The following is a 66,773-nucleotide window of genomic DNA, read 5'->3' as shown; positions in this document are numbered from 1 at the left end:
CCCCAGGACAGCACTCAGCCCTGACCAGCTACTTTGTAGGGTGGGATGGGGACAGCTCATTCTCATTAGGTTAAAAATCTCGTGAAGCAATGAGTGCAATGGAAGCTAGCCAGGTGGCTCTAATGCAATCATCGCAGCAAATTATAAGACTCTAAACTTGGTTGAGACCACAGAGCAAGACTAGCTGCAGGAAGATTCCCACTGCGGGTGTGTAGACCTCGGAAGCCCAGGATCCCACAGGGTGAATGAGCAGCCTGACCTCTGACCTGCAGACCTGTGAGCAGGTAAGTCTAGGGCTAGAGTGAAAGCGGCTAAGCGTGAGGATGCGTCTTCTGCACGGATCTCAACTCACAGGCTCTCTGAATCCTGTCCACAAACCCACCGCCCTCGCTCCCTGACGCCAGAGCCGCCTGCAGCTGGTCAGGCTCAGCCCAAGGACAGGGGAGAGGCCGCGGCCCCGCACCACAGCGGACATCAAGCAGAACACCCGCAAAGCCATCACCTGGGAGGCCCCCAGGAAGCCCCTGGCCACCAAAGCTGCCGGCAAGAGGGCGCCGCCTACAGGAGGGATCAAGAAGCCCCACGGCTACAGGCCTGGCACCCTGGCGCTCTGCAAAATCAGAAAGTACCAGAAGTCCACTCAGCTTCTCCTGCGCAAGCTGCACGTCCAGCACCTGGTGCGCGAGATCACCCAGGCCATCAGCCCGGACCTGCGCTTCCAGAGCGCAGCCACTAGAGCCCTGCAGGAGCCCAGCGAGGCCTACCTGGTGCGCCTCTTTGAAGACACCAACCTGTGTGCCATCCATGCCAGGCACGTGACAATTATGCCCAGAGACATGCAGCTGGCCCGCCGCCTCCGCGGAGCGGGTACTTAAGAGCTTACTCTCCTGGGATACCTTGCACTCTAGAGGGCTTCGCTTCTGTTTTGTTTTTTGTTTTTGTTTTTGTTTTCTCTTCTTTCAGTTACTGGTAGTTCTGATGTTAGAAGTTTTATTCCGTTCTGGTTTCTTTTCCCCCATGGGGTCCAAAAGTAGCTAAGAATATGATTGGGAGTGGAAACATAAGCAGAAATCACAGGTAGTGACTGTGTTTCTATTTGCTTTTATTCGTAAACTTTTATTCTGCATTGAGGGTCTAATGCATTAGTGTTGAGTGGAAATGTCTCAGTGAGCAAGTTTCAGCACTTCAGCTCTACATCAATTGTCAATACATTTGCTCTTTTGTTTGGAGAATGCCTCATTTAGACTATTTACAAGCAAATACATTTCTTCTTGATGGAAACTCGATGATATTTGTCGCACTTGATCAAACAGTAGATGAGACCCACACTTTGAAGTTTTCTATATGCAGCCACATGGTTTCAATGTTCCCTGTCTGCTGGGCTGTTCCTGCTAGTTTGCTATGAAAATACATCCAACTCTACTTTCTAAAAAGTGAACAGACTCTCTATCCACAAGTCACTTCACATTACGGGAAGCAGAACAGCCAGTGTGGGTCTGTTTGTGGGTAGGAAAGAGAGAGACACTTATTAGAAGTTTCTAATGCAGTCCGTCACTGGTAGGTCAGTATTCTAGAACATGGTCATGGCCATGGCCATGAATGGAATAACCAGGGTCTTATTCAGGGAGGTGGTAGAAGCAGCCCTCCGTGTGTGTGAGATGGGGAATCAGACGCCCCGCTGCAGCCCAAGCATTGGAAGGAGGCTGTTCACAGATGAAAACCCAAGGGCCACGTCAACATCTAGTACAAAATAATTGTCTTCTTCTGGGCCCCAGTCTAGATAGAAAGGCCTGTTCTTAAAGGACAAAGGACTGAATCCACTGTTTCTATGACAGGACTGCCTGTGCCCTGCACCTTCTGTGTTTTAGTCTAGGCTGAATTGACCTACGATTTTAACGTCTTTCTCCACCTGTTTCATTGATCTCATCTAGATGAAGGCAGCGGCTTCTTTCATAATTGCTTTGACTAAATATTTGTGCTTCTGAGGGCATATAGACACATTTTTCTGTTTCTTACTACCTGAAAGAAAAAAAGTTGTGTGGGTCCAAAGCATCCTGGGGACAGAAAGCTACTTTCAGAGAGAAAACCTCTTCCAAGAGACATGTGTTTTCATACTGAAGCCTGGAGTCGCAATGTCTTAGCTTTTATGCTTGCTGCTTGATTTCAATAGGTGAAGCCTCCAGAAACTATTTCCTTATGGTAGTCTATCCAGAAGGCTGTGTCCTGAGCAGGAGACTGGAATTGATTTGAATGAATGAAAATTGAATTTTCATTTTGTCATCCACTGAACTATTTTCTGACTTTTGCAAGAATGAAATTAAAATTACACACCAAATTGTTGTCTAAAATGACTTTATTCACATTGCTACCAAGATTGTTTTATGTCAGGGAGGGCCCTTTGATAATATTAACATGGTAAAGTATTCTAGAAGCTGCATGGAAAACTTCAGAGAAAAAACAGACCCTAGAAACACTGTCTAGTCTCTGCACTCATTTCCATGCCTTCAGCTCTGAAGAATCGGTTTTACTGTAAACTATTTTTATAGCTAAGGTAATATACTGATCTCTCTCTTGTCCTTCTGAGAAAGAAAAATACATCTGACGTGTAATTTTATAGTACATAAGATTCTCACATATTTTAATTTTCTATTATGGTGTTAAAATGCAAAAAATAAAGAGAAAATTCCTATGATTATAAGATTTAAGCATTAAATATTTTCATTAAAATAAAACACTTTTTCTAATTATACTGACATATAATTCATCAAATTCATTCTTACTCTGAATGTAAGAAAAATGGGAACAAATGTATAGTAAAAAATCAAATGAACTTCCTGTGTTCATGGTGGCATAGATGGAGCTTAGTCATCATCACTCTGCCCTAACAACAAGTATAAAATTTTAAAAGTGCAAAATTGGCCAGGCATGGTGGTTCATGCCAGTAATCCCAGCAAGTGGGATCACCTGAGGTCAGGAGTTCAACACCAGCCTGGCCAACACGGAGAAACCCTGTCTCTACTAAAAAAATAAATAAATAAATAAATAAATAAATACAAAAATTAGCCGGGCATGGTGGCGCATGCCTATAATCCCAGCTACTTGGGAGGCTGAGGTAGGAGAATCGCTTAAACCTAGGAGGTGGAGGTTGCAGTGGGCCAAGATCGCACCATTGCACGCCAGCCTGGGCAACAAGAGTGAAACTCTGTCTCAAAAAAAAAGTGAAAAATCAACATCTCTTTTGACATTTCTCTGAGTAGTGAGGTCATAGGGCAAACTGCGGAGAAAATAAAAAGATCTGTGCTTTCCTCACTTCAAAGTATGCTATAAAATGATAGTAACCCAAGCAGAGTAACACTGGCTTAAAAACAGACACTTAGACCACTGGAACAGAGTAGAGGCCACATGTACAGCCAACTGAGTTTACACAAAGGTGACAACAACAACAATGAAGAAATGACTGTCTTTTCAATCAATGGTGACAGGAAAACTAGATATCCACATGCAAAATAATCAAATTACACCCTTTTCTCTTAGCATATACAAAAATACACTAAAATCTCTTTCAAACTTTACAGCAGGACCCTCAACTACGACCCTACTACAAGAAACGTAGGGAAAAACATCCCCAACGCTGGTTAGGCCAGTGATCTTTTAGATATAACCCAAAAACACAGACAACAAAAGCAAAAGTCGACAAAAGAAATTACATCTAACAAGTTTCTGCACAACAAAGGAAACAATCATCAGAGTGAAGAGACAACCAGCAGAATGGAACAAAATATTTGCACACCATATATCTGATAGGAATAAATTTCCAAAATACCTAAGAAACTCAAACAACTCAATAGAAAGAAAACAAAAATCCAAAATAAAAATAACTAAAAGACCTAAAGAGACATTTATGAAAAAAGACAGAAAGGTATGACCAGTGGGTGTATGGAAAAATGCTCCACATCACTAACCATCACAGAAATGCACATTACAACCAAAATAAAATATTGCGTCACACCCATTAGAATAACTGTAATGAAAACGTCAAGAGATAACAATTGTAGATGAAGTTGTGAAGAAAAGGGAAACTACTTGCCCTGTTGGTGAGAATGCAAATTAGTACAACCACTACAGAAACTAGTATGCCAGTTCCTCCAAAAACTAAAAATAGAGCTACAATATGTTCCACCAATGCCATACTGCTAAATATATATCCAGAGGAAATAAAATTAGTATACTGAAGAGCTATCTGTATGCTCATGTCTATTGCAGCACTATTTACAATAACTAAGATATAAAATCAACATAAGTGTCCAAAAAAAGATGATTGGATAAAGAAGATGTGATATGCATATACAACAAAATACATCTCCAGGTTCATCTATGTGTTCTTATATTTTAAGGCTACTTAAGGAATAGCCTAAAAAAAATAAGGACACAAAGATGAACCTGGAGATCATTATGCCATGTTATGCTATGTGAAATATGCAAGGCATAGAAAGACAAATACTACTTGACCTCAATCTTATGTAGAATCTAAAAAAGGTGATCTTATAGAAGTAGACAGTAGCATGGTAGTTACCATGAGTTGGGGTGGCAGGGGTGGGGTATTTGAGGAGACAGTCAAAATATACAAAATTTCAGTCACATGGGAGGAATAAATTCAAGAGATCTATTTTACAGCGTGGTGACTCCACCTAACAATATATCGTGCTCTTGAAAAATGCTAAGAATGATGTGAAGTGTTCTTACAAAACTACAATAACTATGTAAAAATTAGCTAGATTTTGACATTGTAAAATGTATATAATACATCATGTTGTACATAACAAGTATATACAATATGAAATGTCAGTAGACAAGATTTACCAATAAATAAATACAGAGATCCATGGTTGGAAGGGGTTGGTGTTGAAAGAAGGAATAGAGAAGCTAGAGACAAAAGATTTTTAGAGAAGTGTAACTATTTCATAGGACACTATGGTTGTGGATGCCTGTCATGATGCATCTGTCCAAACCCATAGAATGTACAACAAAAACGTAGTGAACCCTAATGTAAGCTACAGATGTTGAGTAATAATAATAGGTCAATGTAGGTTCAATGATTGTAACTCACATACAATCTGGGATAGGGAGTTGATACCAGAGGGAGGCTATGCATATGTGGGGGAAGGATATAGGGGAACTCTCTAATTTTTGCACAATTTTGCATAAAACTAAAACTCTTCTATAAAATGAGCACAAAATTCTTAGCTAGAGCCATCAGGCAAGAGGAAGAAATAAAAGGTATTAACACTGGAAAAAAGCAAGTCAGACTATCTCTGTTGCCTGGTGATCTGAAGGTATACATAGTAAACCTTAAACACTCCTACAAAAGACAGCCAGACCTTATAGGTAAATTCAGTAAAATCTCAGGTTACAAAAGTCATGCACACAAATTAATAGCTTGCTATACACCAACAACAACCAAGATGAGAATTAAATCAAAAACTCAATCCCTCTTACAGTAGCTACATATGTATATGGGAATATACTTAAAAAAGAAGGTAAAAGATCCCAACAAGGAGAACTACAAGGCACTGCTGAAAGAAGTAATAGACGGTACAAACGAACAGAAATAGTTTCCATGCCCGTGGATTAGAAAAACCAGTATTGTTAAAACAAAAAACCATGCAGCCCAAAGCAAACTACAGATTCGATGCAATTTCTTCCCAAATAACAACATCATTTTATGCAGAGTTAGAAAAAAATTCTAAAGTTCATATGGAACCAAAAACAGCTAGGATAGCCAAGCCATCCTAAGGAAAAGAAATAAATACAGAGGCATCACATTACCAGACTTCAAAGTATCCCAAAAGGCTATGCCAAACAATGTGGTATTGGCATAAAAGTAGATCCATAGACCAATGAAACAAAATAGAGAAAACAAAAATAAAGCCAACTGATTTTGACAAAGCATACAGAAACATCAACTGGGGAAATAACACCCTATTGAATAAATGGTGATGGGAACATTGAATAGCCACACACAGAAGAAGGAAACTGGATCCCTATCTTTCACCATACACAAAAATTTACTTAAGGTGAATTCAAGACTTAAATCTAGGTCCTGAAACAATAAAAACTCTAGAAGAAAACCCGAGAAAACTCTTCTAGACATTTGCCTAGGCAAACAACTTGTAACAAAGACCTCAAAAGCAAATTCAAAAAAAGCAAAAATAAATCAGTGGGAGCTAATGAAAAGAAAAAGCTTATCCAAAGCAAAATAAATCATCAGAGTAAACAAACAACCTACAGAATGGGAGAAACTATTTGCAAATTATGCCTCTGGCAAAGGACTGATAGATCCAGAATCTACAAGAAATTGAAACAAATCATCAAAGAAAACACAAATAATCCCATTAAAAAGTGAGCAAACAACATGCATAGACGTTTCTCAAAAGAAGACACACAAATAACTAATAAACAGGGAAAAATGCTCCACATCTCTAATTACCAGGGAAATGCAATTTAAAGCCACAATGAAAAACAGCTGAGTTTCTCACCCACCTTTCCCCAGCAGGAATGGTCATTATTCAATAGTCAAAGAACAGCAGGTGTTGGCGTAAATGTGGTGAAAAGGAAACGTTTAGGCATTGTTGGTGGAATGTAAATTAGTACAACCTCTGCAGAAAACAGTGTAGAGATTTCACAAGGAACTCAAAGTAGATCTACCATTCCATCCAGAAATCCCACTACTGGGTACACACCTAAAAAAAAGAGGTCATTATATCAAAGAAACTTGCACACATATTTTTATCACAGCACAATTCACAATTGCAAAGATATAAAATCAACCTAAGTGCCCATCAACTGATGAGTGGGCCCCAAGATGGCCAATCGGAAGCAGCTGTGGTCTGTGGCACTCACAGAGAGGAAGAGGGGCGAGTGAATGCAGCACCTTCAACTGAAATATCCACGTACTCACATTGAGACTGTAGAAAAACAACCTGACCCATGGAGAATGAAGAAAAGCAGGGTGGGCCAGGCGCGGTGACCCACGCCTGTAATCCCAGCACTTTGGGAGGCCGAGGCGGGCGGATCACGAGGTCAGGAGATCGAGACCATGGTGAAACCCCGTCTCTACTAAAAATACAAAAAATTAGCTGGGTGTGGTGGCGGGCGCCTGTAGTCCCGGCTACTCGGAGAGGCTGAGGCAGGAGAATGGCGTGAACCCGGGAGGCGGAGCTTGCAGTGAGCCGAGATTAAGCCACTGCACTCCAGCCCAGGCGACAGAGGGAGACTCCGTCTCAAATCGAAACCAGACACCAATCCCATCAATCAGGTCGATAAAAAAAATGTTTATATATATGTATCAGCCAAAAATAGGAAAGAAAAAAAAAGAAAAGCAGGGTGGAGAAACGGTCCACCCTGGAGCAACACAGAGCCAAAGGAACTCGCACCCCCCAGTGGAGGGAAGCAGTGAGTGATTGCATGCCCCCGGGAAACCACACTTCTCCCGTGGATCTTTGCAATCTGTGGATCAGGAGGTCCCCTTATAGGCCCGTGTCTCCAGGGCCTTGGGTCTGATGCACACAGCTGTGTGGAGTCTCCGCAGAGCAGCTGCTCGAACATGTACAGAGACCCAGGAGCTTTACATATTCTGGCCTCGGGATCCCTGGCAAAGGCATCTGCAGCTCAGGCAAGGCAGAAGGTCTGTGCATACCCCTAGGAAGGGGACTAAATCCTGGGGGCTGAGCAGCATCAATCTGCAGGCCCCACTTAGATGGCAACTCACAAGATAGGACCCACTGGCTTGGAATTCCAGCCAGCCACAAGAAACAAGGTGGAGCCTGCCTGAGACAGGACAGAGACCCCAGGAAAAGGCCAAGCTGCTATCTATGCCGTTTGGTCAACTCAGCTGTTTCGGTCTGCGGGCTCTGGAGAGTCCAAATGGTCGGGATAGGTAGGGTACCCCCAGCACAGCACAGCTGCTTTCCCAGAATGTGGCCAGACTGCTTCTTTAAGCAGGACCCCAATCCACTGCTCCTTGTGGGGTGGGTCCTCCCAGCCAGGGCCTCCAGCCACACCTGCCTCTGTTCTACAGCTGACAGAGTTCTAATTTCTCCCTGAGTCTAAGTGTCCATGAGGTAGGGCATGCTGCCACCATGACTGTTCAGGCATCTCAGCTGGTCCAGCCTGTGGGCCTTGGAGAGCCCTAATGGATCAGGGGCTGAAGGGATCCCCAATACAGCACAGCTGCTCCACCAAAAAGCAGTTAGATTGCTTAAGTATGTCCCTGATCCCATTCCTCCCGACTGCATGAGATTTTCCCAAGCAGTGTAACCAGCCACCTCCTACAGATACATTCAAGCCAGTAACAAGTTTAGTACCCTCCTGGGACAAAGTTTCCAGAGGAAGAAGCAAGATGCCGTCTGTGCTGTTTTGCAGTTTTCAAAGGTGATAATTCCAAGTATGGGAAAAACCCAGGTGACTACAATCTGGAGCAGACACCCAGCAAACTGCAGCAGCCCTACAGAAGAGTGGCTAGAGTGTTAAAAAAAAAAAAAAAACAAACAGCAAACAATAACCACAACAAAACCAAAACCCCCATCTAAAGGTCAGCAACCTCAAAGCTTGAAGCTAGATAAACCCACAAAGATAAGAAAGAATTTGACAATGCTTTTTATTTTCTCTTACATTTCTTTCAGATGAAATTAAGCTTCAGAGAATAACATCTCCTATCACATTCATATCACATTTTTGCATCTCTAACTTGATTTTTTCTCCTGAACTTTACTAAGTGATATTGATATTCATCAGTTTCAATTTTGAAAAAAAAAAAAAAAAAGAAATTCATGTTGCCTCTTTTAATTCTTAAAAAAAAAAAAAAAAGGATTAGCACAAAAAAACCCTGAAAACTCAAAAACCCAGAGTGCCCTTTTTCCTCCAAATGACCACAACACCTCTCCACCAAGGGCTCAGAAGTGGGCTGAGACTGAGATGACTAAAATGACAGGATGTGGATAAAAATAAACTTCGCTGACCTAAAAGACCGTGTTGTAACCCAATGGAAAGAAGCTAAGGATCATGATAAAACAATGCAGACTTAGACTCCCACACAATAATAATGAGAGACTTTAACACCCCACTGACAATATTAGATCATCAAGACAGAAAATTAACAGATATTCAGGACCTGAACTCAGCTCTGGATCAAATGGACCTAACAGGTATCTACAAAACTCTCCACCCAAAAACAATAGAATATACATTCTTCTCATCAACACACAGCAGTTACTCTAAAATTGATCACATAACTGGAAGTGAAACACTTTTCACCAAATGCAAAAGAACTGAAATTATAACAGTCTCTTGGACCACAGCACAATCAAATTAGAACTCAAAACCATACAACTACATGGAAACTGAACAACCTGCACTGGAATGACTTTGGGGTAAATAATGCAATTAAGGCAGAAATCAAGTTCTTTGAAACTAATGAGAATGAAGATAAAATGTACCAGAATGTCTGGGATGCAGCTAAAGCAGTGTTAAGAGGGAAATTTGTTGCACTAAACACCCACATCAAAAAGTTAGAAAAGACTTGTCAAAAACCTAACATCACAACTAAAGATCTAGAGGACAGGAGCAAACAAATGCCAAAGCTAATAGAAGATAGTAAATAACCAAGATCACAGCTGGACTGAAGGAGATAGAGACACAAAAAAACCCTTCAAAAACTCAATGAATTCAGTAGCGGGTATTTTAAAAAAATTAATAAAATAGATAAACTTCTAGCTAGGCTAATAAAGAAGAAAAAGAGAAGACTAAAATAAACACAATTGGGCTGGGTGCTGTGGCTCACGCCTGTAATCCCAGCACTTTGGGAGGCCGAGGCAGGTGGATCACAAGGTCAAGAGATCAAGACCATCCTGATCCAAAATGGTGAAACTGTGTCTCTACTAAAAATACAAAAATTAGCTGGGCATGGTGGCGTGCACCTGTAGTCCCAGCTACTCGGGAGGCTGAGGCAGGAGAATCGCTGAAACCCAGGAATTGGAGGTTGCAGTGAGCCGAGATAGCGCCACTGCACTCCAGCATGGTGATACAGACTCCATCTCAAAAAAAAAAAAAAAAAACACACACACACACACAATCAGAAATACAGGGGATATCACCACTAACCCCACAGCAATACACACAACCATCAGAGACTACAAACAACACCTCCATGCACATAAGTTACAAAATTAGAAGAAATAGATAAATTCCTGGACACGTTTACCCTACCAAGACTGATCCAGGAAGAAATCAAATCCTCAAATAGACCAATAATAAGTTCTAAAATTGAAGCAGTAATTAATAGCCTACCAATAACACTTTGTGATTTTGTTTTTATTTCCTCAGGTTGGAAACAGTTCAATGCTGACTCAAAAAAATCCATACAAGTATTTAAAATACATACAAGGACAACAGTTGCAGTGCTCCTGCTCAGACACAGCCTTCAGGGCAGAAGAACACAAGAGAAAAGTCTCTGCAGGCTTAATTTATTGATACCAGACATAATCATAAAAGCTAAGACACAGTAACTCCAGGCTTCAGTATAAAACCATACAAGTACCCCAGAAGAGGTTTCCCTCTCTGAAAGCATCTCCCTGCCCACAAAAAACTCAAGGCCCATGCACCCATCTTCTTCCAACTAGAAAGACACAGAAAAATGCCTCTATATGCTCTAGGAAGCCCAAATATTTAGTCAAAATGATTATGAAACAAGCCACTGTCTTCATCTAGGGAAGGCCAATGTCAGAGTTTGAGAAAGACATTAAAGTCATGCGTAAACCCAGGGTAGACTGAGATGCAGAAGCTCCAGAAAACACAGTCCTGACACTGGAAGATGGATGTGGTACTTCCTTCACAAACAGAACTTTCCCTCTGGCCTTGGGCCTAAAAGAACATTTTTTTTGTAGTTGCTGTTGGGGAAGAGGCCCTTGGGCTCTAACCTGCGAACAGCCTCCCTTAAATGCTTGGGCTGCAGCGGGGGCGTTTCTCCCCACATCTCACACACGTCCAGGGCCTCTTCGACCACCTCTCCAACCAAGACCTTGGCTATTCCAGCCATGGCAATGGCCACGTTCTCAGGCACCGATCTGCTAGTGATAGACTGCATCAGACCTGCAATGTGTGCTTTTGGGAAAGCTGACCGGCGACACACTTCGTAGCGGGCCAGCTGCTCCTCAGACATGGCAGACAGCAGGGTTGTCGTCCTCTGAGCCTCCTCTGCATCCACGGTGGGCTTCCTCTCCTTCTTTCCTTTGCTATCTGTTTTCAGTCTTTTGGCTGCAGGAGGAGCTGAGGCTGAGGCTTCATTGTCACCTTCTGTGAGGTCCATGACATCCTGACTCCTGAGCTCACCTTCCTGACCCCTGGGTTCTTCCAAGTTCCCATCTAGGTCCTCAGGGATTCCATCCTTGTTGCTGCCCTTCAGACCTCGGGGCATGGCGAACATCTCAGCAGACGCAACTGCTTGCCTGCCTGTCTCCATGGGTGAGATTCAGGTCTGCTCCATGACAGCAGCTGTAGAGGCAGAAGTTCCGGCTGGGGTGGTTTGATTATGGATCTGCAGTGAGAACCTTTCAAAGATTTTAGCTGCTGTGTTTCTGCTGAGCCATAGTTTAGCCACAACTGGACATAGCTCCCTGCCTCCCACTCCCACACACAAACACACACACTGGTTTTTCTCACTTCCACAATGTGAAGAAACTTGTGGATGGAGAGTATATTAGTTTTAGATCAATGCATAGTAAATTCTCACTCCTAGAGATGTGACTCAGGTGTGGGCTGTGGGGATCTCTGGATCCCCACAGCCACCGCTGGGGACTCTCCAGTGGGGAAAAATTTCTCTCTGGCTGGAGATCTCTGTGATCTTAGGGAGGTTTAGTTCCTTATAAAGAGCTCAGATGATTGGATCAGGCCCAGCACCTAATGTCCATTGGTTCAGGGTATCCCTAATCTAATCAGGGATTTGTGGGCTCATCAATTCACAATTCCACCCACCCTCAAGGGAGGGTCAGATGCAGAGTGTGTCTCTGAGGGGCAGGAAATGTGTGGGGCATTTAAGAATTCTGACACATGGATGCACCTGGAGAGCATCATGCTAAGTGAAATAAGCCAGGCAGAGGAATATAAATACTATATGATCTCAATGGTATGTGCAATCTCACAAAGTTAATCTACTAGAAGTCAAAAAGAAGAATGGTGGTTGTCAGGGGGTGGGGTGGCTGTGGTTGAATGATTTGAGAAGACGTTTGTCAAAATACACAACATTTCAGTTACACAGGGGAAAAAATCTCAAGAAGTATTGTACAACATGATGATTGTAGTTAACAATAGATCATATTCTTGAAAAATGCTGAAAGCATGGATGTGCAGTGTTCTCACCAGTATAGTACATATGTGAGGTCATATGGCTGTCAGTTACCTAGACTTAGACATTAGGCAATGTGTACATAATTTAAAACATCACTTTGTACATAAGAAATAGGTACAATGAGATGTCTCTATTTAAATATGGATAAATAAATCAATAGTTGAGTGGTTGCAAGGGATGGAAGGTGAAGGAGCAGTGAAAAGACACCGTGGATTTGGACGGAAGTGAAATTACTCCACAAGACTCTTCCTTAGGATACAATACTGGTGGATACATGTAATTATGCCTTTACTTGAACCAATAGAATGTACAACAGCCAAGTGAATCCTAAGGAGAGCAATGGTCTTGGAGTCAGAATAATGACTAGGGCAGAAAGTTGATAGTGTAGGTGGGTAGAGGATATAGGGGACCTCTGTTTCTTCTGCCCAATTTTGCCATAAACCTAAAGTTTTTCTACGATATTATCTCTATTTTTAAAACAGTAGTGTAAACTTATTTGGTGAGTATTGATTATCCTGAAATTTCCTGTTTGGTGCATGGTACATGCATTGCATGCATGGGCATTAATTCCCACTACAAGTATAAGAAAACCCTGTTAACAGTGTAATGAAATAGAGGCCTTTGGTTGGTTGGTTGGTTGGTTTTGCTTTGTTTTGCTTTTTCTTATGCAGTCGGAGTATGAAGGTAGCAGCCATGACGTCGGTTCAGCAGCTCAGTGAAGTCAGGACTGGCTTCACTGGGCCTCATGGTATTTCCAAAGTGGGCAATGGAAACAAGGCTCAGCCCTGGCATTAGGGTAAAAAGGAGCCGGCCGGGCGCGGTGGCTCACGCTTGTAATCCCAGCACTTTGGGAGGCCGAAGCGGGCGGATCACGAGGTCAGGAGATCCAGACCACGGTGAAACCCCGTCTCTACTAAAAAATACAAAAAATTAGCCGGGCATGGTGGTGGACGCCTGTGGTCCCAGCTACTCTGAGAGGCTGAGGCAGGAGAATGGCGTGAACCCGGGAGGCAGAGCTTGTAGTGAGCCAAGATTGCGCCAATGCACGCCAGCCTGGGCGACAGAGTGAGACTCCGTCTCAAAAAAAAGAGCCAGGGGGTATCAGTGACAGGCACATGTGACCATTTTATCAAAAAGACTTCAGCTTTCTCCCCAAGGCAGATTTTCATGAGTGTCACCTTTGGGGAGAAAAATGTCCCTGGGAGCATCCCTGATAGAGGAGTGACCATTTCGGTTTTCCATCTTTCCCTCCCTGTTTCACTTCATCCTCAGAGAATCTGAGAGACACCTCATGGTGGCACCCAGTGGAGTTCTGCAGCAGTCATGAAAGTCATCGAACGTGTGACTTTATTGAAATGTTTTCATTGTAACTATTCCCATGATGATCATGAGATGTAAACTTTCAGAATCACTTTCGCACCCAGATTCCAGCTAACTCACACCTACCATCCCTTTCACGAGGCACAGTCCAGAGGTTCCTCCCTTCGTTGGGTGTGTGCAGAACCCAAGGACTTGATTAGGTTTTCACCGCCCTGATGAGGTTGAAGGTCTAGTGAAGCAGTGAGAGCAATGGAAGGTAGCTGGGTGGGTCTAATGCAATCATCTGAGCTCCTTATAAGAGGCTGGACTTGGCTGAGACCACAGAGATCTCCAGCCAGAGCCAGACAGCCTGGAAGGGAGATTCCTGGCTGCTGCTGTGTAGACCTTGGAAGCCCGGAAACCCACGGGGGAGACTGAGCAGTGGGGCCTCTGACCGGCAGACCTGGGAGCTGGTAAGTCCAGGGCTGGGTTGGAAAGGGCTAAGTGTGTGGGTGCATATTCTACATGGATCTCAACTCACAGGCTCTCTGAATCCTGTCCACAGCCCCACTGCCCTCGCTGTCTGACGCTAGGGCAGCCTGCAGCTGGCCAGGCTCAGCCCAAGGAGAGGGGAGAGCCTGCGGCTGAATCCTGTCCACAGCCCCACCATCATTGCTGTCAGGTACCAGCGCTGCCTCCTGTTCACCAGGCTCAGCCCAAGGACACAGGAAAGGCCGTGACCCCGCACTATGGCGCGCACCAAGCCCACCTCCCGCAAAGCCACCGTCTGCCCCCCAAGGAAGACCCTGGCCACCAAAGCCGCCAGCAAGAGGACGCCGCTCACCGGAGCGATCAAGAAGCCTCAGCGCTACAGGCCTGGCACCCTGGCGCTGCTCAAAATCATAAAGTACCAGCAGAAGTCCACGCAGCTGCTCCTGCGCAAGCTGCCCTTCCAGTTCCTCGTGCGCAAGATCGTCCAGGACATCAGCCCGGACCTCCGCTTCCAGATCGCTGCCATTGGTGCTCTCAGGGCACCAGCGGGGCCTACCTGGTGCGCCTCTTTGAAGACGCCAACCCATGTGCCATCCATGCCAGGCGTGTCACAGTTACGCCCAGAGACACGCAGCTGGCCCGCCGCCTCCGCGGAGAGCCTACACTCCTGGCAAACACTGCACTTTAGACGGCTTCGTTTCCGTTTGATTGTGCTTTTACTCGCCTCTGCGTTCATCCTGGATCTGGTATTAGCATTTTTCTTCACTTTTGGTTTTATTTCCCTCACGGGGTCCAAAAGTAGCCCTGCGTATAATTGGGAGTAACAACAGAGGCAGATATAATGGGTATGACTGTTACTGTTTTCTTTTGTTTGTAAACTTTCCATCTACATTGAGGGTCTAATGCATTCATGTCAACTGGGAATTTCTCACTGAACACCTTTCAACAGTTCATATCAGGAACAATTGTGAAAAATTTGCTCATTAATATTATTGAAAACCAAATAAATTTATTAGTGGGAAATAGATAATGTCTCCTGCATTTGATCAAACAGCAGATGCGATTCACACTTTGACTTTTCTTATACGCGGCTCTGTGTTCTCAATGTTCCCTGTCTCCTGGGCTGTTCCTGCTACTTTGCTATAATATACATTCAACTCTACTTTCTGAAAGTTGAATAGACTCTCTATCCACAAGTCACTTCACATTATAGGAGGCAGGAAAACCAGCGTGTGTTTGTTTGTGGGTGGGAAAAGGAGGGAGGCACCCGTTACAAGTTCAGTTCAGTCCATCAGCTCCAGGTCAGTGTCCTAGAACCTGATCACGGTCGTGGCCTTGGCTGAAATGACCCAGGTTTTGGCTGGGGAGGTGGTAGGAGAGGCCCTGGACGTGTGTGAGATGTGGGGAGAAAAATCCCCATTGCAGCCCAAGCCTTGGAGGGCTGGGGACAGCCTGCAGCTGGCCAGGCTCAGCCCAAGGAGACAGGAGCACTGAGGCTTCTTGATCGCTCCTGTGAGCGGCGCCCTCTTCCCGGCGGCTTTGGTGGCCAGGGTCTTCCTTGGGGGGCAGACGGTGGCTTTGCGGGCAGTGGGTTTGGTGCACGCCATGGTGTGGGGTCATGGCTTTTCTTGCGTGACCTTTCACAGGGGACAGCCCATGGTTCACTTCCCCAACACGGCGTACAAAATAAAAATCATCTTCCTCTGGGCCCCAGCCCAGATAGAAAGGCCTGAACTCAGAGAAGAAAGTACTGGTTCCAGTCTTTCTAAGACAAGACCCTCTGCAGGCTGGAGCTTCAGTATCTCATCCCATCCTGGACTCAACCATGATTTAACGTCTTTCTTATAGCTTACATTGGTCTCACCCAGATGAAGGCAGCAGCCTGTTTCACAATCCCTTTTAATCATATTTATATCTCAGACCAGGCACAGTGGCTCATTCCTAATATCCCAGCATTTTAGGAGGCTGAGGCAGGCAGATCACTTGAGCTAAAGGGTTAATGATCAGCCTAGGAAATATGGCAAAACCTCCACTCTGTAATTTAAGAAAAAAAAATTAGCTGGACATGGTAACTGGAGCCTGAGGATTCACCTACTCAAGAAACTGAAGCAGGAGGATCACTTGAGCCCTGGAGTTGGAGGCTGCAGTGAGCTGAGGGCACCACTGTCATTTCACCTGGCCGACAGAGCAAAACCCTGTCTCAAAAATAATAACAATCATCATCATCATGTTTGGATCTCTGAGGTCAATGCATGGGTAGGCATTGTTCTGGGGCATCCTAGTTAGAGCAAGAAAGGTACATGGGCTTTGAGCATCCTGTGGACAGGAAGCTGTTTTCAGAGAGAGAAAAGAAACCCTCTGAAGAGGCTATGGTGCATTCACACTGAATCCTAGAGCTGCTATGACTTAGGAATTTTTCTCCTATGGGATTTAGAGATAAAACAAACAGAAAGTCTTCCCTTACAATACTCTGTCCTGAAGGCCCTGGGCTTTCTAAGAGCACTGGAATAGTTGTCCTTGTAGATATTAAATACTTTCCCATAACTTTTCCTGGGGAATCAACCAACTGCTCTCCAGATTGCAAAAATAAAAATGAAATTAAAACCAGTTTTCCTCTCTAAAATGACTCTTTTTACTTTCCTACCAAGACTGTTTCATGTCAGGGAGTGATGTTTGATGATGTTAGGATGGTAACACACTCTAGGAATTGCATGAAAAACTAGACAGAGAAACACAGACCCCAGAGACCCTGTCTAATCTCTGCATTCATTTCCATGACTTCACCTTCAAAGACTTGGTCTAAATGTAACCTACGTTAATGGCTGAAATAACATACTGATATTTGTTTTGTGCTTCTCTAATACAAAAATATGTATGAAAATAATATATATTATACTAGATAATATTCTATTTTTACTTTATTTTTCATAGTATTCTATAAAAATACAGAAATTAAAAATAAAATTTCCTCTCACTATAAGATTTTAGCATTAAACATTTTGTGTAATTGAGCCTTATTTATAGTTATAGTGATATGTAATTGATCCAATACCCTGAATATAAGATAAACGGTAACAAATGTATAGCAAAAATAAAATGAGTTACAGTTTTCAGGTTGGCACATAAGGGGATTCAATGTCATCACTCTGTCTTCAAAATGAGTTAAAAACTAAAATACTGAATAATCAATACCTCTTTTGACATCTCTCTGAGTGGAGATGCCCAGGGTAATTCACAGAGAAAAAAAAAAAAGATGATGGCTGTCCTAACTTCAAAGTATGCTATCAAGCTGTAGGAACCAACAGGGCCTAACGCTGGCATAAAAACAGGCACCTCAGCCACTGAAACAGAGAAGCGAGCCAACTAATTTTTTACAAAGGTGCCAACAACCCACCACGACAAAAGGACAGTCTCTTTCATCAATGGTGATAGGAAAACAGGGAATCTACATGCAGAAAAATGAAATTGGACCGTTATCTCTTACCATACACAAGAATAAACCAAGTTATATGAAAAACCTTAAACTGTGGACCCACTAGAGAAAAACAGGGGACGTACTCATGGGCAGTGGTTAAGCCAGTGATTTCTGAAATATGTCCCAAAAGCACAGACAGCAAAGGGTAAAGTAAACAATGAATTGCATCTAACTAAAAAAAAAAATCTGCAAAGCCAAAAAAACAATCAACACCATGAAGAGACAAAATCATGAGACAAAAGATTTGCAAACCCTACGTCATATAAAGGATTAATTACTGTCCAAAGTATACTAGGAACTCAAACGACTCAATAGCAAGAAACAAAAACAAAATTTAAAAACCAAGCAAAGGACCTAAATAATAGACATTTCTGAAAAGAAAACATACAAGTGGCCAACAGGTATATACATATACAGATATGTATACACATATATACAGACACATATATACACACATATATACACATGTATATATATGCTCAACATCACTAATAGAGAAATGTAAATTAGAACTGAAATAAGATATCACCTCACACTCATTAGAATGGCTATGACCAAAAGTCTAAGGTCAACACTTGTTGATGAGGATGTGGAGGAAAGGGAGCCCTTATACTATTCCTGGGAATGTAAATTCGGACAGCCATTATAGAAAACACTATGGGCCTCCCTCCACAAACTGAAAGAATAGAGCTATCATGTGAGCCAGATTTCACTCTGCTATGTATATATCAAAAAGAAATGAAATCAGTCTGCTGAAGAGATGTCTGCACTCCCACGATGTTGCAGCACTATTTACAATTGCTAAGATATGGAATCCACCTAAATGTCCACGAACGAATGACAGGATGAGGAAAATCTGACATTTAAACACAATGGAATACTATGCAACCTTAAAGAAGGACATCTTGGCATTTGTGACACAGGGATGCACCTGGAGAACATCATACTAAGTGAAATAAGCCAGGTGTAAAAATACAAATACCACATGATCTCGTAGGCGGACCAACAACGTTAATCTGATAGACGAAAAATAGAAGAAAGGTGGTGGTCTGGGGCTGTGGTGGCTGGAGGTGGGAAATTTGAGGAGACATTGGTCAAAATACACAACATTTCAGTTCAACAGACTGTATTCTTGAGAAATGCTATTAACGTGGGTGTACAGTGTTCTTACCACAGTAATACATATGTGAGGTAATGGATGTCCATTACCTAGATTTAGACATTAGACAATGTGTACATACTTTAAAACAGCATTTTGTATATAAGAAATACATACAGTGAGATGTGTCTATTTTAACTATAAATAAATCAATAGTTGAGTCGTTGCAAGGCACTGAAAATGAAGAAACAGTGTAGAGATAGGACACAGTGCATTGGTACTGAAGTGAAACTATTCCATATGATAGAATAACAGCAGATACATGTAACTATGCCATTGCTCCAGTCCATAGAATTTACAACACCCAAGTGAATACTAAGGAGAGCTATGTGGTCTCATCATCAGAGTGATGTGTCATTGTAGGCTGAATGATTGTAGCAAACGTACCACTCTAGGACAGAAAGTTGTTAGTGAATGGAACTATACATCTAAGGGGACAGAGGATATTGGGGACCTCTGTTTGTCCTGCCCAATTTTAGCACGAATCTAAAGGTTTTCTACGAATTGAGCTCGATTTTTAAAATGGGTATATGAACTTATTTTGTGAGTGTTGATTATACCTGAATTTCCTGTTGTCTGCATGGTATGTGCATTGCATGCATGGGCATTAAATTTCTTCTACAAGTGTCAGAGAAGCCTGTTAACAGTGTATTGAAATAGGTGCTTTTGTTTGTGTGCTGTTTCTTTGTTTGTTTTTGTGTTTTTCTTTGCTTTGCTTTTTCTCATGGAGATAGAGGTATGAAGGTAGCAGCTCTGACCTCGGTTCGGGACTTCAATGGGCCTCATGGCATTTCCAAAGTGCACAATGGAAAGAAGGCTCAGCCCTGGCATCAAGGTAAAAAAGGAGCCAGGGGGCCCCAGTGACAGGCACATACGACCATTTCATCAAAAAGCCTCAGCTTCCCCCAAAGGCTACCAGGAGATTTCCATGATTGTCACTTTGGGGGAGAAAAATGATGCCCCCAGGAGCATCCCTAATAGAGGAGTGACCATTAGGTTTTTCATCTTTCCCTTCCCGTCTCACGGCATCCTCAGAGAACCTCAGAGATGCCGCATGATCACACCCTTGGTGTTTTGGGGCAGTCATGGAAGTCGTCTGAAGTGTGACTCTATTCAAACATCTTTTTTATTGTAACTACTTCCATGATTATCATGAAATGTAAACTTTCAGAATCACTTTTGCACCCAGATTCTAGCTAATTCGCACCTACCATCCCTCCCATGAGGCACAGTCCAGAAGCACAGTCCACACCTCCCTTGGGTGTGTGCAGAACCCGAGGACTTGATTAGGTTTTCATAGCCCTGATTAGGTAGTCATAGCCCTGATTAGGTTGAGGGTCTAGTGAAGCAGTGAGTGCAATGGAAGGTAGCTTGGTGGGTCTAATGCAATCATCTGAGCCCCTTATAAGAGGCAGAGCTTTACTGAGACCACAGAGATCTCCTGTCAGAAAGAGACTGCCTGCGAGGGAGATTCCTGGCCGCTGCTGTGTAGACCAAAAAAACCCAGGACCCTCCGGGAAGACTAAGCAGCCCGGCCTCCGACCCACAGACCTGAGAGCTGCTAAGTCTAGGGCTGGGTTTGCAGGGACTGTGTGTGGGAGAATCATGCGCATGGATCTCAACTCACAGGCTCTCTGAATGCTGTCCACAGCCCCACCACTCTCTCTCTGACCCCAGCACTGCCTGCAGCCAGCCAGGCTCAGCTCAAGGAGAAGGAAGAGGCCACCGCACCGTACCATGGTGAGCACCAAGCAGTCCCCGCACAAAGCCACCACCTGGCAGGACTCCAGGAAGCCCCTGGCCACCAAAGCCTCCGGCAAGAGGGCGCCGCCTACAGGAGGGATCAAAAAGCCTCACCGCTACAGGCCTGGCACCCTGGCGCTGCGCAAAATCAGAAAGTACCAGAAGTCCACTCAGTTGCTCCTGCCCAAGCTGCCTTTCCAGGGCCTGGTGCGCGAGATCGCCCAGGCCATCAGCCCCGACCTGTGCTTCCAGAGTGTGGCCATTGGCGCCCTACAGGAGGCCAGCGAGGCCTACCTGGTGCAACTCTTTAGACGCCAACCTGTGTGCCATCCATGCCAGGCGCGTCACAATCACGCCCAGAGACATGCAGCTGGCCGGCGCCTCCGCAGAGAGGGTGCTTAAGAGCCCACACTCCTAGAAAATCTTGCATTGTAAATGATTTCCTTTGCGTTCTGTTCTGCTTTTCCTCCTCTCTGTTAATGATAGATATGATGTTAGAAGTTGTGTTCAGTATCGGTATCATTTCCCGCACAGGGTCTGAAAGTAACTAAGCATATGATTGAGAGCAAAAACCGAGGCCGAAATCACAGGTAGTGACTGTGTTTCTATTTTCTTTTAATTGTAAATTTTCAATCTACATAGAGGAGTTAATGCATTCATGTCAAGTGGAAATGTCTGTGTGAACACGTTTCAGTAGTTCAAATCAAGAACGATTGTGAAAGGCCGGGCGCGGTGGCTCACGCCTGTAATCCCAGCACTTTGGGAGGCCGAGGCGGGCGGATCACGAGGTCAGAAGATCGAGACCATCCTGGCTAACACGGTGAAACCCTGTCTCTACTAAATTAGCCGGCGAGGTGGGGGTGCCTGTAGTCCCAGTACCGGAGGCTGAGACAGGAGAATGGTGAACCGGGGGACCTGCATGACCAATTGTGAAAAAATTGGTTCCTTAATTTTATTGAAAACCAAATAAACTTGTCCAGGCATGGTGGCTCATGCCTGTAATCCCAGCACTTTGTGAGGCCGAGGTGGGCTGATCAGAAGGTCAGGAGATCAAGACCAGCCTGGCTAACATGGTGAAACCCCGTCTCTACCAAAAATACAAAAAATTAGCCGGGCGTGGTGGCGGGCACCTGTAGTCCCGCCTCGGGAGGCTGAGGCAGGAGAACGGTGTGAACCCGGGAGGCGGAACTTGCAGTGAGCCGAGATGGCCCCATTGCATTCCAGCCTGGGCAACACAGCGAGACTACGGGGAAAAAAAGAAATTATTGGTGTCAAACAAATAATGTCTCCTCTGATTGATCAAACAGCAGATGAGATCCACACTTTGGCTTTCTCCATATGCAGTTCCATGTTTGCAATGTTCCCTGTCGCCTGGGCTGTTCCTCCTAGTTTGCTATGAACATACATTGATCGCTACTTTCTACAATATGAATAGACCCTGTATCCACAAGTCACTTCACATTAGGGTTGGCAGAATAACCAGTGTGGGTGTGTCTGTGGTGGGAAAGGGAGAGAGGCACCCTGTAGAAGTCCAGTGCATTCCATCAGGTGCAGGTCAGTGTCCTAGAACCAGGTTACTGCATGGACATGGCTGTAATGACCCAGGTCTTTGTCGGGGAGTTGGTAGGAGAAGCCCTGGACATGTGTGAGATGTGGGAAGAAGCCCTTGTTACACCCCGGGCATTGGAAAAAGGCCTTTCACAGGGGACAGCCCAGGTGCCGCTTCCCCAACATCCAGTACAAAAATAAAATAAAATAATCATCTTCCTCTGGGAAGATATTGGTCTCACCCACATGAAAGCAGCAGCCAGTTTCAGAATCCCTTTCAATCATATTTATATCTCAGACCAGGCACAGTGGCTCATTCCTGTAATTCTAGCACTTTGGGCAGCCGATGGGGGCAGATCAATTGAGCTCAGGAGTTCCTGTCCAGGCCAGGAATCTTGGCAAAACTTCCTCTCCAAAAAAAAAAAAATTAGCTGTGTGTGGTTGCTGGTGCCTGTGGTTTCACCTACTCAGAGGCTGAGGTAGAAGGATCGATTGAGCTCTGGAGGTGGAAGTTGCAGGGAGCCAAATTGACATCACTGCCCTTGCACCTGGCCAACAGAGTAAGACTCTGTCTCAAAAAACTAACAATCATTGTCATTATATTTGGTTCTCTGAGGTCCACGCATGAGTGGGTGTTTTTCTGGGTCTTCCTAGTTGGAGGAAGAAAGGTGCATGGGCTTTGGGCATCCCATGGATGGGCAGCTGTTTTCAGAGAGAAAAAAGACATCCTTTTAAGAGACTATGGTGGATTCACACTGAATCCTGATTTGCTATGACTTTGGATGTTTTTGCTCAAATGTGATTTTAAAGAGGTAAAACAAACAGAAAGTCTTCCAATACTCTAACTAGAAGGTCCCAGGCTTTCAAAGAGAACTGGAATAGTTACCTTGTAAACATTTAATACTTTTCCATAATTTTCCTGGGAAATCAACCAACTGTTTTTCAGCTTGCAAAAATAAAAATGAAACTAAAAATTACTTTTTCCTCTAAAATGGGTTTTTTCACTTTCGGACCAAGATTGTTTTATGTCACAGAGTGATTTTTCATGATGTTAGGATGGTAACACACTCTAGGAAATGCATGAAAAACTAGACAGAGAAACACAAACCCCAGAGACCATGTCTAATCTCTTCATTCATTTCCATGCCTTCACCTCCAAAGAACTGTTCCCAGTGTAACCTATATTAATGGCTGAAATAACATATTGATGTGTGTTTTGTGCTTGTCTAAAACAGAACTGCATACAATAACAATATATTATTATACTAGATGATGTTTTATTTTTCATTTATTTTTCAGATTATTGTATTAAAAATATAACATCCTCTTACTGTAGGATTTGAGCGTTAAATATTTTGTGTAATTGAAGCCTATTTGTAATTATACTGACACGTAATTGCCAAATACCCAGTATATAATATAAACAGTAATAAATATACAGAAAAAATAAAATGGAGTTCCAGTTTTCAGGGTGACACCTAAGGAAATTCGATGTCATCACTCTGTCTTCACAATAAAAAAAAACTGAAAAAGTAAAGAATCAATATCTCCTTTGAAATCTCTCTGAGTGATGATGTCAGAGGCAAATACAAAGGGAAAATAAAAAGATTTCATGGTTTTTTATCTTCAAAGTATGCTATCAAGCTATAGGAACCAAAATGGCAAGACATTGGCATAAAAACAGACACCTAAGCCACTGGATCAGAGCAGAGCGCCTAGAAATCAGTCCGTACATAAACAGCCAACTGATTGTTTAAAAAGGTGCCAACAACCCACCACAACAAAACCACAGTTTCTTCCATCAGTGGTGATAGGAAAACTTGGTATCCACATGAATAAAAATGAAATTTGACCCCTATCTCATACTGTACACAAGAGTAAATCGAAATAGATCAAAAACTTGAAACTATAAACCAACTAGAATAAAACAAGGGACATCCTCATTGACACTGGTTAAGCCAATAACTTTTGGAATACAACCCAAAAGCAGACAACGAAAGGGTGAACAGACAAATGCATTGCATCCAGCTTAAAAAAAAAATCTGCGAAGCCAACAAAATAATCAACACCATGAAGAGACAAAATCATAATGAGAGAAAATATTTGCAGACCCAACATCATATAAGGTATTAATTACTGTCCAAAATACTCTAGGAACACAAATGACTCAACAGCAAAAAAAAAACATAATTTAAAAACTGGGCAAAGGACCTAAATAACATACATTTCTGAAAAGAAGACATAAAGTGGCCAACAGGTATGTGTGTATATATATATATATGCTCAACATCCCTAATCATCAGAGAAATGCAAATTAAAACTGAAAGAAGATATCACCTCACACTCATTAGGATGTCTATGATCAAAAAGTCAAAAGACAATTGTTGGTGAGGATGTGGAGGAAAGGGAACCCTTGCACTATTCATGGGAACATAAATTAGGGCAGCCATTATAGAAAGCAGAATGGACATTCCTCCAAAAATGGAAAGTATAGAGCTACCACATGATCCAGCAATCCCACACTGCCAGGGATATACCGAAAGGAAACGAAATCAGTATTGAAGAGATATCTGCACTCCCACGTTAATTCACAATAGCTAAGATTTGGAATTCACCTAAATGTCCAAAAATCGATGACAGGATGGGGTAAATCTGATATACATGCACAATGGAATACTATGCAGTCTTAAAGAAGGACATCTTGTCATTTGTGACACATGGGTGCACCTGGAGAACATCATGCTAAGTGAAATAAGCCAGGTGTAGGAAGACAAATACCAGGTCATCTCAATGATATGTGGAATCTCACAAAGTTAATCTAATAGATGTCAAAAAGAAGAATTCTGGTTGTCAGGGGCTGGGTGGCCATGGGTGAAGGATTGAGAAGATGTTTGTCGAAATACACAACATTTCAGTTATATAGGGAGAATAAGCTCAATGACTATATTACAACATGGTGACTATAGTTAACAATATATCGTATTCTTGAAAATGCTATTAGCATGGATGTGAAGTGTTCTCACCACAATAATACATATGTCAGCTAATGGCTGTCAATTACCTAAATTAGATATTAGACAATGTGCACATACTATATAATAGCATTTTGTACATAAGAAATATATACAATGAGATGTGTCTATTTTAAATACAAATAAATAAATCAACAGTTGAGTGGTTGCAAGAGACCAAGGGTGAAGGGGGAGTGCAGAGATGGGACACAGTGCATTTGTACGGAAGTGAAACTAGTCCATAGAATACAATAACGGTGGACACATGTAATTATGCCTTTGCTCAAGTCCATAGAATGTACAACACCCAAGTGAATCCCTAAGGAGAGCTATGGTCTTGGAGTCAGAGAGATGTGTCCATGTAGGTTTAACGACTGTAGCCAACGTACTGCTCTGGGGCAGAAAGTTGATAGTGAAGGGGGCTATGCATATGTAGGGAAAGAGGATACGGGGAACCTCTGTTCCTTCTGCCCGATTTTGCTGTGAACCTAAAGGTTTTCTACAAAAGTAGCTCTCCTTTTAAAACAGGAATGTGAACTTATTTGGTGAGTATTGATTATCATTGGATTTCCTGTTCTGTGCGTGGTACGTGCATTGCATACAAGGGCATTAAATTTCTACTACAAGTATCAGAGAAGCATGTTAATAATGTATCGAAATAAGGGCCTTTTGTATGTGTGTTATTTGTTTATTTGCTTGTTCGTTTGTGTCTGCTTTACTTTTTCTCATGGAGCGAGAGGTATGAAGGTAGCAGCTGTGACCTGGGATCAGAACTTCAGTGAACTCAGGGCCTTCACAGGACTTCATGCCATTTCCAAAACGGGCAATGGAAACAAGGCTCAGCCCTGGCGTCAAGGTAAAAAAGGAGCCAGCGTGCCTCAGTGACAGGCAGGGTGACAGAAGACTTTGTGTGCTGGAACTTCTGTATCTCAGTCTGCCCTGGATTCACCCTCGATTTTAACATCTTCCTCAAACTCTGACATTGGTCTCACCTAGATCGTGGAAACAGCCTTTTTCATAATAACTTTGACTAAATATTTGTTCCTCCTCGAGCGAATTGAGTCATTTTTCTACATCTTCATAGTTGGAAGAAGAAAAGTGTGTGGTCCTTGAGCACCTTCTGGACAGTGAGCTGCTCTGAGAGAGAATCCCCTTCCAAGGGACTATGATGGTTTCCCACTGAAGCCTAAAGCTCTTCTGCCTTACAATTTTTCCTGAGTTTTACTTTCTTGTCATGATGAGTTGCTAGTTCATATTTTCTGTCGGATTTTTTAGAAAGGCATTACTGATGAGATTATGGCTTTCTCACAAAAAATGCTACTTGGTGAAACTATATTGAAATTAACAGTACCTGAAATTTCCAATACTTATCAAGTACAATAGTTGAACATGGCATGGTAGGTGAACATGTAAGAAGCAGAATTTGGCAAACTCCATTTTTTTCAATTTCGATGGTTTCAGGTTTAGCCAAACTGAAGAACGTCCTAATGCGCTGTCAATTCACAGATCATTACAAACAATTTTTGAAACTAAATCACAATGTAATTTTTGGAGTACGATTCTAAAGAAATTTGAACAATCTGGTAGTATTGCTATCACAAAACAAGGTTGTTCAGCTCTTTCATCTTTAAAAACAAACAAAAACATGATGTAGAATTGTCGCATTTTACCAAACAGCAGTATGCTCCTTTGAATATGTGACTAAGAAAAGCTAAGTAATTGGGAAAAAAAATAAAGGAAACATCTCATCTGTCTCATTAATAGTTTCGTTGAGAAAAATTTATTTTTAAAAAAATGCTAGCTATGTCTTGATATTTCTAGACATGGCAATAAGTTGAAATTTCATGAATCGCCTCTCTAATATTCATGCTGCTTAAAAAACTATTCCCAAGATTTGACCGCATTCATTTTATAAAAGCCCTGCCCTCTTCTCCCCTATATATATATACTAACATTCTGCTTTGTACCCTCTTCCATAGGAAACACAAATCCATCAATTGATCATTTAAGCCTTTCTAGTTTGGGTACAACTTTTTGTGAGTTGTACTTGTAAGCTTTGTACTTTATACTTCTAAACACTAGACCCTAGATAATATGTGCTTGGGAAAATTGGAGCTAGCTTGCTTAAACTTTATTTAGACATATGCTAATTACTTGTGGAGGGCAAAGGCAGGCAGTGAAGATGTTAAGCTTATCCCAAAATAGTAAATTATGGAAAATAGTCAAGTACAGTCATTTTATTTATTAGGTATCTTGTCACCACTTTACCAGCACAAAGCAGAGACCACAATTTTCTAGGCAATATCCAAATGTACATTATGAGATAGACTTTAAGAATAGTAGTAATGAAGCTCCAGGAAAATCTTCATTGTCATTAACATGTAATACAATCACCCATGAAAGCTGTCAAATATTTCTCCTGGAAAGATACCACTTTCTACAGATTTCTTTCTTGAGAACTGTGGCTGTATGATATTATATATTGAAAAGATTTAGTATGTGATTATTAAAAAGTCAGGAAACAACAGATGCTGGCAAGGCTGTGGAGATATAGAAACATTTTTAGAAAGTTTATGAGAATGTAAATTAGTTCATCTATTGTGGAAGACAGTGTGGCGATTCCTCTAGTATCAGAAATACCGTTGGATCCAGCAATCTCATTACTGGGTATATACCCAAAGGATAATAAATCATTCTACTATAAAAACACATACACATATATGTTTATTGCAGCACAGTTTACAATAGCAAAGACTTGGAACCAACCCAAATGCCCATCAATGATAGACTGGATAAAGAACCTGTGGCATATATACATCATGGAATACATGGCAGCCATAAAAAGAATGAGTTCGTGTTCTTTGCAGTGACATGGATGACAATGGAGACCATCATTCTCAGCAAACTAACACAGGAACAGAAAACCAAACACCACATGTTCTCACTCATAAGTGGGAGTTGATCAGTGAGACCACATGGACACAGAAAGGGGAACATCACACACCGTGGCCAGTCAGGGGGTGGGAGGCAAGGGAATGGAGAGCATTAGGACAAACACCCAACGCATGTGCGGCTTAAAGCCTAGATGATGGGTTGATAGGTGCAGGAAACCACTATGGCACATGTATACTTTTGTAACAAATCTGCACATTCTGCGCATGAATCCCATAACTTCAAGGAAAAAAAAAAAAAAAAGAATGTGTAAGGACACTGAACCTTCTCAGCTAATCCAATTTTCCTCTCTGAGAAAACAACACTGTGTTCCTGCTCCTGAGCTGACCTCTGAGACCTTGATGGGAACTTGTTTCTGTCTTCAGCAGTTCAGCCTTACTCAGACCCCACTGAAAGTACTGAGTCCTAACAGGGGCCAGAAAAATGTTCTAAGTTTGTGTGCGGAATCACCATCAGCACTACTCTCTGCAGATGTTTGTCTCAACCTCAGGCTGCTTGGGCCAGGTTCTTTTTTCCTCTAGTGTTCAGAAAGTACTAGACCTGCCACATCTGCCAGAATACAGCTTTGAAGACCACTCAATGCCATGGAAAAGGAATGAGCTGAGAGCAATCTAAGACTGGGAGATAATGAGTCTCTTGGATCTTACTTCTTTTGGTTGCTCAAGCTCTTTAATTCCTGAGAGAGCCCTCCCATCTCCATCAGTTCTGCCAAGAACCTGTACCCTCCTTGTATCTCTAAGACACACTGGTTTAACTTGTTGTACGCCTTTACAAGAAAGTTGGTAAAATAAAAGGAAAGCTAAACAATGTCAGAATATGAAGGTATGAAACAGAATTTCCCCATACTTGGTAAAGTTTAGAAATTTGTGTAATACCCAAAGGCAGATTCTATGTACAATAAGTCCTATTTTAAGAGCAAAAGCTGAATGTATGAGGAAATACAACTATATTTTATGGGGGTATCTTTGGCTTCAGGAAGAAAGAGTACATGTTATTCTCCACCCAATATTAGAGCTGAACTATGGAGTCTTTTCGATTCTTTCGGCTTATACTCTGTGATTCAGGGGGCACATGGCAAAGCTAAACAGACTGAAATAGCACCATGGATATCTGTGAGCTGTGCTGGGAAGGTTCACAGTGATTCCATGATAAATCTCAGGTATTTATTCTATAAAGAAAAATTACTCTTTTGCATCATAAAGGTAAAGCAGAGTATGTACAAGTAGAGCATGGAATAACTTTGTCACTCGTGATGAACCTACTTGGTCCGATATTTTAATAACTTCTCCCATGTCTCTGTACTCAGGTTTGATTTTCTGAGTGGATCATCGGTAGAATGAATAAAATCAAGAATACTCTAAAGCAATGTTTTGAAGTAAATTTCAGTGTCTCTGGAAGCACTGGCCATATCACCATATGTAGCAAACATGAAGTATCAATAGGCTCTCTCTATGCCTTTTAAACTACATATAGGTTCATTACAAATGGTGGCGTGAGGAAAGGTGGTTTTGGAATTGGTTTCTCTCTAGTCTTATATGATGCATCTATACAATCTTACATTATAAAAAAGTAAAGGATCACTTGCTGACATAAAGCACAGTAGGCAGGAATAGGAGAAGAGTCAACTAAGAGAGAAAAATGCTTTGTGATTTAATTTTTATTTCTGCAGTTTGGAAAAGAGTTTAACTGTTTTTGTGATGACTCACAAAAATACATATGAGCATGAAAAATACACAGGACAACAATTGGGAAACATTTCTGGAGACACAGCTACACCAGGCTTCAGCATGAAACCATACAAATCTCCTGGAAAGGGCTTCCCTCTCTGAATGCAGCTACCTGTCCACAGGATGCTCAAGGCCCAGGCACCTTTATTCTTCCAACTAGAAAGACATACAAAAATGCTTCAATATGAACTCGGAGGCCCAAACATTTAGCCAAGGCTACTGTGCAACAATCTGCTGTCTTCATCCAGATAAGGCCAACTTCAAATTTTAAGACACTGAGATTATGGGTAAATCCAGGGTAGACAGAGATGCAGAAGCTCCAGCAAACCCAGTCCTGTCATTGGAAGATGAATGCAGTACTTATTCCTGCACAAACAGACCCTTCCCTCTGGCCTTGGGCCTAGAACATGATTTTTTTTGTACTTGCTGTTGGGGAAGAGGCCCTTGGGCTTTAACCTGCGAACTGCCTCCCTTAAATGCTTGGGCTGCAGTGGGGTCGTTTCTCCCCACATCTCACACACGTCCAGGGCCTCTGCCACCACCTCTCCGACGAAGACCTTGGCTATTCCAGCCATGGCAATGGCCACGTTCTCAAGCACCGATCTGCCAGTGATAGACTGCATCAGACCTGCAATGCGTGCTTTTGGGAAAGCTGAACGGAGAAACACTTTGTAGCGGGCCAGCTGCTCCTCAGACATGGCAGACAGCAGGGTTGCCATCCTCTGAGCCTCCTCCGCATCCACGGTGGGCTTCCTCTCCTTCTTTCTTTGGTATCTGTTTTCAGTCTTTTGGCTGCAGGAGGAGCTGAGGCTGAGGCTTCATTGTCACCTTCTGTGAGGTCCATGACATCCTGACTCCTGAGCTCACTTTCCTGACCCCTGGCTTCTTCCAAGTTCCCATCTAGGTCCTCAGGGATTCCATCCTTGTTGCTGCCCTTCAGACCTCGGGGCATGGCGAACATCTCAGCAGACACACCTGTTTGTCTGCCTGTCTCCATCAGTGAGATTCAAGTCTGCTCCGTGACAGCAGCTGTAGAAGCAGAAGTTCCGGCTGAGGTGGTTTGATTATGGATCTGCAGTGAGAACCTTTCAAAGATTTTAGCTGCTGTGTTTCTGCTGAGCCATAGTTTAGCCACAACTGGACATAGCTCCCTGCCTCCCACTCCCACGCACAAACACACACACTGGTTTTTCTCACTTCCACAATGTGAAGAAACTTGTGGATGGAGAGTATATTAGTTTTAGATCAATGCAGAATAAATTCTCACAAATTCTGGATATTTAAAACAAACCCCAGCTCACAGGTCAGAAGTTCTACTAGGCCAAGTGACTGCCAAGTGACTGCTCAGGGTCACACGAGGGACCTCCAGGACGGGTCTGGCTGTGTGGTCGTTGCCTTCACCTGAGAAGGGTCTGGCTTCGATCTGATTCGAGTTGGTGGCGGAATTCGATGCCTTAGGGTTCTGAAACCCAGGCCCACGTGTTTGTTCTGCCTGCTGCCGTGAGGACACTCTCAGCTCCTACAGATGTTGCCCAGGTCTGGGCTGTGCGGCTCCCTGGGTCTGCACAGCCAGTGCTGAGGAATCACCCACAGGGGAATGGAATTTCAGGGAGGTTCAGTTCCTTATAAAGAGCTCAGATGATTGAATTAGACAAAGCATTTAACAGCTATTGGTTCAAGGTATTCCTAATCTAATCAGGGGTCTGGGCGGGCTCATCAATTCAAGGTTCCACCCACACTCAAGGGAGGGGCAGACGCAGGGCTAGACTCTGAGGGGTGGGAAATGCAGGGGGCATTTAAGAATTCTGAATTCCTCACAGAATCGCAAACTTCACATTTCACAGCAATAAAGAAAACGTTTACAGTAAAAATGAGACATTTTATGAAGTTGTACATTAGAAAACTTAAATGTCTGAGAAAAAAATCTCTAACTCATAGGGAAACAAGTGGTTTATCAGATACTCTGAAAACAAACTGGGCTGGGTGAGGGGAATATGAAAATATTATTTCAATTTTTTTTTTTTTTTCTTTTTTATTATACTTTAGGGTTTTAGGGTACATGTGCACAATGTGACAATGTGCAGGTTTGTTACATATGTATCCATGTGCCGTGTTGATTTCCTGCACCCATTAACTCGTCCTTTAGCATTAGGTGTATCTCCTAATGCTGTCCCTCCCCCCTACCCCCACCCCACAACAGTCCCCGGAGTGTGATGTTCCCCTTCCTGTGTCCATGAGTTCTCATTGTTCAATTCCCACCTATGAGTGAGAACATGCGGTGTTTGGTTTTTTGTCCTTGCGATAGTTTACTGAGAATGATGTTTTCCAGTTTCATCCACGTCCCTACAAAGGACACGAACTCATCATTTTTTATGGCTGCATAGTATTCCATGGTGTATATGTGCCACATTTTCTTAATCCAGTCTATCGTTGTTGGACATTTGGGTTGGTTCCAAGTCTTTGCTATTGTGAATAGTGCCGCAATAAACATACGTGTGCATGTGTCTTTATAGCAGCATGATTTATAGTCCTTTGGGTATATACCCAGTAATGGGATGGCTGGGTCAAATGGTATTTCTAGTTCGAGATCCCTGAGGAATCGCCACACTGACTTCCACAATGGTTGAACTAGTTTACAGTCCCACCAACAGTGTAAAAGTGTTCCTATTTCTCCACATCCTCTCCAGCACCTGTTGTTTCCTGATTTTTTAATGATGGCCATTCTAACTGGTGTAAGATGGTATCTCACTGTGGTTTTGATTTGCATTTCTCTGATGGCCAGTGATGATGAGCATTTCTTCATGTGTTTTTCGGCTGCATAAATGTCTTCTTTTGAGAAGTGTCTGTTCATGTCCTCTGCCCACTTTTTGATGGGGTTGTTTGTTTTTTTCTTGTAAATTTGTTTGAGTTCATTGTAGATTCTGGATATTAGCCCTTTGTCAGATGAGTAGGTTGCAAAAATTTTCTCCCATTCTGTAGGTTGCCTGTTCACTCTGATGATAGTTTCTTTTGCTGTGCAGAAGCTCTTTAGTTTAATGAGATCCCATTTGTCGATTTTTGCTTTTGTTGCCATTGCTTTATTTTATTTTATTTTATGTATTTATTTTTGAGACAGAGTCTCGCTCTGTCCCCCAGGCTGGATTGCAGTGGCCTGATCTCAGCTCACTGCAGCCTCTGCCTCCTGGGCTCAAGCAACTCACCTGCCTCAGCCTCCAGAGTAGCTGGGTCTAAATGTGCGCGCCACCACACCCGGCTAATTTTTGTATTTTTTAAAGTAGAGGGGAGGTTTCACCATTTTGTCCAGACTGGCCTTGAACTGCTGACTTCAAGTGATCTGCCTCCCTTGGCTTCTCAAAGTGAAGGGATTACAGGCATGAGCCACTGCGCCCAGACTTCAATTTATATATTACATATATATGTATACATAGGACACAGAGAAGCACCAAAGAGACATAAAATTATGTCAGGCACAAAGATATAAATCACATTTTGGGAAAATTATGTTGAGAAATGGCATAAAAGGTACTTCAGAAGATAAAGCAAACAGTCAAATATCTGACTTTTATAGAGCTTTTGTTTATTCAAAAATTTTTGGTAGAAGATAATAAATTACTGGCCAGGCCCGGTGGCTCACGCCTGTAATCTCAGCATTTTGGGAGGCTGAGGTGGGTGGATCTCCTGAGGTCAGGAGTTCAAGACCAGCCTGGACGACATGGTGAAACCCCTCTTTACCAGGAACACATATTTACATCGGAACCTTTGTAAGTCATGTAGGGCCTTTCCTTTCCAACATTTACTAGTACTGAAGGCATGATCGGTAGGTTATAAGCACAAACAAAGGGCAACTCAAAGAGGGAGAAGCATCCAAAATTTGAAAATTAACCCCCGAAATAAAACAAACACAGATACATAAACTTCTCATAAAAATTAATTGCCATATACAGTTATCTCTCACTATACTCTAAAAAGACACTGAATTTATCTAAGCTTTATATACTCCTCACTTTTCTCTTAAACTCTAGTGGGTCTCTATCTAGAGAGATAAACACTCTAGAGAAAGGTCTAAATTAATGACTTCTTAAATGAAAAGATAAGAAGGCCATGTGCCCCCCAAAATATGCAAGATAATCGAGGCATAAAGAACAAAATTTAATGTTGATTTATGTTTATTTTTATCTAAGGAAAAAGAATTAAATTAACTAATATGTATATACAAAATGACTATAGCCCATAAATAAAGCTTATACATAACAACATATATATGTTGGGCTATTCCAAAATGTTTTACTGGCCGGGCGTGGTGGCTCATGCCTGTAATCCCAGCACTTTGGGAGGTTGAGGCAGGCAGATCACTTGAGCCCAGGAGTTTGAGATCAGCCTGGACAACAGAGCAGAACTTCTTCTCTATAAAAAATACATAAATTAGCTAGGCGCGGTGTGCATGCCAATGGTGCCCACTACTTGGGAGGCTGAGGTGGGAGGATCCCTTGAGCCCAGGAGGCAGAGGTTGCAGTGAGCAGAGATCTTGCTACTGCACTCCAGCCTAGGTGATAGAGCAAGAACCTATCTCATTTTTTAAAACAAAAAGCTCTTACTGATAAGATGCAAGTGGAAAAAAATAAGAAGAGCCTCCTAGACTAACTCTTCGAAAACATAAACCTCACAGATGATAGTAACTTCAGCCATCCACTCTCTTCTGAATGGATTAGATAGATTTCCACAGAAACCTATGGGCCAGATCCAGGTCATATTTTATAGTGCCCCAGAGAAAAATTACAGACACTTTGTACCCTACAACACACTTAGCTGCCTTCTAAGCATCAATGTTAGGAACATATTTGAATTGCTTTTAAAAGGATAAAAGCATTTAAAGTTTTTCCCATGAAAATAATTATCATTCTTTATCCCATTACTATAATTCTTGCTCTGAAATCCCTTCTAATTTTCTTAAACATTTCTTCCATTTCTGTCTATGCCCAATTAAAATTTTTTTTAATTATGTCAGAATCACCATTATTATTTTGCAGAATGTATACAAAGGCATTCATAACAAGCAGAGCCTTTCCGGATGCACCCATAAAGGTGCTGGCAGAGGAAAGTGGTAAAACTGTTACACCCCAAAACCATTATGTGGCTCTAATTGTTAACTTAAGAATAAGAAACATACTAATTAGATGGCTGTTTTCTTGATCCCTGACATCCCCTTTGTAGACAACAGACTCAAAAAACTATTTTTCAACAAATATTTATTGAACACTTTCGACATGCTATGTATCCTGCAGGAAATGCTGTATTTATGAAGTTGAACTGTCCTACCCTAGAAATTTCAAAATCTGACATTTTCCAGTATTATTCTCAATTTTTTTAACATTAGCTATGCTGGAAATTTCTTAATGGATTTGGTTTGTCAGAAAACCAGTCAATGTCTTAGAGGCTCTAAGTCTATCCAGTATAGTTCGAGGCTGGTTTCTTGTATAGTTACTGCTTTAATTATTACACAGATACTGAATGTGGATACATAATTGACAGTGCCTTAGATATTCAGATACCATAAGTTTTTCATTTTGTTATCATTGAATTTCTTATTGAGTAGAAAATGCTTCTGCACAACAAAAGAAATAATCCTCTTAGTAAACAAACAACCTATGACATGGGACAAACTATCTGCAAGCTATGCATCCGACAAAGGACTAATAGATACAGAATCTACAAGCAATTCAAAAAAACAAACAAGAAAAAATAAATATAATCCCACTATAAAGTGGGCAAGTGATGTGCATAGAATTTTCTCAAGAGACTATACAACAATGCCCAAAAAAAAAAAAACAGAGGAAAAGATGCCCCGCATCGCTAATCATCAGAGAAATGCAAAGTGAAACCACAATGAGGTAACACCTTACCCCACCTGAATGACCATTACTCAATAGCCAAAAACAATAGATGTTGGGGTGGATGTGGTGAGAGGGAATGCTCAGGCACTGCTGTGGGAATGCAAATTAGTGTAATCTCTGTGGGAAACAGCATGAAGCTATCTCAAAGTACTCAAAGTACATCTCCCATTCGATCCAGTAATCCAAATAGTGGGTAGACACACAAAAGAAAAAGAACTCACTCTACCTAACAGACCTGCACACATATGTTTATCCTAACACAACTCACAATTGCAAAGATATAACATAAACCTAAGTGCCCACCAGCTGATGAGTGAGTAAAGTTAAATGGGGTTCATATATGCCGTGGACTACTACTCAGCCATAAGCAATGAAATCATGTCTTTTACAGCAACCTGGATGAAACCGCAGGCCGTTATTCTCAGTGGAGTCATTCAGGAATCTACAGCCAAATGGTGCACATTCTCACTTAGAAGTGGGAGCTAAGCTGTGGGTAGGAAAGGCATACAGAGTGGTAACATGGACATTAGAGATTCAGAAGTGGCAGGGAGACGGGGGGATGAAAAACTGCCTACTGGGTGCAATGTAGGTGTAGTAGTCACGTGACGAGCGCACTAAAATTCTTGACTTCAACACTATACAATTCATGTATGGAACAAAAACCACTTATGAGTGGTTTTTACAATTAGCTTGTATAACTAGACAACTAGAAAATAATGATACTAATCTCTAATTTAAAAAACGCTAACAGGAATGTATTTTGTAATATTGATGTCATGAAATCTATCATTCTGTGCGTGAAGTCTGCATTGAATTGAACAGTAATTTTTATTACAGGTATCACAAAAGTTCATTAAGGGTAAATTGAAATAGACTTCACCACCATACAATTCATCTATGGTGCCCAAAACAATTTGGTACTGCTAAAGCTATTCAAATAATGAAATGTTTTCAATATTTACTTAGCTAAGCTGTGACCTTGGTTCAGCAATTCAGTGAGGTCGCAGCTGGCTTCTCAGGACCTCATGGTGTTTTCATCCTGGGCAACAACAGGATAGCTCAGTTCAGGCATCAAATCCACATTCAAAGTGGAAAAGAAGCCAAAGGGGGCATCAGTGACAGTCACATGTCACCGTTTTCTCAGAACAGCTTTGCCTTCCCCAGGAGGCTACCAGCAGATTTGCAGGAGCATCACCTTTGAGGAAAAAATGCCCCAGGAGAATCCCTCATAGAAGAGTGGCCATTTCTGGTTTCCGTATTCCCCTTCCCAGTTCACTTCATCCTCATGGGACCTGATGAAGACCTCATGATCTCAAGCCTTGGTGTTTTTCCACAGACATGTAAGTTGTCTAACATGCAACTTGTTTTTGTTTTTGTTTTTGTTTTTGTTTTTGTTTTTGTTTTTGTTTTGAGATGGAGTCTCACTTTGTCACCCAGGCTGGAGTGCAGTGGCATGATCTCGGCTCACTGCAACTTCCGCCCCCCAGGTCCAAGCGATTCTCCTGCCTCAATCTCCCAAGTAGCTGTGATTACAGGTGCATGCCACCACACCTGGTCAATTTTTGTATTTTTAGTAGAGTCGGGGTTTCACTGAGTTAAGCGAGGATGGTCTCAATCTCTTGACCTCATGATCCACCCACCTCAGCCTCCCAAAGTGCTGGAATTACAGGCGTGAGCCACTGTGCCTGGCCTAACATGCAACTTTAAGTAACTATTTCTTGATGTAAATTTTCAGAATCCATTCGGCACCCAAAACGGTAAGTGACAGCTCTCATTTACCATCCCTCCCACAATGCACAATCCAGAGGTCTGTCCCTCTCTCCCGTGAGGAAGAATGCAGGGACTTAATGGGCTTTCACAGCCTTGATTAGGTTAAGCATCTGCTGAAGCACAGCACGCAGTGGAAGGTAGCTGGGTGGGTCTAATCCAATCATCCAAGCCTCCTATAAATGACTGAATTTGGCTGAGATCACAGAGATCTCCAGCTAGAGCAAGACTGCCCGGGAGAAAGATTCCCCACTGCTGTGTGCAGACCTAGGAATCCCAACGCTACTCAAGGAGACTGAATACAGGGACCCCGGACCCACTGATCAGTGAGCTGGTAAGTATGGGGCTGGGTTGGAAGGGGCTAAGTGTATGGGAGCATCTTCTGCACAGATCCCAACAGACTCTCTGAATCTTGCCCACAGCCCCACCACCGTTACTGTCTGGTACCAGCACTGCCTGCGGTTCACCAGGCTCAGCCCAGTGACAACGGAGAGGCCACAGCCCTACACCATGGCTCCCATTAAGCAGACCGACCGCAAAGCCACTGCCTGGCAGGCCCCCAGGAAGCCCCTGGCCACCAAAGCCGCCGGCAAGAGGGTCCTGGCTACACGAGGGATCAGGAAGCCTCACCGCCACACGCTTGGCACCCTGGCGCTGCACAAAACCAGAAAGTACCAGAAGTCCACGCAGCTGCTTCTGCACAAGCCACCCTTCCAGCACCTAATGCGCGAGATCGCCCAGGCCATCAACCCAGACCTGCGCTTCCAATGTGCGGCCACTAGCGACTTCAGGGGAACAGCGAGGCCTACCTGGTCCCCCTCTTTAAAGACATCAACCTATGTGTTATCCATGCCAGGGGTGTCACAGTTATGCCCAGAGACATGCAGCTGGCCCGCCACCTCCGCGGAGAGGGTGCTGAGGAGCCCACGCTCCTGGGAAACGCTGCCCCCCAGACGGCTTCGTCTCCGTTTGGTTGTGTTTTTCATCGTCTCTGTGTTAATCATAGTTCTGATATTAGCAGTTCTCTTCACTTTTGGTTTTATGTCCCTCATGGGGTCCAAAAGTAGCCCTGCACATGATTAGGAGGAGCAACAACACAGGCAGATATAACGGGTATGAGTGTTTCTGTTTTCTTTTGTTTGTAAACTTTCCATCTACATTGAGGGTCTAATGCATTCATGTCAACTGGGAATTTCTCACTGAACGCCTTTCAACAGTTCATATCAGGAACAATTGTGAAAAAAATTTGTTCATTAATATTATTGAAAACCAAATAAATTTCTTATTGGTGGCAAATAGATAATGTCTCCTGCGTTTGATCAAACAGCAGATGCGATTCACACTTTGACTTTTCCTGTATGCAGCTCCATGTTCTCAACGTTCCCTGTCTCCTGGGCTGTTCCTGTGTGTGTTTGCTATGAACATACATTACACCCTACTTTCTAAAATGTGAATAGAGTCTCTATACACAAGTCATTTCATATTGTGGGAGGGAAAAACCAGTGTGGATCTGTTTGTGGGTGGGAAAGGGAGAGAGGCACCCGTTAGAAGTCCGATGCAGCCTCTCACCAGCAGCTGAGCGTCCTAGAACACGGTCATAGCCGTGGCCATGGCTGGAATGATACAGGTCTTGGTTAGGGAAGTGGTAGGAGAGGCCCTGGTTGTGTTTGAGATGTGGGGAGACATGCCCCACTGCAGCCCAAGCACTGGAGGGAGACCTTTCTCAGGGGACAGCCCAGTGACCATTTCCCAAACACCTACTACAAAACAAAGTCATCTTCCTCTGGGCCGAGCCTAGAAAGAAAGGCCTGATCTTAAAGGAGAAGGTACTGGTTCCGGTCTTTCTATGACAGAGCCCTCTGTAGGCTGGAGCTTCAGTATCTCAGCCCATCCTGGACTTATCTATGACTTAACTTCTTTCTTACATCTTACCGTAGTCTCACCCAGATGAAGGCAGCAGCCTGATTAATAATGTCATCCAATCATATCTGTATCTCACATGGGGCACAACAGCTTCTTTCTATGATCAGAGAGTATTTTGGGAGACTGGGGTTGGTGGATTGCTTGAACTCAGGAGTTCCAGACCAGCCTGGGCAACATGACAAAACTTCCTCTCTACAATTAAAATGGAAAAAAAAAAAAAAGGAAAAAGCTAAATGCGGTGGTTGGTGCCTGCTGTTTCAGCTACTCCAGAGGCTGAGGTAGGAGGATCTCTTGAGCTCCAGAGCTGGAGATTAGAGTGAGCTGAGATGGAACCACTGCCCTCCTACCTGGCTGACAGAGTGAGACCCTGGCTCAAGAAAATAACAATCATTATCATCATGTTTGGGTCTCTGAGGTCCATGTATGAGGAGGCGTTGTTCTAGGGCTTCCTAGTTGGAAGAACAAAGGTACACGGGCCTTGAGCATCCTTTGGATGGGGAGCTGTTTTCAGAGAGAAGACAGAAACCCTTTTAGGAGACTATAGTGGATTCACACCAAATCCTGAAGTGGATATAACTTAGGATTTTTGCTCATATGTCATTTTAAGGAGATACAACAAAGTCTTCCCTTACAATACTCTATCCTGAAGGTCCTGGGCTTTCTAAGCGTACTGGAGTAGTTGCCCTTGTAAACATTTAATACTTTTCCATAACTTTTCCTGGGGAATCAAGCACCTCCTTTCCAGCTTGTAAAAATAAAAATGAAATTTAAAAAGTTTTCTTCTCTAAAATGACTCTTTTTACTTTCCTACCAAGACTGTTTCATGTCGGGGAGTGACGTTTGATGATGTCAGAATGGTAACACACTCTAGGAGCTGCATGGAAAACTAAGAGAAGCACAGACCCCAGATACCCCGTCTAATCTGGGCACTCCTTTCCACGCCTTCACCTCCAAGGAACGGCCCCATTGTAAACTAGGTTTATGGCTGAAATAACATGTTTCTTTCTGTTTTATGTTTCTCTAAAACAGAAATACATATGATGACAATACATATTCTTACTAGATAATGTTCAATTGTTACTTTATTTTCCAAATTATTCTATAAGAACACAAAAATTAGAAATAAAATTCCCTCTCAGCGTAGGATTTGACCATTAAATGTTTTGTGTAATTGAACATCATTTGTAATTATACTGACATGTAATTGACCCAATACCCTGAATATAAGATAAACGGTAACAAATGTATAACCTACTAGAAGAAAACGGGCATATCGTCATTGACAACCGTTAACCCAGTGATTTTTAGAATATGTCCCAAAAGCAGAGACAGCAAGAGGGAAAATGCATAAATGGATTGCATCCAAATGAAAAACAAAAAATCTGCAGAGCCGAAAAAACAATCAACACCATGAAGAGACAGAATAAAAAAGAGAGAAAATATTTGCAAACCCCAGAACCAATAAGGAATTAACTATTTACTGCCCAAAATATACTAGGAACTCCAAGGACTCAAAACCAAGAAACAATACAATTTAAAAACTGGGCAAAGGAACTAAATAATAGACATTTCTGAAGAGAAGCCATGAAAGTGGCCACCAGGTATATATCCATATATACCTGCTGTTACTAGTATATATATATGTATACTCAGTGTCACTAATCTCCAGAGAAATGCAAATAAAAACTGAAAGAAGATAACACCTTACGTTCATTAGAATGGCTATGATCAAAACATCAAAGACAACACTTCTTAATGAGGATGTGGAGGAAAGGGAGCCCTTGCATTATTCCTGGGAATGTAAATTAGGGAGCCATTATAGAAAACAGTATGGAACTTCCTCCACAAACTAAATAAATACAGCTACCATATGATCCAGCAAGCCCACACTGGGAGGGGTATATCAAAAGGAAATGAAATCAGTCTATTGAAGAGATATCTGCATTCCCAATAACAGTGGATACATGTAATTATGCCTTTGCTAGAATCCATGGAATATACAACACCCAAGTGAATCCTAAGGAGAGCTTTGGTGTTGGAGTCAGAGTCGTGTGTCCATGTAGGTTGAATGGTTGTAGACAATGTAGCATTCTGGGGCAGAAAGTTGATAGTGAAGGGGGCTCTGCATATGTGTGGGGAAAGGATACTGGGGACCTCTGTTCCTTCTGCCCAATTTTCACGTGAAAACTAAAGGTTTTTTATAAAATGAGCTCTATTTCTAAAACAGAAATGTGAACTTATTTTGTGAGTATTGATTATCCTGGAAATTCCTGTTCTGTGTGTGGTACATGCATTGCATGCATGGGCATTAAATGTATACTATAAGTTATCAGAGAAGCCTGTGCAATGTGTATTGAAATAGGGGCCTTTGGCTGGTGTGTTGTTTATTTGTTTGTTTGTTTTGCTTTACTCTACTTTGCTTTTTCTCATGAAGCCAGTAGTATGAAAGTAGCAGCTGAGACCTCGGTTCAGCAGCTCAGTGAACTCAGGGCTGGCTTCACGGGGCTTCATAGCATTTCCAAAGCGGGCAGTGGAAAGAAGGCTCACCCCCACATCAAGGTAAATAAGGAACCCGGGGGGGCTTCAGTGACAGGCACATATGACCATTTGATCAAAAAGCCTCAGCTTCCCCGGAAGGCTATGCGCAGATTTCCATGAATGTCGCTTTGGGAGAGAAAAATGCCCCCAGAGCATCCCTGATAGAGGAGTGACCATTTCGGTTTGCATCTTCTCCTGCTGGTAAGTCTGGGGTGGGTTGGAAGGGGCTCAGTGTGCGGGAGCATCTTGTACATGGATTTCAACTCACAGGCTCTCTGAATCCTGTCCACAGCCCCACCGCCCTTGCTCTCTGAGGCCAGCGCCACCTGCAGTGGGCCAGGCTCAGCCCAAGGAGAGGGGAGAGGCCACTGCCCACCCCCATGGGGCCCATCAAACAGACCGCCCGCAAAGCCACCACCTGGCAGGCCCCCAGGAAGCCCCCGGCCACAAAAGCCGTCGGCAAAAGGGCGCCCTCTAAAGGAGGGATCGAGAAGTCTCACCGCTGCAGGCCTGGCCCCACAGCGCTGCGTGAAATCAGAAAGTACCAGAAGTCCACTCAGCTGCTCCAGAGCAAGCTGCCCTTCCAGCCCCTGGTGCGCGAGATCCCCGGGCTATCAGCCGGGACCTGGGCTTCCAGAGCGCGGCCATTGGTGCTTTCAGGGGACCAATGAGGCCTACCTGGTGCGCCTCTTTGAAGACACCAACCAGTGTGTCATCCATGCCAGGAGCGTCCCAATTACGCCAAAAGACATGCAGCTGGCCCACAGCCTCCGTGGAGAGGGTGCTTAGGAGCCCACGCTCCTGGGAAATCCTGTATTGTAAATGGTTTCCTTTGCGTTCTGTTGTGTTTTTCCTCTTCTCTCTGTTAATGATAGATATGATGTTAGAAGTTGTGTTCAGTATCGGCATCATTTCCTGCACGGGGTTTAAAAGTAGCTAAGCATATGATTGAGAGCAAAAACCGAGGCAGAAATCACAGGTAGTGACTGTTTTTCTATTTTCTTTTAATTGGAAATTTTCAATCTACAATGAAGAGTTAATGCATTCATGTCAAGTGGAAATGCCTGAGTGAACACGTGTCAGTAGTTCAAATCAAGAACAACTGTGAAAAAACTGGCTCCTTAATTTTATTGAAAACCAAATCAACTTATTGGTGTCAAACTGATAATGTCTCCTGTGATTGATCAAACAGCAGATGAGATCCACACTTTGGCTTTCTCCATATGCAGTTCCATGTTCGCAATGTTCCCTGTCGCCTGGGCTGTTCCTCCTAGTTTGCTATGAACATACATTGATCGCTACTTTCTACAATATGAATAGACCCTGTATCCACAAGTCACTTCACATTTTTGTGAAGGATTGGCAGAATAACCAGTGTGGGTGTGTCTGTGGTGGGAAAGGGAGAGAGCCACCCTGTAGAAGTCCGATGCATTCCGTCAGGTGCAGATCAGTGTCCTAGAACCAGGTTACTGCCATGGACATGGCTGTAATGACCCAGATCTTTGTCGGGGAGGTGGTAGGAGAAGCCCTGGACGTGTGTGAGATGTGGGAAAATGCCCCTGCTACACCCCGGGCATTGGAAAAACGCCTTTCACAGGGGACAGCCCAGGCGCCACTTCCCCAACATCCAGTACAAAAATAAAATAAAATAATCATCTTCCTCTGGGAAGATATTGGTCTCACCCAGATGAAGGCAGCAGCCGGTTTCAGAATCCCTTTCAATCATATTCATACCTCAGACTAGGCACAGTGGCTCATTTCTGTAAAACCAACACTTTGGGCAGCCAAGGGCGGCAGATCGATTGAGCTCAGGAGTTCCTGTCCAGGCCAGGAATCTTGGCAAAACCTCCTCTCCAAAAAAAAAAAAAAAATTAGCTGTGTGTGGTTGCTGGTGCCTGTGGTTTCACCTACTTGGAGGCTGAGGTGGAAGGACTGATTGAGCTCTGGCGGTGGAAGTCAGAGGGAGCCAAATTGACATCACTGCCCTTCCACCTGGCCAACAGAGTAAGACTCCATCTCAACAAACTAACAATCATTGTCATTATATTTGGTTCTCTGAGGTCCACGCATGAGCAGGTGATTTTCTGGGTCTTCCTAGTTGGAGGCAGAAAGGTGCATGGGCCTTGGGCATCCTGTGGATGGGGAGCTGTTTTCAGAGAGAAAAAAGACATCCTTTTAAGAGACTATGGTGGATTCACACTCAATCTTGAAGTTGCTATGACTTTGGATGTTGTTGCTCAAATGTGATTTTAAAGAGATAAAACAAACAGAAAGACTTCCCTTACAATACTCTATCCAGAAGGTCCCCGGGGGGCTTTCTAAGAGCACTGGAATAGTTACCTTGTAAACATTTAATACTTTTCCATAACTTTTCCTGGGAAATCAACCAACTGTTTTTCAGCTTGCAAAAATAAAAATGAAATTAAAAATTAGTTTTTCCGGCCGGGCGCGGTGGCTCACGTTTGTAATCCCAGCACTTTGGGAGGCCGAGGCGGGCGGATCACGAGGTTAGGAGATCGAGACCACGGTGAAACCCCGTCTCTACTAAAAATACAAAAAAATTAGCCGGGCGTGGTGGCGGGCGCCTGTAGTCCCAGCTACTCGGAGAGGCTGAGGCAGGAGAATGACGTGAACCCGGGAGGCGGAGCTTGCAGTGAGCCGAGATCGCGCCACTGCACTCCAGCCTGGGCGACAGAGCGAGACTCCGTCTCAAAAAAAAAAAAAAATTAGTTTTTCCTCTAAAATGGATTTTTTCACATTCAGACCAAGATTGTTTTATGTCACAGAGTGATTTTTCATGATGTTAGGATGGTAACACACTCTAAGAGATGCATGAAAAACTAGACAGAGAAACACAAACCCCAGAGACCCTGTCTAATTCTTTATTCATTTACACACATTCGCCTCCAAAGAGCTGGTCCCAGTGTAACCTATATTAATGGCTGAAATAACAAACTGATGTGTGTTTCGTGCTTGTCTAAAACAGAAATGCATACAATAACAACATATTGTTAATACTAGATGATGTTTTACTTTTAGTTTATTTTTCAGATCATTGTATTAAAAATATAATGTCCTCTCATTGTAGGATTTGAGCATTAAATATTTTGTGTAATTGAAGCCTATTTGTAATTATGCTGACATGTAATTGCCAAATACCCAGTATATAAGATAAACAGTAATAAATATATAGCAAAAATAAAATGGAGTTCCAGTTTTCAGGGTGACACCTAAGGAAATTCCATGGCATCACTCTATCCTCACAATCAGAAAAAAACTGAAAAAGGAAGGAATCAATATCTCCTTTGAAATCTTTCTGAGTGACGATGTCAGGAGAAAATAAGAAGAGAAAATAAAAAGATTTCATGGTTGTCTATCTTCAAAGTATGCCATCAAGCTGTAGGAACAAAAATGGCATAACACTGGCATAAAAACAGACACCTAAGCCACTGGATAAGAGCAGAGAGTCTAGAAATCAGTCCCTCCATATACAGCCAACTGATAGTTTAAAAGGGTGCCAACAACCCACCACCACAAAACCACAGTTTCTTCCATCAATGGTGATAGGTAAACCTGGTAGACACATGAAGAAAAATGAAATTGGACCCCTTACTGTACACAAGAATAAATCCAAATAAACTAAAAACTTGAAACTATAAACCAACTAGAAGAGAACAGGGGACATCCTCATTGACACTGGTTAAGCCAAAAACTTTGGGAATACGACACAAAAGCACAGACAACAAAAGGGCGAATAGAAAACTGGATTGCATCCAACTTAAAAAAAAAATCTGCAAAGCTGACAAGACAATCAACACCATGGAGAGATAAAATCAAATGAGAGAAAATATTTGCAAACCCTACATCAGATAATGGATTAATTACTGTCCAAAATACTCTAGGAACACAAATGACTCAATAGTCAAGAAGCCTCACCGCGGCAAGCCTGGCACCCTGGCCCTCCGGGAAATCAGAAAGTACCAGAAGTCCAGGCAGCTGCTCCTGCGCAAGCTGCCCTTCCAGCGCCTGGTGCGCCCGATCGCCCAGGCCATCAGCCCGGACCTGCGCTTCCAGAGCGCGGCCATTGGCGCCCTGCAGGAGGCCAGCGAGGCCTACCTGGTGCAACTCTTTGAAGACACCAACCTGTGTGCCATCCATGCCAGGAGCGTCACAATTATGCTCAGAGACATGCAGCTGGCCCGCCGCCTCCGTGGACAGGGTGCTTAAGAGCCCACGCTCCTGGGAAACCTTGCACTCTAGAGGACTTCATTTCTGTTTGGTTGTGTTTTCTTTTTTCTCTTCCCCCTGGAACTGGTAGTTCTGATGTGAGAAATTTTGTTCTGTTTTGGTTTCTTTTCCCTCCGGGGGTCCAAAGGTAGCTAAGCATAGGATTGCCAGTGGAAACGTAGGCAGAAATCAGGTGGCAGTTGTGTTTGTGTGTGCTTATTAGTAAACGTCTCATCTACTTTGAGGCTCCCAAGGCACTAGTGTCAAGTGGAAATGTCTCTGTGAGCGAGTTTCTGTTCAACTCTATAAAATTATAAAGAAATCGGTTTCTGTTTTCTTTACTACGTCTGCATATGGGTTCTGTAAACAAAATAAGTTTCTTATTAATGAGAGCTAAACGGTGTTTATTGCATTTTTTGAAACAATAGATTCAAGGTATATTTGGAGGTTTTATGTATCCGCCTAGATGTTTTCAGTGTTTCCTTTCTCCTGTGCTGTTTCTCCGAGTTTGCTATGAAAATACATTAAACTTTATTTTCTAAAATGTGAATAGACTTTTCTATTTACAAGTTACTGCACATTGTGGAAGCTGTGTGGGTAAAATCCAATGGGGTATATCTGTGTGTTGAAGGGAGTGCGAGGCACCCATTAGGAGTCTGATGCAGTCCATCTCTGGTGGTCTATATCCCGGAGTGTGATCATTGTCATGGCTGGAATGGTCAAGGCCTTGGACACAAAGGTTGTAGAAGAGGCTCTGGACATGTGTGAGATTTGAAAAGGAGATGCCCCTGAGAAAGCTTGCCTGCACGTTCAAGTTTAAGGGCCACATTTTTATCAAGTACCAAAAAATTATGTGATTTCCAGCCCCAGACTAGAAAAGTAATCCTGCTCCTGAGGGAAGAAGTACCGGCTCCATCTTCCCATAACAGAAGACTCTGTGTGCTGGAGCTTCCGTATCTCAGTCTACCCTGGACTCATCCTCGATTTTAACACCTTCCTCAAACTCTGGCAGAGTCTCACCTAGATCATGGAAGCAGCCTTTTTCATAATCACTTTGACTAAATATGTGTTCCTCCTTGAGTGAATGGAATCATTTTTCTACATCTTCCTAGTTGGAAGGAGAAAAGTGCACGGTCCCTGAGCACCTTTCGATCCGACAGCTGCTTTGAGAGCGAAACGCCTCCCAAGAGACTGTGATGGTTTCACACTGAGGCCTGAAGTTGCTCTGCCTTACGGTTATTTCTGGGTTTTCTTTTCTTGTCATAATCAGTTACTAGTTCATATTTTCTGTTGGATTTTTTTAAAAAGAGCTTACTGATGAGATTATGGCTTTCTCATAAAAAATACTACTTTGGTGAAAGTATATTCAAATGAACAATACTTGAATTTCCGGTACTTACAAGTACAATAGTTGAACATGGCATGGTAGGTGAAAGTGAGAAGTAGAATTTGACAAACACCATTTTACCAAACATTATGTTCCCTTGAATATGTGACTAAGAAAAACTAATTAGAAAAAAGAAACACCTTATCTATCTCATTAATAGATTTGTTTAGAAGAAAATATTTTTTACAAAATGCTAGCTATGTCTTGATATTCCTAGACATGGCACTAACTTAAAATTTCATGAATCGTCTCTCTAATATTCATGTTACTACTTGAGAAACTACTACAAAGGATTTGACTGCATTCATTTTGTAAGAGCCCTGCCCTCTTCTCCCCTGTATATGTATGTTAGCACTCTGTGTTGTACTCTCTTCTGTAGAAAACACAAATCCATCAATTTATTATTTCAGCTTTTTTAGTTTGGGTACAATTTTTGTGAGTTATACTTTTAAACTTTTTACTTTGTACTTTTAAAGACTAGACCCTAGATATTATGTGCTTGAGAATAGTGGAGCTAGATTGCTTAAACTTTATTTGGGCATATGCTAAGTACTTTTGTGGGGGCCAAGGCAGGCAGTGAGGATGTTAAGCTTATCCCAAAATATTGAATTATTGAAAATAGTCAAGTACAGTCACTTTACTTGTTAGAAATTTCATCACCACCTTACCAGACACCACATTTTTCTAGGCAGTTTCCAAAGGCACATTATGAGATAGACTTTAAGAATAGTGATGAAGCTCCAGGAAAACTTTATTGTCACTAATATGTAATACAACCAGCCATGAAAGCTAACAAAGATTGTGCCTAGAAAGATACCACCTTATACAGATTCCTTCCTCGAGAGCTGTGGCTATATAATATTACATATTGAGAAGACTTTGAATGTGTAGGGACACTGAACCTTCCCAGCTAATCCATTTTTCCTCTTTGAGAAACAGCACTGTGTTGCTGCTTCTGAGCTGAACTCTGAGATCTCGATGGGAACTTGTTTCTGTCTTCAGCAGTTCAGCCTTACTCAGACCCCACTCAAAGCATTGAGTTCTATGGGGGGGCCGGAAAAATGTTCTAAGCTTGTGTGTCCAATCACCACTGTCAATGCTCTCTGCAGTGGCTCATCCCCACTTCAGGCTGCTTGGGCCAGGTTTTCTTTACTCTAGGGTTAAGAGACTGCTAGGCCTGCCACATCTGCCAGAACACAGCTCCCAAGACTCCTCAGTGCCATGGGAAAGGAATGAGCTGAGAGCAATCTAAAGACTGGGAGATATTAAGTCTCTTGGATCTTACTTCTTTTGGTTGCTCAAGCACTTTAATTCCTGAGAGAGCCCTCCCATCTCCACCAGTTCTTCCAAGAACCTGTGCCCTCCTTGTGTCTCTCTAAGACACACTGGTCTAACTTGTTATATGCCTTTACACAGAAGTTGGTAAAACAAAATGAAAGCTAAACAATGTCAGAATATGGAGGTATGAAACAGAATTTCCCCATGCTTGGTAAAATGTAGAAATTTATGTAATGCTCAGCCAAAGATAGATTCTATGTACAATAAGTTCTATTTTAAAAGCAAAAGCTGAGTGTATGAGGAAATAAAACAACATTTTGTGGAGGTATCTTTGGCTTCAAGAAGAAAGAACAGATGTTATTCTCCACTCAATGTGAGAGCTGAACTGTGGGGGCTTTTAGATCCTTTTTGCTTATACTCTGTGATTCAGGGGGCACATGGCAAAGGTAAACAGACTGAAATAGCACCGCAGATATCTGTGAGCTGTGCTGGGAAGGTTCACAGTGATTCCATAATAAATCTCAGGGCTTTATTCTGTGATGAAAAGTACCCTTTTCCACAGAAAAGGTAAAGTAGAGTATGAACAAGTGGAGTGTGGAATAACTTTGTAACTCCTGATAAACCTACTTTGTCTGGAATTTTAATAACTTCCTTTCCTCTGTTGCTGTACTCAGGTTTGATTTTCTGAACGGATCACTGGCAGAATGAATAAAATCAAGAACACTCTAGGCTGGGCACAGTGGCTCACGCCTGTAATCCCAGCACTTTGGGAGGCCGAGGCGGGCAGATCACGAGGTCAGGAGATCGAGACCATCCTGGCTAACACGGTGAAACCCCGTCTCTACTGAAAATACAAAAAATTAGCTGGGCATGGTGGCAGGCACCTGTAGTCCCAGCTACTCGGTAGGCTGAGGCAGGAGAATGGCGTGAACCTGGGTGGCAGAGCTTGCAGTGAGCCGAGATCGTGCCACTGCACTCCAGCCTGGGCGACAGAGTGAGACTCTGTCTCAAAAAAAAAAAAGAATACTCTAAAGCAATGTTTTGAACTAAATTTGGGTACCTGTAGAAGCACCACAGCAAACCTGAACTATCAATACGCTCTTTCTATCTGTGTCTTTTAAACTGCTTAGATGATCATTACAAATGGCTCTTTGCAGAAAGGTGGTTTTTGGATTCTGTTTCTGTCACCCTAGTCTTATAAGATGCTCCTGTATTATGTTACTTTATAATAATGTAAAGGATCACTAGCTGACATAAAGCACAGTAGGTAGGAATATGAGAACAGTCAAATGAGAGAAAAAAATGCTTTGTGATTTTATCTTTATTTCTGCAGGCTGGAAAACAGTTTAACGGTTTAACTGTTTTTAAGATGACTCACCAAAATCCATACCAGAATTTAAAATACATACAAGGACAACAAATCCAGTGCCCCTGCTCAGGCACAGCCTTCAGGGCAGAATATCACTCGGGAAAAGTTTTTGGAGGCTTCACTTATTGAAACCCAGACATAAGCATACGAGCTAAGGCACAGCAACTCCAGGCTTCAGTATGAAACCATACAAGACTCTTGGAAGGGATTTCCCTCTCTGAAAGCAGCTATCTGTCTACAGGATGATCAAGACCCATGCATCTTTCTTCTTCCAACCAGGAAGACACATAAAAATGACTCAATATGTCCTAGGTGACCCAAATATTTAGTCAAGGCGATTATGAAACAACGCCACAGTTTGAGAAAGATTGTGGCTAAATCCAGGGTAGACAGATGCAGAAGCTCCAGCAAACATAGTCCTATCATAGCAGAGTGGATGCAGTACTTATTCCTGCACAAACACACCCTTCCCTCTGGCCTTGGGCCTAGAACATGATTTTTTTGTAGTTGCTGTTGGGGAAGAGGCCCTTGGGCTTTAACCTGCGAACAGCCTCCCTTAAATGCTTGGGCTGCAGTGGGGGCGTTTCTCCCCACATCTCACACACGTCCAGGGCCTCTTCCACCACCTCTCCAACCAAGACCTTGGCTATTCCAGCCATGGCAATGGCCACGTTCTCAGGCACCGATCTGCCAGTGATAGACTGCATCAGACCTGCAATGCATGCTTTTGGGAAAGCTGACCGGCGACACACTTCGTAGCAGGCCAGCTGCTCCTCAGACATGGCAGACAGCAGGGTCGCCATCCTCTGAGCCTCCTCTGCATCCACGGTGGGCTTCCTCTCCTTCTTTCCTTTGCTATCTGTTTTCCGTCTTTTGGCTGCAGGAGGAGCTGAGGCTGAGGCTTCATTGTCACCTTCTGTGAGGTCCATGACATCCTGACTCCTGAACTCACCTTCCTGACCCCTGGGTTCTTCCAAGTTCCCATCTAGGTCCTCAGGGATTCCATCCTTGTTGCTGCCCTTCAGACCTCGGGGCATGGCGAACATCTCAGCAGACGCAACTGCTTGCCTGCCTGTCTCCATGGGTGAGATTCGGGTCTGCTCCATGACAGCAGCTGTAGAGGCAGAAGTTCCGACTGGGGTGGTTTGATTATGGATCTGCAGTGAGAACCTTTCAAAGATTTTAGCTGCTGTGTTTCTGCTGAGCCATAGTTTAGCCACAACCGAACACAGCTCCCTGCCTCCCCTTCCCACACACGAACACACACACTGGTTTTTCTCACTTCCACAATGTGAAGAAACTTGTGGATGGAGAATATATTAGTTTTAGATCAATGCAGAATAAATTCTCACAAATTTTGGATATTTAAATCAAACCCCAGCTCACAGGTCAGAAGTCCCACTAGGCAGAGTGACTGCCTCCTGCTCAAGGTGGAACAACGGACCTCTAGGGTGGGCCTGGCTGCGTCGACGTTGCCTTGACCTGGGAAAGGTCTGGCTGTGATCTGATTCTGTGGTGGAATTCGATGCCTTAGGGTTGTGAGACCCAGGCCCGCTTGTCTGTTCTGCCTGCTGCTGTGAGGATGATCTCAGCTTCCAAAGTTTCTCCCAGGTCTGGTTGTGGGGCTCCCTGGATCTGCAGAGACGGCATAGAAGAATCTCCCACATGGGGCAAGGGGGGCAGATCTCCCTCTGGCTGGAGAGCTGTGTCATTTCAGGGGTTATAAGCAGAAACAAATGGCAACTCAAAGAGGGGAAACCATCCAGAACTTGAAAATTAACCCCTGAAATAAAACAAAGATACATAATCTTTTAATAAAAATCAACTACTGTATATAATTATCTCTCATTATGATAGCTCAGATGATTGAATTAGACCCAGTAGTTAATGTCCATTGTTTCAGGGTATTCCTAACCCAATCAGGGATTTGTAGGCACATTAATTTCGTGGTTTCAACCACACTCAGGGGAGGGACAGATGCAGGGCGTGCCTCTGAGGGGCAGGAAATGCATGGGACATCTCAGAATTCTGTCTGCCTCAGATATTCTGAATGTTTGCATTTCACAATAATAAAGAACATATTTTCTCTGAAAATATGACATTTTATGAAGTTGCATGTTAGACAACTTAAATGTCTGAGCAAAAATCCCCCACTGATTCGGCAACAAGTCATTTATCAGGTACTCTGAGGATAAACTGGGCTGGTAAGGGGAATATGGAAATATTTATTTCAATTTTTATATTATATACATATATGTATACACAGGTTGCAGAGAAGCACATAGGAGATAAAATTATTTCAAGCACAAAAATATGTATCACATTCGGAGAAAATTATGTTGGGTAAAAAGCATAAAATTAGTTCAGAAGATAAAGTAGACACTAAAATACCTGACTTTTAAAGACCTTTCATATATTTTAAAATATTTGGTAGGAGATATGAAATTACCATATTATTGCCACTATGCTGAACATATTTAAAATAATGATCTAGTTATTTTATTTTTAAATAACAAAATTTGCAATATGTCAAATATCTTTTGCAACTATTTAAACTTGTAATGAAAACTTAGATGTCTACATAAAAATATATGAGGACTATAAAGATTTAAAAGCTTTTAAAGATTGAAAACCAATGCCCGCCATACTTTGTTTATGCCATTAATTACTAAACTGAGAATTACTCAACTTCTCGTTCAATAAATTAATATAAATGTTAAACTTAGAATTACTCAAATTCTAAGCAATTTGCCTTCTCAACATTTCTTTCCTAATTCTGATTTTGCTGGTCCTAAAAGAATCTGAGAACTTGGCAGCACTTCACTGCATATGAAGATATTAGTCTGTACTTGAATCAAGTAGTTGAAGCATTCTTTTGATGGGTTTTATTTTTCATTGAGAAAATAAAAAATAAATTTATATTTTATTATATTGTCCTCTAATTAACATCATACTAAGTATTAAAGAAACTAGATTTTAATACTTCAATGTAAAAATTGGTCCATGTTTATATGGGCTTCTTTGACTTGCCTTCTGGTATTTAATTGAATGCAGAACATGATAGCAAGACCTGGGACTCACGTGACAATGATATTTAATACAAGTTCATTTAATACTAACATTGTTGAAAATTTTTCCTTGCTATAACATTAAGGATAATCTAATCACTTGGATTACTGGTGCTTCCGGAGTAAGATTAACAATGAGAATAACATAGTGACAGTCTTCAATAAATAGAGCTGAAAATGGAATCCATGACAGTCAATGAAAAGAGTGACTCAAAGTTCTGAGACCTCATTATACCTTGATACTAAGTAACCAGCTTTACTTAACTCACCTGAGGGGGCACGAATGTGGTATAAGAACACCTGTGAAAGTCATGCATCATCCAACACCTTCACTTCCCCATCTCAGCAACACATATTTACATCGCAGCCTTTGCAAGCCACCCAAGGCTTTCCCTTTTCAATATTTACTAGTACCTAAGGCATGAGCAGTAGCTTATAAGCAGAAACAAATGGTAACTCAAAGAGGGAGAACCATCCAAAACTTGAAAATTAACCCCTGAAATAAAGCAAATAGAGATACATAATCTATTAATAAAAATCAACTATTGTATACCGTTATCTCTCATCATACTCTAAGGAGAGACTGAATGTATCTAAGCTTTTTATATCCCCCATTTCTCTCTTAAAGACTATGTGGTTCTTTACCTACAGGCTAGAGAAAGGCCTACATTTATGATTTCTAAAATGAAATGGGGATGAAAAGGATATATACCCCAAGAAATATGCAAGATAATTGAGGCATAAAGAAAAGAATTAATGTCCATTTATGCTTATTTTTATCTAAAAAGCAAGAATTAAATTTCTAATATTTAATATACAAAATATAGCACATAAATAAAGTTTATAAGTAACAAGATATATGCTGGGTTATTCCAAAATATTTTACTGGCTCACGTCTATAATTCCAGCATTTTGGGAGGCCAAGGCAGGCAGATCACTTGAGCCCAGGATCTGGAGACCAACCTAGGCAAGATAGTGAAAACCTGTATTTATTGCAAAAACCTCAATTGCTTTTGCACCAGGCTAATACAAAAATTAATAAAATTATCCGAGCGTGATGGCCTGTGCCTGTAGTCTCAGCTACTTGGGAGGCTGAGGTGGGAAGATGGCTTGAACCTAGGAGGCAAAGGTTGCAGTGAGCGGAGATTGCGCCCCTGCCCTCCAGCCTGCATGACAGGGCAAGACTCAGCCTCAGAAAAAAAAAAAAAAGGTACATGATCTTCTGCACAGATTAGATAACCTTCCATGTAAACTATCACAGATGGGGGAGAACCAGCTCACATTTTACAGTGCTCCAGAGAAAAATTAATTATAGACACTTTCTAAGCATCAGTGTCAGGATAATTTTTGAATTGCTTTTTAAAAGGATAAAAGCACTTAAAATTTTTTCCACTAAAAAGTGTCATCATTCTTCATCCCATTATGCTTATTTCAGAGCATTATTCTTGCTCTGAAATCCCTTGTAATGTTTTTAAAGCGTTTCTTCCATTTCTGATCTATGCCCAATTAAATTTAAAAAAAAATTATGCCAGAACTGCCATTATTATTTTGCAGAATGTTTGCAAAAGCATTCATGACAATCAGAGCCTTTCTGGATACATCTATAAAGGTGCTGGCAGAAGAAAGTGGTAAAACTGTTACTCCTCCAAAATAATGATGCGGCTCTGGTTTTCAATTAAAAATAAGAAAGAAACATACCAATTAGGTGGCTGTTTTTCAGATCCTTGACAGGCTCTTTTTAGACGCATCATCTTTTTTGAATACATACTCAAAAAATATTTTCAACAAATATCTATTGAACATTTTTCTACATGCTATGTATTGTGGAGGAAATGGTGTGAATATGTACAAAATTTAAACTCTTCCTCCCTAGACATGAAAGATCTGATATTTTAAAGTGTTTTTGTTTTTTTTTAAATTTTATCCCTGGCAGGGGAATTTCTTAATTGTCATGGTCTTTCAGAAAACCAGTCAATGCCTTCGATGCCCTAAATCTACCAAGCAAAGTTCCAGGCATTTATTTCCTACTTGGTTTATCCTGTTGTAACTTCTTTAATTATTACACAGATACTGAATTTAAACACATAATTGAAAGAGTTTATGATATTCAGAGACCATAAGTGTTTCATTTTATTGTCGCAAAATCTCTTGTTGGGTATCAAATAGGTATAAGCAGAAGTTAGCTCTCTGATGACTCTAAAACGAATCTGAAGTTTACAAAAACCAACACCGTGCTTACAAATTATTCTGATGCTTCCTTTTTTAGCTGAACAATATAAAAGGGAGATGGAAAAGAAAGATGAGTTCCCTTCATGGTGGAACATAGAAGCTACATGGACGGGGAAGATTGATTCCAACTCTTCATTCTACCAGATCTGAATCGACTCTGCTCTCTAGTGGGCACCCCCATCCTTTAACTTCAGGGTATGGAAAGATCAAGACAGAAGAAAATAAGAAGAAAATAAGGGGCAAGGGAACAGAAAAGAAAGAGCGGTATGCTCTATAGGAGCTGGCATTTCCTTAGGAGTGGAACAAGAAAATTCAAACCCAACTACGCCCCTCCGTCCCCTAACCTCTCCCTATCGAAGCAAGCTGCCTCCTCTCAACCACTGTACTGAGATCTCTAACAATGCTGTGCTAGCTTTCCCCTGCCTTGCTCCTCTAACAGCTCTCCTCCCATCCTTGAATAATGAGAATCAGCTGACAAACTCTGGGTCTAAGGGATCTATATGCTTCATTTGTTTTTAGCATTGGACATGAAGATCCAAGGGGGTGACAATCACAGAGCATGGTAAGAAACACGTATTTATTCCTAAAGGCTTTCAGGTTGACTGTAGGGTGCATTTACATTGGATGATTTGATTTCTGGGGTGTGTGTGTGTGCGTGTGAGCATGTATGTGTTGTGTAAGGATTGTATTACCACTAAAACTCTCTGGAATATAGTAAGACCAATTTAGATTTAACACTTCGTTTAGTTGGTTGATTTTATTTTATTTTTTCTCCATAAAAATATATAATTATTTATTTTTTCTCCATAAAAATAAATGATTATTTTATTTTATAATTTCTGTTTAGGTACCATCACTGAGTGTTATTAAAAAGGGAAAAAAATGCAAGCTAAAAAGAAAACAAAGGGAGAAAAAGGTAATTACCAACAAATTGTTAAGAGTATATACATCCGTTTTTTTAACATTGCTTATTAGCATTTATTCCATAAGTATTTAGTGTTCACTGAGATTATAGCAATAATCTCCGGCTTCTCAGCAGACCACATTGTCACCTCCCTCAAAAAATTATATATATGTATAATATACAGTACTTATATCCATTATATATTATACTTATATATAATTTTTATATATAGGTATGTATATCTATATGCCTATATAGATATATACACACCTATATGTGTGTGTGTATATTATATATATATATAAAGCACATACATATCAGATGGAAACGCGTCAGTTCCTACCCTTAAAAGTGTCTACATCTGTATCCAGACCAGAGTTTTCAGATTTCTCTCTTCTCTTTCATCACAATGATGATTCCTCCCCCACCTATAAATTATTCTCTACCTGTGGTCTAAGTCCCACACTAGCCTCTCTGAAAACGTCCCTTGTTTATTTATTTCTGTCTTTCCTCTCTACCACCTTTATCCCAGAAGCAGTTAAATACTGTTAAATATCTCCTGCCTTGAAAATAATTAACTTCACTCTCCTCATCTACCCACTAGCTATTGGCTCTTCTCCTCCCACCTAAGAACTGGGCTCCTTCTGAGAGTCGTCAATCCGGCCTGTCTCCTCTTGGTCAACTTCTGCTGACTTCTCAAGTCTTGCTTCTGCCTTCATCATGCCACTGACACTCCTCTCATATGTCAAATGCAGGATTTGACAATGTTCACCACTCACTTCCTTTAAAAAAATATCCTCTTCCTGTGGCTTCTGGATCAGGTTCCCAAGCTATTCTAGGTTGATTTCCCTGTGTTGACATACTTCCTTTTTTTTTGTTTTTTTTTTTTGTTTTTTTTTTTGAGATAGAGTCTCACCCTGTCGCCCAGGCTGGAGTGCAATGGTGCCATCTCTGCTCACTGCAACCTCCACCTCCTGGGTTCAAGTGATTCTCCTGCCTCAGCCTCCCGAGTAGCTGGGATTACAGGTGCATGCCACCATGCCCAGCTAATTTTTTGTATCTTTAGTAGAAACGAGGTTTCATCATGTTGGTCTTGAACTCCTGACCTTGTGATCCACCCACCTCGGCCTCCCAAAGTGCTGGGATTACAGGTGTGAGCACCGCGCTAGGCCGACATACTTCTAAGTCTCCTACTGAGCTCATCTTTTTCTAGTTGGCTGAATGGTCATCAATTATCAGGGTCACTCTCTCAGCCTCTTGCTTTCCTCTTTTTCCTGGTTCTCCTGACAACCTCATCCATTCTTGCCTCTTACAACCATCACTATGCTAATGAATACACCTCCCTTTTTCTCCCTTCATTTTCAGCTCATAGAATTTCAAAAATTGAAGAAACACAATGGAAAGAGGAATAAAAAAAAATGTATTCCTCACACCATAGGTCTGGTGCCAACTTTGAAGTTGTTTTATTTTCCCAAAACTTTGTAGCATTTATGCATCTAAACATTGCATTACAGGCTTTGGTTGTGAAGATCTTGATAAAAGCAGAATTCTTTGCAGAGTATATGTTTTTAAACTGGAGATTAAATTGTCAACAAACTGCTTATTATATGTTTAGTAATATGACAAGAGGTTAGATGATGTTAACTTTGAATTGAATTATTAAATGTTGAATCTGGGTAATGAGTGCATAGGGACACATTATCTAGCATGTGTTTAAATTTTCCATAATAAAAAGTTTTTTTTTAATTTCTACCCTCATAGAGCTTATGTGCTACTTTACAAAATACAGAATTCTCAATTCAAAGGAATTGAACCAAAAATTAACCTGATCCCATCACCCTTCAATGGGACTAGAGAAACTAAGTGACTTTTTCATGTTTTCTAGTTTCTTACACAAAAGTATTGATGAAAATGACAGCACATAGACTCATCTATTAAATATGAAATTTAACCAGGGCTGACTGTGTATTGAGCCCTTTCCAAGGGTCAAGAGAATTGAGATGAATCATTTGTGCAACATTTATACTACAGCCTTTGAACCAGTGAACAAGCTGGAATAATGTAGAACATTTAGGGCAGACATCTTTAAGGTTCACTATAAAAATCGCAGAGAAAGGAGCACATCACAAAAGCCTTCCACTCCTGACAACATGGAAAACATGGATCTCTGAATCAGCTTTGAGAAGGTGACAGCTTTGGGTTTTGTGCTTTGAGGACACCTCATTTAAAAATGAAGGTGCCTTGCGTGTGCACTGAACACCTTCCCAAATGTTGTCACCTTGCCTGCAGAAATTTTTTTTTTTTTTTTTTTGAGATGGAGTCTCGCTCTGTCACCCAGGCTGGAGCGTGATGGCGCGATCTTGGCTCATCACAACCTCCTCCCCCCAGGTTCAAGCGATTCTCCTGCCTCAGCCTCCCGAGTAGGTGGGACTACAGACGCACACCACAGCGCCTGGCTAATTTTTGTATTTTTAGTAGAGACGGGATTTCTCCATGTTGGCCAGGCTGGTCTCGAACTCCCGACCTCGGGTGATCTGCCCGCCTCGGCCTCCCAAAGTGCTGGGATTACAGGCATGAGCCACCGCACCTGGCCTCCTGCTTGAATATCTTAAACACTCCTATCAACATAGGTGCCTGTAGTGGGCTGAATGGTGGCACCCAAAAAGATGCACATCCAATATCATCTGTCTGGGCTGTCAGTGCAATCACATGTTCCGGGCTCTCAATGCAACCACCTGTATCCTTTTAGGAAAGGGTCTGAGTTTGGGGACAGACACACAGAGGAGAGATACACATAAGAGGAGTAGATGACATGAAGATGGATCAAGGAGAGACACAGCTACAAGCCAAGGGACAGCTGCAGCCACCAGAAGCTGGAAAAGGAAAGGATCACTTTCATCCCTAGAACCTCTGGGGAGTAAGGCTCTGCTGATACCTTAATTTCAGACTTCTGGTCTCCAGAATGTGAGGAAAGTAATTTCTGTTGTTTTAAGCTGTCTAGTGTGTGCTGATGTGTTACGGCAGCCCTGGGAAACTAATGCAGTGCTACGTTTCCTTCCTTCTGTTAAAGCTACTCAGCTATGCAACATGCTACTGGCTGCTACCTTAGAGTTGAAGAGAATTTGTGTCTCTAATAACATGACGACAGACTTTAAGAGGATTCCTTCAAGAACTTATTTGCATGAAGTAAAGATTCAGTCTTCGAGTTTTCAATATTCATCACATGAGGCTATGGGAAGGTCCCTTACTCTTCACTGCATGGGCCTCAGTGTGGGAGGGGGTGTGGAGTGAGTGCTTAACATCTGCAGATAGAGCAGAGTTCACCTAAACACTTACTGATCCGTATCATGAGCAAAGTGGTGTGCTGTCACTGCTACTGTAATGGGCACGGCTGAGGACTGGTCCTGTGACTTTCCGCAGCTCAGAAGGATGCTTAATGGCATTTTGAAACAGGACTGCTTCTATAATTGGCAGGAATCTGTGAAAGATAAAAATGTAGTGCTTCTTGTTCAAAAATTATCCAGAATATCAAAACAGGAGAGAATTAAGTCAAGTACCGGGCTCTTCTGAGAATGGGACCCTGTGCAACTGCAAAGATCAAATGTCCGTGAAACCAGCTGTGCTTACACATACTCAGTTCAAGGAGAATGTACTGTCAGGGAAAAACCTTCAGAGATGATTCTTCCAGCAAAAAAAAAAAAAAAAAAAAAAAGTGGGGAGTGGAACAAGCTTCCCCTATACCTCAGTGTGGCAGAGACCCAGGGGCAGAATACCCTGGCAGCTGGTGAAGACAGAACCTCTCAGAACAGAATGAGAGGCAACGAGCCACAGTACTTCTCCCAAACAATTAGAGATGGTGATGGGAAATAAACTGAAGCTCGGCCTGGTGATGGGTATCAGAGGAAAGCAAGAGCGCCTTAGCAACATAATTAACAAAGGCTCTAATCTAGCCTTGAGCAAGCATATCTATTAACAAGCTAAATATAGATAGATATTAGTACACAGTAATAACATCAAACATATTAATATGTATATGCTAACATATTGAAATTTATGTACATATACATGTATATCTATCTTTTAGCTATTTTCTCCTTATTATCTTTATCCCATAGCATTTAAATACTGCCAAATATTATATATTACATGTATATACTACTATTTCATATATATTAGTATACAATACTATTTTATGTAATATATTTAATATTTTATAAAATTATATATAAATTATCTTATACAATATATGATTGTGTATGTAATTCATGTGGCTTTTTTTTGAGACAGAGTCTAGCTCTGTCATACAATATATAATTGTGTATGTAATACATGTGGCTTTTTTTTTTTTTTGAGACAGTCTTGCTCTGTCACCCAGGCTGGGGTGCAATGCCGTGATCTCGGCTCACTGAAACCTCCACCTCCCAAGTTCAAGCAATTCTCCTGCCTCAGCCTCCTGAGCAGCTGGGACTACAGGCGCATGCCACCATGCCTGGCTAATTTTTTGCATTTTAGTAGAGACGGAGTTTGTGTGCCCAGGCTGGTCAGGAACTCCTGAGCTCAGGCAATCTGCCTGCCTTGGCCTCCCAAAGTGCTGGGATTACAGGCGTGACCCACTGCGTCCGGCCAATACATGTGTATTTTACACTATGGAAGGACATCATGGATGCACTGAAGGATGCATTTAGACCAGTGAATTTTTTTTTAACATTTACCTTAGGTTTGGGGGTAAAAGTGAAGGTTTGTTAAACAGGTAAAAACGTGTCATGGGGGTTTGTGGTACATAGTATTTCATTACCTGGGTACTAAGCCCAGTACCCAATAGTTACCTTTTCTGCTCCTCTTCCTCCTCCCACCCTCCACCCACAGGTAGACCCCAGTGTCTGTTGTTTCCTTCTTTGTTTTTTGGTTTCTCTTTTTCACAAGACACAGTTTTACTCTGTCACCCAGGCTAGAGTGCAGTGGCACAATCTCGGCTCACTGCAGCCACCTCCCAGGTTCGAGTGATTCTTGCACCTCAGTCTCCTGAATAGCTGGGATTACAGGCATGCACCACCAGCCTGACTAATTGTTGTATTTTTAGTAGAGATGGGGTTTCACACCATGTTGGCCAGGCTGGTCTCAAACTCCTGACCTCAGGTGATCCACCCATCTTGGCCTCCCAAAGTGCTGGGATTACAGGCGTGAACCACCATGCCAGGCTATTGTTTCCTTCTTTGTGTTTATAAGTTCTCATCATTTAGCTCCCACTTATAAGTGATAACATGCAGTAGTTGGTTTCCTGTTCTTATTTTAGTTTGCTAAGGATAATGGCCTCCAGCTCCACCCATGTTCTCTCGAAAGACATGATCTCATTTTTTATGGCTGCATAGTATTGCGTGGTGTATATATACCATATTTTCTTTATTTAATCTGTCATTGATGGGCATTTAGGTTATTTCCTGTCTTTACTATTGTGAATAGTGCTGCAATGAACATTTGTGTGCATGTGTCTTTATGGTAAAATTATTTTTATTTCTCTGGGTATATAAGCAGTAATAGGATTGCTGGGTCAAATAGTAGTTCTGCTTTCAGCTCTTTGAGGAATCATCATACTGCTTTCCACAATGATTAAACTAATTTACACTCCCACCAACAGTGTATACATGTGCCTTTTTCTCCACAACCTTGCTATTTTAGTAGAAACGGAGTTTGTGTTATTTTTTGACTTTTTCATAATAGCCATTCTGACTGGTGTGGGATGTCATCTCATTGTGGTTTTGATTTGCACTTCTTTGATGATGGGTGATATTGAACTTTTATTCAGACGCTTGTTGGCTGCATGTAGGTCTTCTTTTGAGATGTGTACGTTCATGTCCTTTGCCCACTTTTTCATGGGGTTGTAGTTTTTCTCTTGTAAATTTGTTTAAGTTCCTTATAGATGCTGGATACTAGACCTTTGTCAGATGCATAGTTTGCATATATTTTCTCCCATTCTGTAGGTTGGCTATTAACTCTGTTGATAGCCTCCTTTTCTGCGCAGAAGTTCTTAAGTTTAATTAGATCCCACTTGTCAATTTTTGCTTTTAGTTGCAATTGCTTTTAGTGTCTTTGTCATGAAATCTTTGCCATTCTTATGTCCAGGATGGTATTGCCTAGGTTGTCTTCTAGGGTTTTGATAGTTTTGAGTTTTACATTTAAGTCTTTAATCCATCTTGAGTTGATTTTTGTGTATGTTCTAAGGAAAAGGTCCAGCTTCAATCTGCTGCATATGGCTAGCCAGTTATCTCAGCACCTTTTATTGAATAGTGAGTCTTTTCCCCATTTCTTGTTTTTGTCAGCTTTGTCAAAGATCAGATGGTCATAGATATGCAGCCTTATTTCTGGGCTCTCCATTCTGTTCCGTTGGTCTATATGCCTGTTTTTATACCAGTACCATGCTGTTTTGCTTACTGTAGCCTTTGTAGTATAGTTTGAAGCTGGGTAACATGATGCCTCCAGCTTTGTTCTTTTTTCTTACAACTGCCTTGGCTATTCAGGCTCTTTTTTGATTCCATATAAATTTTAAAATACATTTTTCTAGTTCTGTGAAGAATGTCTTTGGTAGTTTGATACAAATAGCATTGAATCTGTAAATTGCTTTGGAGAGTATAGCCATTTTAATGATATTGATTCTTTTTATCCATGAGCATGGGATGTTTTTCCATTTGTTTGTGTCTTCTCTGATTTCTTCAAGCAGTGTTTTGTAATTCTCTTTGTAATTTGTAATTGAACAATATTTTGCCAATTCTTTCACCTCCCTGGTTAGCTATATTCCTGTGTATTTTATTCTTTTTGTGGTAATCATGAATGGGATTGTCTTTCTTATTTGGCTCGAGATTTGGCTGTTGTTGGTATATAGGAATGCTAATGATTTTTGTACATCAATTTTTGTATCCTGAGACTTTGCTGAACTTATTTATCAGCTGGAGGAGATTTTGGGCCAGGACTATGAGGTTTTCTAGATATAGAATCATGTCATCTACAAACAGAGATATTGTGACATCCTCTCTTCCTTTTTGGATGCCCTTTATTTCTTTCTCTTTCCTGATTGCTCTGGCTAGGACTTCCAATATTATGTTGACTAGGAGTGGTGAGAGAGGGCATCCTTGTCTTGTGCCGGTTTTCCAAGGGAATGCTTCCAGCTTTTGCCCATTCAGTATAATGTTGGCTGTTGGTCTGTCATAGATGACTCTTATTATTTTGAGGTATGTTCTTTCACTATCTAGTTTACTGAGAGTTTTTAACATGAAGGAGTGTTGAATTTTATCAAAAGCCTTTTCTACATCTATTGAGATAATCATGTGGTTTTTGTATTTAGTTCTGTTTATGTGATGAATCACATGTATTAATTTGCATATATTGAACCCAGATTTGCATCCTGGAGATGAAGCCTACTTGATCGTGGTGGATAAGCTTTTTGATGTGCTGCTGGATTTGATTTGCCAGTATTTTATTGAGGATTTTTGCATCAATGTTCATCAAGGCTATTGGCCTGAAGTTTTCTTTTTTTGTTGTGTCTCTGCCAGGTTTTGGTATGAAGATGATGCTGGCCTCATAGAATGAGTTGGGGAGGAATCCCTCCTCCTCGATTTTTTGGAATAGTTTCTGTAGGAAAGGTACCAGCTCTTCTTTGTACATTTGGTAGAATTCAGCTGTGAATCTGAATCTGTCTGGTCGTGGTCTTTTTTTTTTTTTTTTTTTGGTTAGCAGGTTATTTATTACTGATTCAATTTCAGAGACCGTTATTGGTCTGTTCAAGGAATGAATTTCTTTCTGGCTCAGTCTTGAGAGAGTGTATGTGTTTAGAACTTTATCCATCTCTTTTAAGTTTTCTAGTTTTTGTATTTTATGTGTAATTCTATATTATATGTATAAGATACTAAGGAGGGACCTGATAGAAACACTGAAGGAAGCATTCAAACCAACAGATTACAAAAAAAATTTTTTTGAGACAGGTTCTCATTCTGTCCCCCAGGATGACTGCAGTGCCACAATTACAGCTCACTGCAGACTCAACCTCCCTGGCTCAAGCAATCTTCCCACCTCAGCCTCCCAAGTAGCTGGGACTATAGGCATACACTACCATGCCTGGCTAATTTTTTTTTTTTTTTTTTTTTGTAGAGGCCGGGATCTTGTTATGTTGCCCAGGCTGGTCTTGAACTCTTGAACTCAAGCAGTCCTCCCACCTTAGCCTCCCAAAGTGCTGGGATTACAAGCGTGAGCTATTGCACCTGAACTAAAAATAATTTTTTATTTTTAATTTTTATGGGTCCATAGTAGCTTTATATATTTATAGGTACATGAGATATTTTGACACAGGCATACAATGCATAATGATCACATCAGAGTAAATGGGGTATCCATCACCTCAAGCATTTATCCTTCCTTTGTGTTACAAACAATCCAATTTTACTCTTACTTTTAAATGTACAATAAATTATTGCTGGCTGTAGTCACCCTGTTCTACCACCATTCTGTCTAATTCATTCTGTCTAATTATATTTTTGTACCCATTAACCATCCCCACTTCCCCCTAACCCCACCCCCACTACTCTTCCCAGCCTCCAGTAACATACTTCTATTCTCTATCTTCATGAGTTCAAATGTTTCAAGTTTTAGCTCCCGCAAATGAGTGAGAACGTGCAAAGTTTGAGTACCTGGATTATTTCAGTTAACATAATAACCTCCAGTTCCATCCATGTCCTTGCAAATGACAGGTTCTCATTCTTTTTTATAGCTGAATAGCACTTCATTGTGTATATTACCAGATTTCTTTATCCATTCGTCTGTTGATGAACACTTAGGTTGCTTTCAAATCTTGGCTATTGTGAATAGTGCCTCAATGACCATGGGACTGTAGATCTGTCTCTAATATACTGATTTCCTTTCTTTTGGGTATATACCTAGCAGTGGTATTACTGGATCATATGGTAGTTCTATTTTTAGATTTTGAGAAGCCTCCAAACTGTTCCCCATAGTGGTTGTACTGATTTACATTCCCACCAACAGTGTACAAGCGTTCCCTTTTCTCCACACTCTTACCAACACTCATTATTGCCTGTCTTTTGGATATAAGTCATTTTAACTGGGGTGATATCTCATTATACTTTTGATTTGCATTTCTCTGATGATCAATAATATTGAGCAGGTTTTTATATACCTGTTTGCCATTTGTATGTCTTCTTTGGGAAATATCTATTCAATTTTTTGCCCATTTTTCAATTGGATTATTAGATTTTTTTCTTATTGAATTGTTTGAGCTCCTTGGGTATTCTAATTATTAATCCCTGGTCAGATGGATAGTTTGCAATTATTTTCTTCCATTCTGTGGGTTGTCTCTTAACTTTGTTGTTTGTTTCCTTTGCTTTGCAGAAGGTTTTTAACTCGATATGACCTCGTTTGCCCATTTTCACTTCGGTTGCCTGTGCTTGTGGGGTATTACTCAAGAAATCTTTGCTCAGACCAATGTCCTGAAGAGTTTCCCCAATGTTTTATTTTAGTAGTTTCATAGTTTGAGGCCTTAGATTTAAGTCTTTAATACATTTTGATTTGATTTTTGTATATGGCGAGACATAGGGGTCTAGTTTCATTTTTCTGCATACTGATACCCAGTTTTTTCCCAGCACCACTTATTGAAAAAACAAGTCCTTTCCCCAATGTGTGTTTTTGGCACATTTGTCGAAAATGAGTTCACTACAGATGTATGGATTTGTTTCTGGGTTTTCTAGTCTTAAGCCAATGGATTTTATCATGGCTCAAAAACAGAAACAATGAGAGAAATAAGTTGTAAAGAACTTGTAGAACACAAGAAGTAGATTCTAGGATAAATCTGAATAAAAATTTTTCTGTATCGTATCCAACTGAGGGCTTTTCACTGATCTTTAATTAGAAGGCAAATGAGTTTATTATCATATGCAATCATGTTTTAAGGTTTTATAGCAATTTAAGCTTCCATTAACTTCCTAGTAAAATGAATGTACTTTATATTACATGGTGTAATTCAGTCATACTCAATCAAACTTTTAGTCATCTCAAAATGCCGTGAGGTTTAAAAAAATGTGTAATCACAGTTACAGAGAGCAAAGTAGATCACTGTATAAATTCTGCCATCAAAGTCTAGCATTCCACAATAAGCATTTCCAGAAAACAAGAGCCGTTTACAGAATGTTATCACAACCGAAAGTGTATTTCTATCTTGGCACTGTATTTCACCAAGCACAGGGGAGGATAGAACGAAGAGTCAGACAAAGACCCTGCCTCAGAGAGCTTACACTCCAGGAACCGAAACCAAAATAGATACTTCTATATCTATATATCAACCTGCATCTACAAGAAAAGTGGTAAATTTCCAATGGAGCCTGAAATTTA

The 66,773-nt window shown here is 41.7% G+C and overlaps 5 protein-coding genes and 1 pseudogene across 5 annotated transcripts; 4 read left to right on the top strand and 2 right to left on the bottom strand.

Moving 5' to 3' along the window:
- The first annotated feature begins 245 nt into the window (after positions 1 to 245).
- On the top strand, positions 246 to 14,879 carry LOC116456739 (uncharacterized). The gene is given in 7 exon segments (XM_058430102.1): positions 246 to 284; positions 405 to 867; positions 7,518 to 7,684; positions 10,941 to 11,188; positions 13,072 to 13,148; positions 14,438 to 14,737; positions 14,740 to 14,879. Coding segments are annotated over 7 exon segments (1,434 nt in total).
- Positions 14,880 to 20,562: 5,683 nt separating this feature from the next.
- LOC116456738 (histone H3.Y-like) lies at positions 20,563 to 20,986 on the top strand (annotated as a pseudogene).
- A 9,101-nt stretch (positions 20,987 to 30,087) lies between these two features.
- LOC116456737 (TATA-box binding protein associated factor 11 like protein 2-like) lies at positions 30,088 to 30,803 on the bottom strand. Its single transcript, XM_032135544.2, is given in 2 exon segments — positions 30,088 to 30,572; positions 30,575 to 30,803. Coding segments are annotated over 2 exon segments (714 nt in total).
- Positions 30,804 to 37,974: 7,171 nt separating this feature from the next.
- On the top strand, positions 37,975 to 38,547 carry LOC131381673 (histone H3.Y-like). The gene has a single exon (XM_058430165.1). It carries the CDS (start codon positions 37,975 to 37,977, stop codon positions 38,545 to 38,547), a length of 573 nt encoding a protein of 190 aa, XP_058286148.1.
- Positions 38,548 to 42,305: 3,758 nt separating this feature from the next.
- LOC116456736 (uncharacterized) lies at positions 42,306 to 46,152 on the top strand. The gene is given in 6 exon segments (XM_058430101.1): positions 42,306 to 42,528; positions 42,531 to 42,572; positions 42,575 to 42,706; positions 43,446 to 43,555; positions 44,469 to 44,499; positions 45,848 to 46,152. Coding segments are annotated over 6 exon segments (843 nt in total).
- Positions 46,153 to 50,671: 4,519 nt separating this feature from the next.
- Positions 50,672 to 51,268, bottom strand: LOC131381654 (TATA-box binding protein associated factor 11 like protein 2). The gene has a single exon (XM_058430124.1). It carries the CDS (start codon positions 51,266 to 51,268, stop codon positions 50,672 to 50,674), a length of 597 nt encoding a protein of 198 aa, XP_058286107.1.
- Positions 51,269 to 66,773: the final 15,505 nt, after the last annotated feature.

This window comes from Hylobates moloch, unplaced genomic scaffold (genome assembly GCF_009828535.3).
Source record: "Hylobates moloch isolate HMO894 unplaced genomic scaffold, HMol_V3 SCAFFOLD_17, whole genome shotgun sequence".
Classification (NCBI taxonomy): domain Eukaryota; kingdom Metazoa; phylum Chordata; class Mammalia; order Primates; family Hylobatidae; genus Hylobates; species Hylobates moloch.
The sequence above is the reverse complement of the archived record's forward strand: the minus strand, read 5'-3'. Positions and strand labels throughout refer to the sequence as shown.

Bases quoted from the DNA above. Each gene is read 5' to 3' on its own strand.
- LOC131381654 (XM_058430124.1), bottom strand. From the start codon at position 51,268: ATGGAGACAGGCAGGCAAGCAGTTGCGTCTGCTGAGATGTTCGCCATG.
- LOC131381673 (XM_058430165.1), top strand. From the start codon at position 37,975: ATGGCTCCCATTAAGCAGACCGACCGCAAAGCCACTGCCTGGCAGGCC.